At 36.7% G+C, this 72,089-nt stretch overlaps 6 protein-coding genes, 1 non-coding gene and 1 pseudogene across 8 annotated transcripts; 2 read left to right on the forward strand and 6 right to left on the reverse strand.

Moving 5' to 3' along the window:
* Nucleotides 1–9,487: 9,487 nt before the first annotated feature.
* LOC146947086 (uncharacterized) lies at nucleotides 9,488–12,289 on the reverse strand (annotated as a pseudogene).
* Nucleotides 12,290–19,158: 6,869 nt separating this feature from the next.
* On the forward strand, nucleotides 19,159–19,265 carry LOC146947087 (small nucleolar RNA R71). The gene has a single exon (XR_015029419.1). It is a non-coding gene; the product is annotated as a small nucleolar RNA R71 (small nucleolar RNA).
* An 8,123-nt stretch (nucleotides 19,266–27,388) lies between these two features.
* On the reverse strand, nucleotides 27,389–28,948 carry LOC146947088 (uncharacterized). The gene is made up of 2 exons (XM_085748372.1): nucleotides 27,524–28,948; nucleotides 27,389–27,409 (listed from the first exon to the last, which is right to left on the reverse strand). The coding sequence occupies exons 1-2, from the start codon at nucleotides 28,946–28,948 to the stop codon at nucleotides 27,389–27,391; spliced, it is 1,446 nt and encodes a 481-aa protein (XP_085604498.1).
* Nucleotides 28,949–36,145: 7,197 nt separating this feature from the next.
* Nucleotides 36,146–41,621, forward strand: ENO1 (enolase 1). Its single transcript, XM_085744784.1, has 7 exons — nucleotides 36,146–36,637; nucleotides 37,920–38,227; nucleotides 38,818–38,972; nucleotides 39,060–39,377; nucleotides 40,288–40,434; nucleotides 40,553–40,603; nucleotides 41,216–41,621. Exons 1-7 carry the CDS (start codon nucleotides 36,210–36,212, stop codon nucleotides 41,279–41,281), a joined length of 1,473 nt encoding a protein of 490 aa, XP_085600910.1. The 5' UTR covers nucleotides 36,146–36,209; the 3' UTR covers nucleotides 41,282–41,621.
* A 6,164-nt stretch (nucleotides 41,622–47,785) lies between these two features.
* LOC146947090 (uncharacterized) lies at nucleotides 47,786–48,109 on the reverse strand. Its single transcript, XM_085748373.1, has one exon. It carries the CDS (start codon nucleotides 48,107–48,109, stop codon nucleotides 47,786–47,788), a length of 324 nt encoding a protein of 107 aa, XP_085604499.1.
* Nucleotides 48,110–50,277: 2,168 nt separating this feature from the next.
* On the reverse strand, nucleotides 50,278–50,691 carry LOC146947091 (uncharacterized). The gene has a single exon (XM_085748374.1). It carries the CDS (start codon nucleotides 50,689–50,691, stop codon nucleotides 50,278–50,280), a length of 414 nt encoding a protein of 137 aa, XP_085604500.1.
* Nucleotides 50,692–63,184: 12,493 nt separating this feature from the next.
* Nucleotides 63,185–64,038, reverse strand: LOC146947092 (uncharacterized). Its single transcript, XM_085748375.1, has 3 exons — nucleotides 63,946–64,038; nucleotides 63,590–63,863; nucleotides 63,185–63,216 (listed from the first exon to the last, which is right to left on the reverse strand). Exons 1-3 carry the CDS (start codon nucleotides 64,036–64,038, stop codon nucleotides 63,185–63,187), a joined length of 399 nt encoding a protein of 132 aa, XP_085604501.1.
* Nucleotides 64,039–66,245: 2,207 nt separating this feature from the next.
* Nucleotides 66,246–71,283, reverse strand: LOC146947093 (2-aminoethanethiol dioxygenase, putative (DUF1637)). Of its 2 annotated transcripts, none has more exons than XM_085744785.1 (5): nucleotides 71,049–71,283; nucleotides 69,299–69,450; nucleotides 68,654–68,816; nucleotides 67,658–67,858; nucleotides 66,246–66,465 (listed from the first exon to the last, which is right to left on the reverse strand). In XM_085744785.1, exons 1-5 carry the CDS (start codon nucleotides 71,227–71,229, stop codon nucleotides 66,344–66,346), a joined length of 819 nt encoding a protein of 272 aa, XP_085600911.1. In that variant the 5' UTR covers nucleotides 71,230–71,283; the 3' UTR covers nucleotides 66,246–66,343. The 2 variants fall into 2 exon arrangements, with proteins under 2 accessions (XP_085600911.1, XP_085600912.1); XM_085744786.1 differs by having other exon boundaries at nucleotides 69,299–69,435; nucleotides 71,049–71,257.
* Nucleotides 71,284–72,089: the final 806 nt, after the last annotated feature.

Here is a 72,089-nt window from a genome sequence, read left to right on the forward strand (position 1 = left end):
CCATACATTATTAATTGAGGTAGAGGAATTACCATTAGTTCCTGTACCTATGATCTTGCCTGACTGGTTGCCTCCAAATTTCACATTTCCTCCCTCTTTCATTGTTAGGCTGAGGAACATGGACTTGTCTCCTGTCATGTGTCTTGAGCAACCGCTGTCTAGGTACCATGATCTTTGCTTTGGCACTGCTCTTAGACATACCTGCATCATTGACATTTTTAGTTTTAGGTACCCATTGTTCTATGGGTCCTGGAAGGTTAGTACTTAAGGCTTTACTCTTCACTTCTTGTACCTTGTGCTGTGAGTTGGGTTGCTTCTGATTAACCATCACCTTAGGTTTTGGTACTTCAGAAGCAGTAACTGTCTTCTTCTGAAACTTAGACTTCAGAACCCCAGATTTTGGTTTCACCAGACTCTGAGGAATAGGTTCTGATCTTTTGAGGATCCTAACCTTTGAAGTCTTGGAATCAGATTTGACCATAGCCTTTGACTTAGAGTTCTTTGGCTTTGAAATAACCTTAGCCTTAGAACTAGAAGCTTCAGGTTCTGATTGAACAACAGTTTCCAACTCAGCCCCTTCTGGTACAAAGAATGTTTTCAGACCTTCCTTGATGCATTCACAACAAGACTTTAGATTGGTTTTCTCAAGTTTCACCTCTGGAAAACCAATTCCTCTGCCATTGTTCTTGTAAATGCTATAAATCATAGAAGCTACTCTGCTTCTGTCAATGCCAGATATAATGAAATCTTCAAGAGCAATTTCATGATTACTTAAAGGTTTTTCATTACACTTTTCTTGTAGCTTCTGACATAAGAACCTGAGCTGATCTTCATATGTTTTACACATGAAGTCAAAACCCCTAAGTCCTTGTTCAGAAGCTTTCAGATCCAATAGAGTTGATTTTTGCTGTTGTACCAAATCAGCATATTTTTCTTTTAAATCCTTCAACTCATTGGTTCTTACTTCAAAATGTGTAAGAAGTTCTTTAAGTGACTCAACAAGTTCATCTCTGGGAATTTTGGAATATACCTCGTTTTCATCTTCTGAGTCTGAATCTGATCCAGCTTCTGAAGTTGCTGTTGCTACCAACCCAACAGCTACCTTTGCATCTTCATCAGCTTCCTCTTTATCAGATCCAGATTCACTACCCAAATCATCCCAGGTTGCCATTAAACTCTGCTTAATCTGCTTCTTGAATTTGCTTGGTTTGAATGTATACCTCTTTGATTTGTCCTTTGACTTTTCTCTTTGAAGATCAGGGCATTCAGCAATGAAGTGTCCAGACTTCTTACAGTTGAAGCATCCCTTCTGATCTTCTTTCCTTGAGCTTCTGGAGTTACCCCTTTTGGCGAGAAACTTTCTGTTCTTCTTGGCCAGATATTGAAGTCTGTTTGAGAGCATGGCCATTTCAGCAGCATCTGGTTCAGAATCTGAACTTGACTGTTCTTCCTCTTCAGATTCAACCACTCTGAGAGCTTTTGATGACTTGCCTTTGGATGGAAGAGCTATTGATTTACTCTTCTTAGTAGACTCATGTTCATTAAGACTTAACTCATGAACTTTGAGAGAACTAACAAGATCTTCGACACTTAAAGTGTTTAAATCTTTAGCTTCCTCAATGGCAGTCACCTTCGGTCTCCATCTGGCAGGTAAGCTTCTGAGAATCTTGCTTACATGATCAGAAGCAACATAGCTCTTCTTTAGAATCTGTAGCCCAGAAACTAAGGTTTGAAACCTTGAGTACATCTCCTCAATAGTTTCATCATCCTTCATCTTGAATAACTCATACTGATGTACAAGCAGAAGAGCCTTTGCTTCTTTGACCTTCTTGCTCCCTTCATAATTTGAACAGAGAGAAGCAAACATAGCTTTAGCAGTGGATTTGTCACTCATTTTCATGTACTCCGCTTTGGGTATGGCAGTGACAAGAGCTCCTCTGATAATATGATGCTTCTTGTAGAGTTTCCTCAGTTCTAGAGTATGTTTCTTTCTATCCACAGCAGCTCCTTCTTCATCAAGGACTAAATCACCAACACCATCTTCCAGAATATCCCATAATTCTTCATCTAGGCTCATGATGTAACTGTAAAAATTGGTCTTCCACCAAGAGAACTCTTCAGCATCTCCATTGAACTTTGGAACTTTTCCAACACTGGTTTTCTTACTATTACTATAATCAGAACCATTAGGAGGAGGAGTAGTCATGTTTTTCTCAGATCTTTGACTGTTGCACGGTTAAGTGTTACACAACAGACCAAGGCTCTAGATACCAATTGAAGGTGAGAAAAACACAAGAAGGGGGGGTTGAATTGTGTTTTGAAAAATTCTTCGTTTCTCCTAAACAACTGAATACACTGATCAGAAGCTAAGTGAGACAGCTTCTGAAGTGATGATCAGAATCTAAATGCAGCGGAAAAAAACAGAGAGAGAGAAGAAGAACGACACAAAGCAATTATACTGGTTCCTTCCACAATCCGGAAGTAGTCCAGTCCCCCTTGCACTTCCAAGGAGATTTCACTAAGAGTAATATCTGATTACAATTGCTCAAGCACACAAGCAAGAGACTTCCTTTGCTCAAGCACACAAGCAAGAGACTTCCTTTGCTCAAGCACACAAGCAAGAGACTTCCTAACTAAACAAAATTACACAGAAAATTGTTTAAGGTTGAACACTTGATATACAATCAGAGGTGCTCACAATACAAATCAGATACAGACTCAATGGACTTAAGAATTTCTAAGATATGACTATAAGACAAAGAAATTCTAAGTGAATGCAGAACAATTTCAGCAGAGGTTTGGTACTTGTAAAAATGTTATGAGTCTTTCGTTCAGCGTTCATGCATTACCAAATCTCTAGGTCTTCACTCCTTTATATAGAGGTGTGAAAGAGACGTTGTGAAATTGCCAGCACACCAAAGAGTCGTTGTTGAAGCTTGATCTTTCACCAATGATCTTTTGCCTGATTTGGTTGTTGTCCTATGAAGAACAAATTTGAAATCCATTCCTTATCCAAAGGAACATCTATGCAGGCGTAACCGTATTCTGGAGCTGTTTTCTTGTCTTGTAGCGTGGACACAAAACAGAGTAGTGGAGAACGTGGTTGTACAATTCGTACAAAGTACAATGTCAACGCTTTCGTCCAAATTGCAAGCACAAGCCTTCAAACACCTTTGAAATGACCGTTGCAAAATTCCATTAATCCTTTGTTTGTGTTTTCGAATCCAATAGACAGCTTTTTCATTGATAATTTTTCAATTCTTGAATCTTTTGCAAATCCAGTTGAGATTCAGCTTCTGGTGAAATAGCTTCTGATGAGGCAGCTTCTGATGATGCAGCTTCTGATGATATGACTTCTGCAGCTTCTGATGATGCAGCTTCTGATGATATGACTTCTGGACTTCTTGTCTTCAGGAGCACTATCCTTACTTCAGAAGCGACTTAACTTCAGGAGCGCTTTTTTTCTTCAGTAACAAGTTGCCTTCAGGAGCGTCCAAGCTTCAAATTTTTGTTGTTTCCTTTGCTCTTTATTTGCTCATTCAGAACCAATGATGATGTAACTTTATAATTATGGTCCTGTACACTTGAACAAATATTAGCTAGTCCAATTTACAATTTTTAATACCTTGTTATCATCAAAACTCTTTAAGGTTCATTGTTAAACACATTTTGTTCCAATATTAGGTACCTAGTGGCTAGAACCCATTGGGTCGTGTGGTGCATTACCGAAGCTAGGAATTAACTGGTTAGTAATTAGGGAAACAAGCACCTAGTTGTCTGACTTAAAGCTATAACTTAGTAAGACCATTCTCTTTAAACCCATAGTAAGGTATACGTATATTAGGGATGCCTGTTTGTAGAACTACTAAGTAAGCGTAGAGAGAGTGTGCTATGAGTGGCCTAAGATTCATAGATGGGCAGACCTAAGGGAACCCTGACCTTCATTGCCTTGGGAAACACTGGAAAGCTAATATAAAGTTTAAGTTTCAATTATCTTTAAATTAGCAAGACCCCGCATGTAAGGATCACCGTGTGATCAGCTGGTGCAGTTAGCCATCGGAGGGAAAGGCCTAATTAAGTACCCAGTGGCTAAAAACCATTGGGTCAGGTGATGCCCTACCTATTTAGGAAACTCCCAATGACCTCATCACTTTTATAGTTACCATAAGATAAATAAACGCGACATTTAGATTACTTATTATCCAACAATGAATATAAAGAGGGGATTCGAAGAATCCTAACCGTTACTTACTTTTCTGCAACCAAAACAGGTAAATTCGCTCTGTTGCAAATAGATAAAAATTGTGATAGGGCCAAACCGCAAGTGCACGGCCTATCGAAGTAATAGTAGTAAGTAGAGTTATCGTTCCTGTAACACCCCGTTTTCCCAACATAAAAATTTCATTTAAAAATCAGAGTATTTTGATCACAACGGAATGTCACATACTTCATTTAAATCATAAAATGGATAATAATGATTATCTTTCAAATTCAACATCATGAAATATCTTAAACTATTGCAGCGGAAAGTAGTTCAACATTTTAAAGTCTTGGCACGCAGGCCTTATTGGAAAATCTCATAAATTAGTTCATAAAAGAGACACGTAAGGAATAGAAGTAAAAGCAAGCCCCCATCCCGTTACGTATCAGAGCACCTAGACACCGACTGAGGAGTCCACTCACGAACGCCTCTAATCTTTATTACCTGCACATTACCCACGGTCGAGGCAACATATACGCAGAAGGGGTGAGATTTCATAATCAATACATTAAGCATATAATCCAATAAAATGCATTTAACAACTTAAACATTAATAACATATCAACAATTAACAATCAGTATATTTTTCTTTTCATAACAATACGATCATCAAATATCATTACTAATTTTCATCACCAATCATAATCAACTTAACACTCAGCTTGACGACACAACTCATCTTTGACCATGCAACTCTATCAACTCAACATCAACTCGACAACACAACTCATCTTAGACCATGCAACTCTATCAACTCAACAACAACTTGACAACTTAGCATCATGAACTTCTTGATATGCAAATGCATGTGGTACCAATCAACAACAAATGAGCATAATAGGCTCTTCAACGTGTGAGCACAAAGGCTGCCGGGCCTAAAGCCCCCAACTTTAATGAGCACAAAGGCTGCCGGGCCTAAAGCCCCCAACTTTAATGAGCACAAAGGCTGCCGGGCCTAAAGCCCCCAACTTTAATGAGCACAAAGGCTGCCGGGCCTAAAGCCCCCAACTTTAATGAGTATGCAATGGACTCAAACTTCCAGCAACTTAGACGACATCATGAACGACTCATACGACTCATAATCATGGACAACTTCTTAATTTCTTGCAACATAGACCGACTCATGCAATCTCAAGACATTAAAGGTCAGCAGCAATGAACAGCAACAGATTTACAACATATAACAGTGTTGGAATATCTCAACATCATTAAAGGAATGGATTACATCAACATAAATATCATAAAAACATCATAACATTATTCATGCAACATTACTAATCATTTCAGTCATATAAACAGACTTCTGTAACATCTAGAAACATTCTAAATCACCCTCATTCTTACTTCTAAGGTCAGCTCAAGACTATACGTGCGAAAGGATCGCATCGGGACAATTTTGGGCAACTAACAGCCTAACTCGCAGTTGCGAGTAACTTCACTCGCAATGGCGAGCAAAGTGTGCATTCTGGGTTCCTACGTATTTACTCGCAGTGGCGAGTTATTCTGCTCGCAGTTGCGAGCTTACAGGTCACTCGCAGTTGCGAGTTGCATTGCTCGCAGTTGCGAGTTCTGGGTTCTAGCTCGCAGATGCGAGTGTTCTTGCTCGCAGGTGCGAGCGATGAATGTCAGTACGGCCAGAAACCTAAAAATTCCAACTTTTCACTTAATCTCCTAATTCTAACCTCAATTCAACATCTAATTATCATCTTATGGTATAACTAAGTTCTGTACACTAATTTAGCATCAACCTAACATCTTTTCATGATTCAATCATCCAATTCGGTCTTAAACCTAATTCCCAATTCTAACCAAAACTTAACCTAATCATGCCAAATTCATCCTATAGAATCATACCCTTAATAGTAATGAAAATTAGTCTCACCCTTACCTGATAATAGCAGAATCGCAGCTCTCCCTCTAGTTCTCCTCTTTTCTGACTTTTCTCCCTTTTTCTCCAAAAACGTACGTATTCTGTTTTCTAACTTTTGTTGTCTATTTATCTCTTCTAATTACTCTTATCACTACTAATTGCTCATCTCACATCACAGCCCAATTTTTCATATTTTTATTTTATTTATCAAATCTTATTTTATTTAATAATAAAATAAGTCATAACAACATAGCAACTTCACCACAACAAAATACTCCACATTATGCAGTTATAAATCATGTAACCCACTCAACTTCATGAATCATAAAATTCACACATATCAATCATGAAAATCACGTAAATCATATATATAAATATATTTTTAAATAATCGAATAATTAAGACGGGCGTTACAACTCTCCCCAACTTATAGAATTTTCGTCCTCGAAAATTTACCTCAAGCAAACAACTCTGGATAAGACTCCATCATCTTACTCTCTAGCTCCCATGTCAGGCTTTCACCAGTCGTTCCACTCCAAACAACTCTCACTAGAGGTATCTCCTTGCCTCTCAACGTCTTCATCTTGCGATCATCAATCCTCACGGGTAAGGTCTCCACCGTAAGGTTGTCTCTAACTTGCACATCATCACTCTGAATCACATGGGATGGGTCTGGAACATATTTCCTCAGCTGCGACACATGAAACACATCGTGCAAATTCGATAAATGCGGTGGTAAGCCAACTCTATAAGCCACCGTGCCAATTCTCTCGGATATCTGATAAGGACCAATAAACTTTGGAGTCAATTTCTTTGACTTCAATGCACGACCGACACCGGTCGTTGGAGTAACTCTCAAGAACACATGGTCTCCCTCTTGAAACTCAAGGTCTTTCTTACGCTTATCATGGTAGCTCTTCTGTCGACTCTGCGACGCTTTCATCTTCTCTTGAATCATCTTCACCTTCTCAGTAGTCTGTTGAACAATTTCTGGTCCTAGAACCACACTTTCACCGGTCTCAAACCAACACAACGGAGTCCTACACCTCCGACCATACAAAGCCTCGAAAGGTGCCATCCCAATACTTGAATGATAGCTGTTATTATAAGTGAACTCTATCAACGGAAGATGACTATCCCAAGTTCCACCTTGCTCAAGTACACAAACTCTCAACAAGTCTTCGAGTGACTGAATCGTTCTTTCCGACTGACCATCTGTTTGAGGATGATAAGCCGAACTCAATCTCAACTTAGAGCCTAAAGCCTCTTGCAAACTCTTCCAAAATCTAGAAGTAAATCTTGGATCTCTATCTGACACGATGCTTGAAGGAACACCATGCAATTTCACTATGTCTCGAATATAAATCTCTGCCAACTGAGCCACAGGAAAACTAATATTAATCGGAAGGAAATGTGCCGACTTCGTCAATCTGTCAACAATCACCCAAATAGCGTCATTTCCCTTAGGAGTATTCGGTAAACTTGTCACAAAATCCATGGATATACTATCCCATTTCCATTCTGGTACATCTAACGGTGTCATCAACCCAGCAGGTTTCTGATGCTCCACCTTCGACTTCTGACAAATCAAACAAGAGTACACAAATTGTGCCACATCACGTTTCAATCCTGACCACCAAAACAGCTTCTTTAAATCATGATACATCTTTGTAGCTCCCGGATGAATGCTCAAGCTACTCCTATGACTCTCTTCCAGAATCATCTTTTTTATCTCATCATTGTCTGGAATACAAATCCTGCCTCGGAACCTCAACACACCTTGATCATCGACTTTAAAGTCACCATCTTCAGTTTGATTACTAGCAACCAACAAGTCCACAAACTTAACATCAACCTTCTGTGCATCTCTAATACTTTTCAAGAAATCGTTATCAATTTTCAGCATTCCTAACTTAACGCTCCGAGACGACATTTCACAAACTAAGCTCATATCTCTAAACTGTTCAAGTAACTCAAATTCCTTCACCATCATAGCAGACATATGTAAACTCTTCCTACTTAAGGCATCCGCAACAACATTAGCTTTACCCGGATGGTAATTCAAACTAAAGTCATAATCCTTCAACAATTCGAGCCACCGTCGCTGTCGCATATTCAATTCTTTCTGATCAAACAAATACTTCAAGCTCTTGTGATCACTAAACACCTCAAATCTCGAACCATACAAGTAATGTCTCCAAATCTTAAGGACAAATACGACTGCAGCTAACTCAAGGTCATGAGTAGGATAGTTTCGTTCATGAGTTCTCAACTGTCTTGATGCATAAGCAACAACTTTACCATCTTGCATAAGTACACCGCCTAAGCCCAATTTGGACGCATCACAATACACTGCAAAAGGTTCATCAGGTTTTGGCAAAATCAAAACTGGAGCCGTCGTCAAACGCTTCTTCAATTCATTAAAACTGTTCTCACAATGAACATCCCACACAAAGGTTTTACCTTTACACGTCAACTGTGTTAACGGAAGTGCCAACTTAGAAAATCCTTCTATAAATCTTCGATAGTATCCTGCCAAACCCAAAAAGCTTCTAATCTCTGTAACCGACTTAGGAGTCTCCCATTGTGATACTGCTTCAACTTTAGATGGATCAACTGCAATACCACTACTAGAAATAACATGGCCCAGAAAACTTACCTCGTCCAACCAGAATTCACACTTAGACAATTTAGCATACAACTTCTTCTCTTTCAGCACTTGCAAAACAATTTTCAAATGTTCTGCATGTTCTTCTTCTGTCTTAGAGTAAATCAAAATATCATCGATGAACACAACCACAAAGCGATCCAAAAATGCATGGAAAATGCGATTCATATACTCCATAAACACGCCAGGCGCGTTACTCACACCAAAAGGCATCACCTTATATTCATAATGACCATATCGCGTCCTAAAGGCCGTCTTCTGCATATCTTCATCTTTTACTTTAATCTGATGATAACCCGACCTTAAATCAATCTTGCTGAACACACGTGCACCCACCAGCTGGTCCATCAAATCATCAATTCTAGGAAGTGGATATCTATTCTTTATAGTTACTTTATTCAGTTGTCGATAATCAATGCACAACCTCATACTTCCATCTTTCTTCTTAACCAACAATACCGGCGCTCCCCAAGGTGAAACACTCGGTCTAATGAACTTCTTATCTAGCAAATCCTCCAACTGTTTCTTCAACTCAGCCAACTCAGAAGCTGACATACGGTAAGGTGTCATAGACACAGGCTTCGTTCCCGGAACAAGGTCAATAGAAAATTCAACTTCTCTTTCCGGTGGTACATCAGGGATTTCATCAGGGAAAACTTCAGGAAAATCACACACCACTTGCAACTTATCAATCACTGCTTGATTCTCCAATGATAAGGACGCCATCAAGGAAAACATCAAGATCCCATCACGCTCCAATTGTTTCAGCTGCTTAGTAGACAAAAATTCTGCTCCACTTTCCTCTTCGGCAGAAGAGAAACGCACCGTTTTACTAAAACAGTTAATGAGAACATGGTTGTACTCTAACCAGTTCATACCAAGAATTACATCCATTCCACTCAGAGGCAGACAAACTAAATCAATCTCAAAATCACGATCAAACATAGACAAAGGACATCGCAAGCAAACAAGAGAAGTAGTCACCGAACCCTTAGCTGGAGTTTCGACGACCATTTCTCCACTCATATCAGACACAGCAAGACCCAACTTAGAAGCACAATCAAAAGCAACAAAACAATGTGTAGCACCAGTATCAATAATAGCAACTAAAGGAGTATTGTTAATATAACAAGTACCTCTGATCAAACGATCCTCATTTTCAGTCTGAGTACCAGTCAAAGCAAACACTTTCCCTCTAGTCTGAGTCTTCTTCGGATTTGTACACTGAGACCCAATATGACCCTCTTCTTTGCAGTTAAAACACACAATGTCCGCATGCTTACACTCTGCAAGTGTATGTCCTTTACTGCCACAACGAACGCACCGTTTAATATCCTTAGTACAAGCAGTACTCTTATGGCCTTTCTCGCCACAAGTGTAACAAACAACCTCAGCACCAGCATCCTTCTTATTAGACCTCCTCTCATCATTAGCTCTTCCTTTTCCTTTGTCAGCAGGAGCACTGTAAGGCTTTGGGCGACTTTGTTGGCCCTTACCCCTCTTCTCACTCATAATCTTATAATGAGCTTTGCTGTCATCTTCATAGATTCTGCATCTGCTCACCAAAGCAGAAAAGTCACGGATCTGTTGGTAACCAATGGCTCGCTTAATATCAGCACGCAAACCATTCTCAAACTTGATACACTTGGAGAACTCAGCATTGTCCCCCGTGTAGTGTGGATAGAACTGAGCCAGCTCCACAAACTTTGCTGCATACTCCGTCACCGACATGTTTCCTTGCTTTAGCTCAAGGAACTCGATCTCTTTTCTCCCGCGAACATCCTCAGGAAAATATCTGTTTAGGAATTCTCTCTTGAACACAACCCAAGTAATAACTGCATCATCCTGCTCTAGGGTAGGTTGGAGGCTCACCCACCAGTCATCAGCTTCCTCAGCCAGCATATGCGTTCCAAAACGCACCTTCTGATCATCAGTACATTGCATAACTCTGAAAATTCTCTCAACCTCCTTGAGCCACGTCTGTGCTCCATCAGGGTCGTACCTTCCTTTGAAGGTAGGAGGATGATTTCTCAGAAAGGTCTCCAACATTCTCACATCAGCATTCGCACCAGCACCAGCATTTGGATGTTGTCCCACAGCTTGGGCTACAGCTTCCAAAGCAGCAGCAATCGCAGCATCATTTCTTCCAGCCATTCTAGTCCTCTTATAGCAAATAAGATTCGCAGCCTCCAGGTCTCTTCTCTGCACAACACACAACGTTTAGAATATCATAATAGTGGTATTCCAACTGCTAAGGACACAACTCGACTCACTACTTGGCCGGACGGACCGACCTGCTCTGATACCAATTGTAACACCCCGTTTTCCCAACATAAAAATTTCATTTAAAAATCAGAGTATTTTGATCACAACGGAATGTCACATACTTCATTTAAATCATAAAATGGATAATAATGATTATCTTTCAAATTCAACATCATGAAATATCTTAAACTATTGCAGCGGAAAGTAGTTCAACATTTTAAAGTCTTGGCACGCAGGCCTTATTGGAAAATCTCATAAATTAGTTCATAAAAGAGACACGTAAGGAATAGAAGTAAAAGCAAGCCCCCATCCCGTTACGTATCAGAGCACCTAGACACCGACTGAGGAGTCCACTCACGAACGCCTCTAATCTTTATTACCTGCACATTACCCACGGTCGAGGCAACATATACGCAGAAGGGGTGAGATTTCATAATCAATACATTAAGCATATAATCCAATAAAATGCATTTAACAACTTAAACATTAATAACATATCAACAATTAACAATCAGTATATTTTTCTTTTCATAACAATACGATCATCAAATATCATTACTAATTTTCATCACCAATCATAATCAACTTAACACTCAGCTTGACGACACAACTCATCTTTGACCATGCAACTCTATCAACTCAACATCAACTCGACAACACAACTCATCTTAGACCATGCAACTCTATCAACTCAACAACAACTTGACAACTTAGCATCATGAACTTCTTGATATGCAAATGCATGTGGTACCAATCAACAACAAATGAGCATAATAGGCTCTTCAACGTGTGAGCACAAAGGCTGCCGGGCCTAAAGCCCCCAACTTTAATGAGCACAAAGGCTGCCGGGCCTAAAGCCCCCAACTTTAATGAGCACAAAGGCTGCCGGGCCTAAAGCCCCCAACTTTAATGAGCACAAAGGCTGCCGGGCCTAAAGCCCCCAACTTTAATGAGTATGCAATGGACTCAAACTTCCAGCAACTTAGACGACATCATGAACGACTCATACGACTCATAATCATGGACAACTTCTTAATTTCTTGCAACATAGACCGACTCATGCAATCTCAAGACATTAAAGGTCAGCAGCAATGAACAGCAACAGATTTACAACATATAACAGTGTTGGAATATCTCAACATCATTAAAGGAATGGATTACATCAACATAAATATCATAAAAACATCATAACATTATTCATGCAACATTACTAATCATTTCAGTCATATAAACAGACTTCTGTAACATCTAGAAACATTCTAAATCACCCTCATTCTTACTTCTAAGGTCAGCTCAAGACTATACGTGCGAAAGGATCGCATCGGGACAATTTTGGGCAACTAACAGCCTAACTCGCAGTTGCGAGTAACTTCACTCGCAATGGCGAGCAAAGTGTGCATTCTGGGTTCCTACGTATTTACTCGCAGTGGCGAGTTATTCTGCTCGCAGTTGCGAGCTTACAGGTCACTCGCAGTTGCGAGTTGCATTGCTCGCAGTTGCGAGTTCTGGGTTCTAGCTCGCAGATGCGAGTGTTCTTGCTCGCAGGTGCGAGCGATGAATGTCAGTACGGCCAGAAACCTAAAAATTCCAACTTTTCACTTAATCTCCTAATTCTAACCTCAATTCAACATCTAATTATCATCTTATGGTATAACTAAGTTCTGTACACTAATTTAGCATCAACCTAACATCTTTTCATGATTCAATCATCCAATTCGGTCTTAAACCTAATTCCCAATTCTAACCAAAACTTAACCTAATCATGCCAAATTCATCCTATAGAATCATACCCTTAATAGTAATGAAAATTAGTCTCACCCTTACCTGATAATAGCAGAATCGCAGCTCTCCCTCTAGTTCTCCTCTTTTCTGACTTTTCTCCCTTTTTCTCCAAAAACGTACGTATTCTGTTTTCTAACTTTTGTTGTCTATTTATCTCTTCTAATTACTCTTATCACTACTAATTGCTCATCTCACATCACAGCCCAATTTTTCATATTTTTATTTTATTTATCAAATCTTATTTTATTTAATAATAAAATAAGTCATAACAACATAGCAACTTCACCACAACAAAATACTCCACATTATGCAGTTATAAATCATGTAACCCACTCAACTTCATGAATCATAAAATTCACACATATCAATCATGAAAATCACGTAAATCATATATATAAATATATTTTTAAATAATCGAATAATTAAGACGGGCGTTACAGTTCCGCTAGGAAGTTGGTCAATCCAATTAGCTTTTAGAAATTGATTAGAAGAGCAAGAAATAAGAAGTTTGGAGAGTGCAGTTTTTGAAGGTAAATAACAATAATATTAAAAAGCCTTGGGAACATTGGTTCATCATAATAACGAATCTTTTCACAAGCAAGCCTTAAACTTATAATTAAACGTTAATCCTAATTACTAAGGACAAGTCTCTCTTTAGCATATCACAGCTCCTCTCGAAGTCAGTGAGTGTATCCCTCCAACAACCACACCTATTCTCATGGGTGATTGCCTTTGGGACCCTTGAAGATCGAAACTTTATGTGTCCCAAGGTTTGCTAGACTATTCTCATGTTTCGCAAACCTTGTCTAAATTCACTTGTTCGGATATCAAAGCTCCGCGTTCGCTTTATGAATTGATATCTGTGATGATGAATTAACCATTATCAAACCCTCCACGTTCGCTTCCACAGTTTGATAATAATTAATTCATGTTAAAACGATGAATTTAGATTAGGAATTAGGGTAACAATTAATTAGGGTTTAAGACTTGGCTTGATCCGGATTACGTCATTAGACTTATCCAACGATCCCAAGACAAAGAAGTCTACTCACTCATGTTCATCGTAGACATGGGGGAAGAAGAGAGAAAATAACAGTAAAGTAAATTGCAAAGAAAGTAAAAGGGAAATAAAGACTTTTATTAAAATAGCAATTGAAATAAACAAAGTAAAGGGTGAATTGTTTATGGTGGAGAGCTACTCTATTTATAGCTTTAGATCTGACTTAGAAACTAAGCAACTAGAAGGATAAAACGGTAAAGCTGCAACAGAGTAACTTGGGCTTGAAGAAAAGCAGCAAAAGAGCATCCTGGGATCGCGCACGGCCGTGCCACATGTTGGCACGGGCCGTGCCAAGCTTCTGAGTTTGGGGAAATATATTTTTGCCCCGTATCTTCGTATTCTTGTGTTGTATTTGCTCCAGTGCTCTTTCTTTCACTCCAAGGCACCTTCCACCATATATTTATTCCTAAAATAAAACAAAAGACAATTTGAAGTAAAATATTCTAATATAAAATAAAATGCAATAAAACTAAATCAAATCTAAAATAAAACTAAACTAAATAAGGCAATAAATATGACTATCTATGACTCATCAAACTCCCCCACACTTGAATCCTTGCTTGTCCTCAAGCAAAAGGCAACAAACATAGCAGCAACAAAAGATTGATTTATGGCAATATTAAGAACATAAGTCTCAAAGAAAGGTTTTGTTCCAAGTACACTAATTACAATTTCAAATATTCCTCATGAACCTATTCTCCCCAACATCAAGTCTCAAGTGAGTGTGTGTGTGCAGTCCAACCCTTTTCTTGCTCCTGTATAAGACAGATATTATGAGGAACAGGTTCTATCCTTAGTGCTAAAGTAACCGAGAAAAGTCCTTTCTTCATTTCATATAAGAGTGATGGGAATTAAAGTTAAGATTGAATTAATTTAACAATTAAGCACAAGGGGCTGCAGATGCTTAGGGGCTATCTATCCTCGTAGGAAGTCTTCTCGGATGTAATTGTCCTTTCCCCCTAGATTCAAAATCACCCTAAGCAGTGCTGCAAAATTATTATTTGTTTCATCTCCGCGTAGGAAGTCTTTTTGGATGTAATTGTCCTTTCCCCCTAGCATTGATGAATTTTGTTTCATTTAAGTTCAAATTAAGGAGTCACCACCACAATTAGGAAGTTAGGATGTAATTGTCCTTTCCCCCACATGTTGGTGCCATTCTCCCGCCCCATTTAACATTAACAAATTAAGAAGAATATAATGATTAAGAACAATTTGATTAATTTTCCCACACAAACTTATACTACTTTTACTCTTAAGACTTCAAAGGGTCTAAGTTAACACTAAAGCTAGAAGGTGTTCCTTAAAATACCTATTCATACATTTACTCAAGGATTGCAACCGGGTGCTTTTCTCATTGGAGAATTTTCACATTAAAACAAGATATGGGTATAGCAAGAACACAAGAAACACAAGAAACTACTTTTATGTACAAGAAACAACCTTTAAAGAAGAGACAAAACAAAAAAATTTCATGCCATATTTACATTAAAAACAAGCTACTAATCGTGCCTCTTGCTATAAAAACAAAACAAAAGAATAAAGTTCAAGGGAGTTTGGGACACTACGACTCTAGACACTTTATTAGGCCCCCCCACACTTAGGGGAAGCATTGTCCTCAATGATTCAAAAGAAAAGAAAAATTAAAATAGAAGAAGAAGAAGATGGAGTAGAAGAAGAGTAGTAGAGAGAGAGAAGAAGGGAAGAGAGGAAGAGGAAAGCTCACATGTTATTGAGGTCCATAAGGAGGACCTTGAAGTTGGAGGTGTTGCATCATCCGACGGAGCATCTCATTATTTTCATCATTGACACGGTTGCCCCTTTGAACTTCATTGCAAAGGCCGGAGATCTCAATATCTTGCCTTTGTTGCTCGGTGCTCATCCTCTCGATTTCATTGTGAATCCATGTCCATCTTTGATTTTCATTAAGCTCACCGGCTTCATGGCCATGGTGCCCCTCTTGGTGCAAGTTAGCACCTTCTCCCTCATCATCATCTTGCTCACCAAGAACCTGCACATCATTAACATACAACCAATTTTCTTCCACCTTGGTGATAGTCCGAGATGGGTTAGGCAATAAAAACATGATTGGTACATTTAGCTTAAGTTGGTAATGAAGGGGTGGACGATGTTTGATGAAATTCATAGCAATGAGGGTATCTATGTTGAGCCTATTGTTTCCCTCAATTGGTTTGATCCCCTCATCTTCACCTACTCCAAAACACCTAGCTATGTATGTGATGATGCCACCCACCACTATGTCTCCCCTACCGGGTGGTTTATTACCTAAGAAGTCTAGGTTCATCGGTTCTAGTGTTTCCCAGCTCGGTTCTACCCCAAATAGTGCAAGCCATTACCCTTTGGAGGTACCTAAGTACGGGGTTGTGGATGTTGCTAGCTTTGTTGGCTCTAGGAACATAGTTGGAAACGCCGGTGATACTTGTCCAAAAAGCAGCTGGGTCATAGTTATCTGGTTTTAGGCTAGGATCCCAATGATCATGAATATATCCTTCATTTGCAAAACCTAAGGCCTCACAAAAGTGCTGAAGTGACATGTCATAATCAATATTCATCAACCGAAAAACAACTCTATGGTTAGGGTTATCAAAATTCAACTTATCTTTAGTGAAAACAATTGAGCTTAAAAATTCATAAGTGAAGTTTTCATAACCCCGCATAGGTTTCAGCAAATCAGTCCAACCTAACTTTCCTATCAACCTAGAAACATCATCAAAAAGCTCTAGCACATCTAAAGTATTGGGATCAGGGTAACGAGAAGGGTGCAAGTGTTTAGAGATTAGAATTTTATACATGTCCCTTTGCTTGTTGTTTTTGAACTGGATTCCATGAGTTTTCACTTGTGCTTGCTTCTTCGGGGGAGGTCCTTGAGAGCTTGCTGGTTCTTTACCACTTCTTCTTGAAGCCATTGACCCTTGTTGGAATTGGTTTTGAAGGTTTAGGGTTTGGGAAGATTTTTGGTGGAAAGGATTGGTTTAGGGTTGGGGTTGATGTTTAAGGAAGGTTAGTTGGTTTGGATGTGGAGATTGGTTAAGGTTTTATGGTGTTAGGGTTAGGTTTTGAAAGATTAGGGTTTTGGTGAATTATCGGTTTGGATGGATGAAAGATGTTTTTGATTGGTGGTTTTTGTTTTGGATGAAATTTGTGATTGATTGGTGAAAGAATTGAGTGATTTGGTTAAGAATTGAGGAAGATATGAGGGTTTGAAGGTTTGAAGGTTATGGAGGTTTAGAGAGAAGTTTGAAGGTAGATAGAGGTTTGTGTTGGAGAATGAGGAAGAAGAAGAGAAAAAAAATTGTGTATATAGGCACAAGAAGTCGGGCACGGCCGTGCCACCTATTGGCACGGGTCGTGCCATCTTTCTGACTTCAATCCTCCTTTTTCCTTTAAAAACATGGCACGGCCGTCCCATACCTAGCACGGGCCGTGCCACCTTTCTGGTCCTAGGGGCTTCAGAATTTTTCAATTTCTCGATTTTTTTTTCGAATCACACTTGGTCAATTACATACAAAACAACTTAAAACAAAGAAAAACAAAACAAAAGAAATTAAATGCGTGGGTTGCCTCCCACGATGCGCTCTTTTAATGTCATTAGCTTGACGGTTAGAAAGAGTCCTTAGAATGGATCAAAGATATCATATTGTGTAGATGACGCTATAAAACGTTCTTTCACAACATGATCGTTAAGCATACAACAAGAGTAAAGAGTGGGACCTTTCATAACGTTTTCCAACTCAAATCCTACCATCTTATCACTCACTTGAAAGACTATCCTACCATGCTTGACATCTACGAGAGCTCCCGCAGTGGCTAGGAAAGGTCTACCTAGGATTATAGGGACGTCATCGTCCTCTTCAATGTCAACGACTACAAAGTCAGTGGGGATGTATATCCCCTCTATTTTGACGGGTATGTCATCGACAAATCCTACAAGTTTCATGGTAGAACGATCAGCTAACTTCAATTCCATTTCGGTAGGTTTCAACTCTCCTATCCCTATCCTTTTAAGAAGAGACAAAGGCAGCAAACTAACACTAGCTCCTAAGTCACATAAGGCATTGTTTATGGTTTCATTCCCAATTTCACATGGTATGGCAAAGCTACCTTGATCTCTAAGCTTAGGGGGTGCCTCTTGAATGATTGCACTAGTGTCCTTAGCCAAGGCTATTGTCTCATTATGCTCTATAGCCCTTTTCTTTGAAAAAATTTCCTTTAAAAACTTGGCATATAGAGGCATCCTAGACAAAGCTTCAGCAAAGGGAAGTTTAATGCAAATCTTTCTAAGTATGTTAACAAATTTTTCAAACTTACCCTCTAGTTTAAGCTTATCAGGATTTAAAGGGGATGGAGTTTTGTTTTCTTCAAGTGGTTTTGCTTCTTCTATCACAACTTTATCACTTAAAGGCTTGACACTTTCTTTCCCAATGTTTTTAACCTTAGCAAAAGTTTCGCCTAACTTACTACCCCCAAAAGATATGACATTAACTTGGGCTTTGGGATTGGCTTCGGTTTGACCAGGAAAGACTCCCGGTGTTTGGGAAGAGGTAGCCACTTGTTGGGCTATTTGGGCGATTTGAGTTTCAAGCATTTTAGAGTGAGTAGCAATAGAATCGACCTTGGTATTGAGCTTGGAAAGAGAATCATTCAGAAATCCAGTTTGGTTTTTAAGTTCTTGAAGTTGTTTGTTTTGGTTGGCAATGCAATTTTCCAACAAAATTTCCAAATTGGATTTTTGAGTGAATCTTTGGTTGTTTGCATAACCGGGTGGTGCTACTTGTCCGTAGGGATTTTGGTTTTTATAAAAATTTTGATTTTGTCTCATCCCTTGGTTGTATTGAGCATAATTCATTTGCTCAACACCATTAATAGCACTACCTAGTTGGCAATCAACACCAACATGACCAGTTATACCACATATTTCACAAGAAGGAGTAGAAGCAGAATTGATAGCACTAACATTGAGTTTTTCAAGTTTTTCAGTTAGTGTATCAATTTTAGAAGCAAGGTGGTCATAGTTAGAGACTTCGTGTATACCTGCCTCCCTTTTGGAGGATGAAGAACTAGAGATGGCTCTCTCGTCTGTCCATTTGTAATGATTCTGAGCCATGTCTTCAATTAGGGCATACGCCTCCGTGTAGTTCTTGTTCATAAGTGCTCCACCCGTAGCTGCATCAACAGACATCTTAGTGGTATAAGACAAGCCATTATAAAAAGTGTGGACTATAAGCCACTTCTCTAGGCCATGGTGGGGACAAAGTCTTAGCATTTCTTTGAAACGCTCCCAAGCATCATAGAGAGATTCCCCATCTTTTTGGTTGAACCGCGTGATTTGGTCTCTAAGTTTGGCGGTTTTAGATGGTGGAAAGAAACGGGCAAGGAATGCTTGCCTCATCTGATCCCATGAAGTAATGGAATCGACTTCGAGGGAATGGAACCAAGCGCTAGCTCTATCCCTTAAGGAAAAGGGAAAGAGATGAAGTCTTACGGCCTCTTGGTTCTCCTTCATGGTTCCACTAATTCGTAGGAAAACAGAGATGTGAAGATTGGGATCCTCAGTGGGGGATCCCGAGAATTGGTTTTGCTGCACCAAGTTAAGTAGGGCAGGCTTAATTTCGAAGTTGTCATCCTCAACCGTTGGGTACACAATAACAGCTTGTGGCTCAGCCGTAGACGGCGTTGCATACTCTTTGAGAGTGCGATTGGCCATGGCGGTGTTATTTCGTGCGTCTCTCTTTCGTCTATGCAAATACCTTTTGATCTCGTTGATTATTACAACTCGATTTCTGGTTTTTCGCATAAAAAATTGAGAACCCAAGAAGTTAGTGATAGAAGAAAAATAAAAATAAAAATAAAAACAGAAAAAGAAAGAGAAGAAGAGAGAATTCTAATCACTAAGAAAAAGCTAATTAAATTAGTTAACTCCCCGGCAACGGCGCCAAAAACTTGATAGGGCCAAACCGCAAGTGCACGGCCTATCGAAGTAATAGTAGTAAGTAGAGTTATTGTTCCGCTAGGGAGTTGGTTAATCCAATTAGCTTTTAGAAATTGATTAGAAGAGCATGAAATAAGAAGTTTGGAGAGTGCAGTTTTTGAAGGTAAATAACAATAATATTAAAAAGCCTTGGGATCATTGGTTCATCATAATAACGAATCTTTTCACAAGCAAGCCTTAAACTTATAATTAAACGTTAATCCTAATTACTAAGGACAAGTCTCTCTTTAGCATATCACAACTCCTCTCGAAGTCAGTGAGTGTATCCCTCCAACAACCACACCTATTCTCATGGGTGATTGCCTTTGGGACCCTTGAAGATCGAAACTTTATGTGTCCCAAGGTTTGCTAGACTATTCTCATGTTTCGCAAACCTTGTCTAAATTCACTTGTTCGGATATCAAAGCTCCGCGTTCGCTTTATGAATTGATATCTGTGATGATGAATTAACCATTATCAAACCCTCCACGTTCGCTTCCACAGTTTGATAATAATTAATTCATGTTAAAACGGTGAATTTAGATTAGGAATTAGGGTAACAATTAATTAGGGTTTAAGACTTGGCTTGATCCGGATTACGTCATTAGACTTATCCAACGATCCCAAGACAAAGAAGTCTACTCACTCATGTTCATCGTAGACATGGGGGAAGAAGAGAGAAAATAACAGTAAAGTAAATTGCAAAGAAAGTAAAAGGGAAATAAAGACTTGTAGACCAAGATTTTCGGGTGTCAAGCCATTAATTGGACTTGAACCTTCAATCTACCGGACTTGCTCGATTTTATTCTTGGGAAGGGAAAAAGAGATTGAAAAACCCTTTTTGGATCCGGGGGTTGGTTACGATTCGGGAAGGTGTTAGGCACCCGCGTCGTTCACGGTACTCCGTGAGAACCTCTTTCTAACTTTATTTTTATTTGGAAAATTATTGCTTAAAGTATAAGTGAAAGAATGGAGGGAGAAGAAGTTGGAGTTTTTGGTTATTTTTATTTGATCGATTTGAAAGGAATAAAGCCTCTGCCTACGTACCCTTAAAAGGGATCAAAACCGCCGTAGTTCGTTCTCAAAAATGTTTTTGTGGGTTAGGTTGATTTTAATTTGATTTTGAAAATGATTTTGAGAAGGATTGCGAGACCTCAAGGTATAGAAGAATAAAATTGGAGTGAGGTTGTTTCCTTTTATTTGAGAAATTTAGTCTAAGTTTAATTAAAGTTTATTTAGGAATTTGATTAAGAAAATAAAAAGGAAAAAAAACAACTTGGACTGGGGTCCAAGGTTTATTAGGAAAACTAATTTGACTTTTGCTTATTTGATTTTTGAGATAAAAGATTTTTCTAACTAACGGAAAGCTAACGTAGTAACGGAAAAATAAAGCGAGATAAAGCGGGAAATAAAGTGTCGGTGCTTGTGTTACCTACATTATTACAAAAAATTCCTAGATACATTCTATGGCCTCTTTGCCAAGCTACAAACCAATGGTAAGAATATACATCCATTTCCTAGTTATACACGCTAATCATCATGGAATTGCAATAATAAAAATGCATGAGATGATACTAGAATTAAAGCAAACAAGATAATAAAAAAAATCAAGATGATAAAAAACGAATTAAAGCAAACGAGATAATAAAAAAGCTTAAAATCGAAATAGAGCACAAAGTGGAAATTGAAACACTAAAGCAAAATTTACAAAAGACATTATAGAGTAAAAAAATGCATGAGATAGAGTTTTAAAGTACTAAAACACAAAATTAGAAGAAAAAAAAGTAGGTCATGTAGATTAAAACCCTTAAGATGCATGAAATAATTATTTGAAAGAGGGTTAGAAAGAAATGCATGAGATTAGGTATAAAAATAATGCATGAAATGCGAATTTTGAGAACAAACATTAAAGCAAAATTAACTACAAGATGCATGTTATAAGGATTAAAGTATATAAAAAAAATGCATGACACGTAGTGAAAAAAAACAATTTATGAGTTTAAAAGAAATAGGTTTAAATTTTAAAAGAAGGACTAGAATGCAAATAAGGCATAAAGAAAGGATTAAAATGCAAACAAAGCAAATTGGCTCAGCCTGAGTTAATTTAGACCGTCTGATGGATCAGAGGGTCCAAAATTAAACAACAGAAAATTCATCATAGCCCCTAGATGAATCAAAGAGTGTATAAAAATAAGGAAACACTACACATTAAAGCAGATTATTCAGGGACCGTCAGATCATAGATCTGACGGTTAAGAAACAAGGCGCACCAAAACTAACAAGGACAAACACACACCAACTAAAGTGAGGGTTAACAGTAGCCGTTAGATCGAAGATCTAACGATTCACAGGGAGGGCGCATGATAAGCTTGCTAGACGCGCACACACTGGATTGAACAGAGGTATATAAGCTTAAAACACAACTTAGACTCACATAAACCTAATCTAAACATCAGCCGCTCAATTCTTTCCTTCTCTTAAACGTTCCTCTTCACTTTTCTCCTTCTTTCAAATGTTCAACCGCACAAACACAACAAACAATTAAATCAAAGATGCAAACCCCACTTCAAATCGACCCTATTCTTTTTCATACACTTCTTCATCTCTCTAAACAGAACAGATTCACCGCATAAAAAGAAACATAAAGCAACAAACATCAAACAGAGCACACACGCACAAAGAGTTGAAGAGGACGGATACCTGAATTAGACAAATGGAAAGAACGATGGATTCGAGCTGAACACTTCCTGCAAGGCTCGATCTGACTTTGATTTGAACTCCTTCTTTGTTCTCAGCTTCGGCTTCTGGTCCGATTTGTGTTGAGGACTAAATCTGCAGTTGTTATTCCTTGCTGGGCGAATCGATCTGGTTTGTTTTCAACGTTTCACGCTGTTATTCTTCGCGAACCCGGATCACAATCAATCCCTATGACGAGATAAGCTTCAGATCGGAATGTTTGAACTGGTTTGGATTCGAAAATGAATGAAAAGGTGCAGCTACGAACCAAGTTTAACTCGATTTAGAATGGTGATGGGGTTATTTTAATGGATTCGCAATGAAGATTTGAGAAGGGATGAGTTACTGGAAAGTGATATTCATATTCATTGTGTTCTTAATATGTTCATCTATTTTTTTGTTAATTTTGTGTATTTGATTTTGAATTTGGGTGAAAGAGAAGAGAAATTAGGGTTTTCGAATGAGGGCTGCGGCTGAGCCAATGATTGGGGTAGTGTCAGTCCGTGAACAGTGAGCAATAAATGCTTGCTACTTATAGTGCTGAATTAGGGTTCCCTTGTATGAATTTCTGATGAGGTGTACTCTTGTGACTGGACTGAAATCCTGCAGCATTGGATACCAACTTTGGCCCAATAGAATAAAAAGACAACAAGACTGGACTAAAAAATTAGACACCTAAAAAAAGAGAATTAAGAGAAGCGAAAATACAATAATAGTAAAAGATAAGAAGTCAACTAAAATAACATAACACAATAAAATAAACATGACTGGGAAGTTAATAGATAATAAAGATATGGAATAAAATAATAAACACTTAAAGCTGTCCCTTTCGGAACCAAAAAAAAAAAAAAATGAGGTATTTTAAAACACTTCTCTGCTGAAATTTCGTCCGAGACGAAGAAATTACTCGACGTTTGAAATACGAATAAAACTTTAAAAACAAAGAAAAAGTGGTCAAAATTTGGGGTATGACAGATGCCCCTATTTAAGTTTCTTCGTCACGAAGATTTGAAAGAAGACTTTTAAATCGATGGGTCGAAGAGACTTAAATACTAAGTACACCGAATTTTGACCAGTTGAAAAGCTGAGAATGCAATGAATATAATGATATGAATGCAAACGATGCAAGCATGAATACAAAGACGACAAAAATAAACTGACTGGGGAACAAACTGATAGGTATCACTGGGGAGATAAAGCCTGCCTATTACCAATTACCACAGGAGATAAAGCTTGAACGGAACATAAAGCTCAGACGGAACATAAAGCTCAGACGGGATATAAAGCTTGGACTGAAGATAAAGCTCAGACGGAAGATAAAGCTTGAGAAGGAAAATAAAGCTTGAGCCGGCAAATAAAGCTTGAGACGGAAAATAAAGCTTAAGACGGAAAGTAAAGCTTGTCCATTACCAACAGCCCGGTGGTAAGGACGAAAGTACAGAAGATAAAGCTTGTCTATATTGATTAGTATTGATAAAGTGATTATTGGATGGGATCTACCACTTGAACACAAATTGATTGGTGACATTTATGAATTAAACACCTTGAGGATGACCTTTTTATGTATTGGATTAGTGACGCCTCTTGAACACAAGCTGGGGATGACATATTAAGGGAATGACAGGTAAACACAAGCTGTCCGTGGTTTGGGACTGACCATTTGAAGCAAAATAAAAGTTTGCGAGAATCCACTCGACTTTTGATGAAATGTTTGAGAGAAATCCACTCGGCTTTTGATGAAAGGTTTGCGAGCATACACTCGGCTTTTGATGAAAGGTTTGCGAGAATACACTCGGCTTTTGATAAGAGGTTTGCGAGAATCTACTCGGCTTTTGATAAACGGTTTGCGAGAATCCACTCGGCTTTTGATAAGAGGTTTGCGAGAATCCACTCGGCTTGCTAAACATTTGCGAGAATCTACTCGGCTTTTGATAAACGTTGGCCAGAATCCCCTGGGCTTCACAAGAGTTTTGCGAGAATCCACTCGGCTTTTGATAAGAGGTTGCGAGAATCCACTCGGCTTTTGATAAGTTTGCCGGAATTCACCGGGCTTTTGAGAAAAAGGGTTGCGAGAATATACTCGGCTTTTGATAAGTTTGCCGGAATTCACCGGGCTTATAGTGAATGACATCTCTGGACCAGACACACTGGGGTAGACGCTTTTATGAGATACAGTTGAAATAAGACACGAGGTGGTAAATGCAATCATGTATAAATGATATTTGTATGCAAGCAATATGTGCATGAATGTTTATATGCATGATTATATGCATGAATGAATGTACGAGTGAAACTTGTGTGACTTGTATGACTATATATAACAGGTGAACTCGATGAAACAAAACAAGACATGTGAGATGGGAGATGGAAGGACATTACAGTACAAACACTCGACAATCTTCATTGGGGATAACATTACTGGAGATGAATCAAGACATTGTCGGGGTAAAGTCCTTCAAACAAACCACTAATGGGGATAAAGCCCACATTCAAACCAGCTGGTGGGGGTAAAGAGCCCAATAATCAAATCACTTGAAGGGAGAATGCCCCATAATCAAACCACTTGGGGAAACAGCTCATCAGTCAACAATTTGGCAGAAGTCGCCATCTCTAAGGGATAAAACCCATCAATCAATCATTTTGGCAGAAGTCGCCATTTAATCAAACCACTGACAGAAGTCGCCATTTCTTGGGGATACAACCCATCAATCAAAGTATGGCAGAAGTCGCCACTTGTAAGCGAGCACAAAGTGCATTCTTTCCATTTGGCCCACTTGAACTGTGATGCCTCTGTCTTTATTTTCATCATTTTTTTTGTATTGTTTTTTCTCTCTCCCTTTTTTTTTTGAAAAATCCCTAACTTTTGCCTGGACCGCCCTTTCGGGTTTTCAATCCACCGGGAATATATTTTTTGTATGCCCCTAATTTTTGCCTGGATCGCCCTTTCGGGTTTTCAATCCACCGGGACGCTCATTCTTGGCTTAAGCCGCCCTTTCGGGTTTTCGACTTAGCGAGCTTTTTTTTTGTATATTTTTTTTTGACAGAGGTCATCTCACAGCTTTTGGTCATGCTTACCCTGCAGAGTTTAACTGTCCTTGAGACGAATGTTGATGTATGTTTCTACTAACCATAAGTTCAAAGAAGATGTACCTGTTGTTTATGCTTTTCAAAAGACATTTAAAAAAAGTTTTAAATTTTTTTTTTGCTTTAAGTATTCACATCAGAAATAGAAGGAAATTATGCAAACAGAATAAATGAGAATTTCGAATAAATGGGCACAGGCTCAAATTAGATGTAGAGGAGTGGTGACCTGCTAAAGGCATGGTTCCACGGATTCAAAAAAGTTTGGAAAATGGTAATCATATGGGAAAGGTACATTGAACACATTAACTGTTATACTCTCTAACAACTTTGAATTCCACTGTTCCGAGTCTTTGATTTGTAGATGCTTCATATCGGAGATCCTTTGACAATTGAAAATGCCCCAGATGAACCATATCTGATTTGATGCAGTTACTTTGCTATAAGTCAGAAATCTTTTGTTGGCTGAAGTGCCCCAAGTGAGTTATGCCCGACCAGATGCAGTTACTTTGTCATGATCCTTAACTTTTGCATAGATCGCCCTTGCGGGTTTCAATCTATCAGGATAAACATTCTTTTTTTTTTGTATGTCTCTAACTTTTGCATGGACCGCCCTTTCGGGTTTTCAGTCTATCGAGACGTTTTTTTTTGCCTAAGCCGCTTTTTTAATGTTTGCGACTTATCGAGCTGATTTTTGATTTCTTTTTCCATGTCTCTAATTTTTGCATGGACCGCCCTTTCAGGTTTTCAATCCATCGAGACGCTCTTTTTTGCCTAAGCCGCTTTTTCCAGTTTGCGACTTATCGAGCTTTTCATTTTAACAAAGTATTTCTTGACTGCACTGGCATTCATAGGACACACAAGTTCATCACTATCCTTGGTAATTAGGCATACATTGCCCCTGGAATCAGGTAACACATTTTTAGCACAAAGCCACTTTCTTGACTTTCACGGGGACGAGCCTTCTTTGTCAAATACTTGCTTTATCCTTTTGACATAACTGTACAGGGCACATTGCAATAACACTTTTAAATTCAATCCAGCTTAGCTTTCATTGGAATTCCCGTTGACAGAACTTTGACCTCCATGTGGGGCACTGCTTTTATATTGTATATTGAGGGATGGTGGGGGGGTTGCCCCTGTTAAAGTGTGCACTTGAAGTACAATATCCCTGCAGGCAGATGGAAGCATCTCGTGCCAGTCTTTGTACATGAAAGTCCTCTTCTGGACAATCTTTCTTGATACTTGCAGCTTCGACGGCCAAAATGCCCTAGTAGGCAATATATCACATTTAGGAAACTTTCATCCTCCTTTTCTTCTGTTTCGAACACAGAGAACTCAAAGTCGAGAGAGAGCATAGGGTTAAAGTGTTCAACGGGTTTATTAATGCATGATTTGATTATTGATATAAACATTATGATTATGCAGGTATGTGAAAATGATTTAAAGGAAGAGAATTTTTTTTGGTTTTTTGTATTACCATTTTTCCAGAAAAAGCACAAAATAAAACAAAGTCGAGATCGAGACGACCTTTTAATTAATGATGAAAATACATAAAGCAAAAAGCCCTAAACAAGTTCACTTCCGTCTCGGGGGGGACGAAAGGATTTTTTTTTTTTGAAAAACATAAAGCAACAAACAAACATATTAATTAAACAGATGAGTAGTAGAAATAAACATCAATGAAGACCCAGTTGCAGCTAAACATTCCATGTAACAACATTAGACGTCAAGATCCGATAACGGATTAGCTTGCACCTTCAAATTCAAAACTCTTCAAATGGTATGAGATTTTTCTGGATCAACTTCTGAACTATCTTCTCCAATGCACAACAGTGCTCAATATCATGACCTGGTGCCCCTTGATGGAAAGCACAAAAGAGGTCGGGCCTGTTCCGGGCTGACAATTTTGTTGGCACTGGCAGAGGTGCCTTGGTATAGACCAAATTCCTTTCAAGCAACTTTGGAAGCAACTCTGCATACGTCATGGGAATAGGATCAATTTGTTTCCTTGAAGTCCGTTGTCGAGGCTGTTGTTGATATTGCTGAAACTGGGGTTGATAACCCACACTTTGCAGAGCATTTGTGACAGGCATAACAGCGGCAACAGGGTAATAAGCCGGATACAGTTGTTGAGGCTGACTCTCCTCCACACTCATTTCCTGGTATTCCTCCTCTGAACCATTAGTGGGAACAACTTCTTTGATCAAATGTCCTTTTCGAACCCAATCTTCAATACGCATGCCCGCGGTCATCATATCCGCGAAATCGCCAGATGCACTTGCAAGCATATGCTCAAAATAGAACGGATCCAGAGTTTCCAGGAAAATCTCGGTCAACTCTTTCTCTTCTAGACGTGGACGGACTTGTTCGGCGACATCTCTCCATCGTTGGGCATAAGCTTTGAAGGATTCATTATCATTCTGAGTCATGGCCTGTAGTTCCTTTCTGTTTGGGGCCAAGTGCAAGTTGTAGTTATACCGCTGAACGAAAACCTCACACAAATCACTGAAAATTTTGATATCATCCTTGCTCATACTCATATACCATATCAGTGCGGCACCAGTCAAACTATCTTGGAAACAGTGGATAAGGAGCTCATCATTGCCTACTTGAGCAGACATCTTTCTCACGTACATTATCAAATGAAGCTCAGGGCAAGTGTTCCCTTTGTACTTATTAAAATCGGGGACCTTAAATTTGGGTGGTATCACGACATTGGGAACCAAGCAAAGATCATAAGCATTTTTCCCAAACAGTTCTTTCCCACGAAGAGCTTTCAATTCCAACTGTATTCTGTCAAACTTTTCTTCCAGTTCAGCTATCCGGTCGTATGCAACCACATTTTCAGAGTGATAGATTGGCCCATGGCCCTGATGAGTAGTATGAATCATAGCAGCTTGAGGGATCAAAGGGCCCGATTGAGGGATAGGCGTTGTTTGTTGCACAAAAGGAGCCTGAACCTTAGAGACACCAGGACGGAATACTTCAGCAGAACTTAAAGGTGTACTCCAGAGATAACCTTCCAGCATAGCATGTTGAGGAGTACTAGCAAACACTGTTGAAATCGGAGTAGTGGAAGCAACCGTCTGAGCTTGAGTGCTGCCAACTGGAGGAGATAATGGCTGACTCTGTGCAACCGTCATCACAGATACCAAGTTCCTCAAAATCTCATTTTCGGCCCGGAGGGTTGTCACCTCTTCACGAAGCTTGTGGTTCTCTTGTCCAAGATGATCCATTCTGATTTGCTCGAGTGTTGTAGATGCGAGTTGACTGATGGATTGACCTTTTGTAGACAGAAACAAGGTATGAGACACAGACTAGAAACTATGAATGCAAAATGATGCATGATATGCTTATGCAAAAATGTACAATTTTTTTTGTTATCGAAGGATTTGCCAAGGCGAATTGTAAACATTGCAAAGGAACATGGTTTCATCTGATATTGCAATAGGTTTCCTTTTCAAAAGGTAAGAACGAACCCAAAACAAAAGCAAAAGCTTAGTTGAGATTTTTTTGAAGTTTGTATTTCTTTTGGTGTTCATTCTTACAAGATTCATACCTTTGATGTTTACAAGACGACTTATCTAAGTCTTTCGATATTTTTATGGATGAAAAAAGGTTTATGGATGAATGCATATGCATGCATGATTATGATAGAATACATGAAATACATGGGGGACTAGATTCACAATGTTGGAGTTGAAGGTAACGCCATTTGGTAAGGACTATGGTTTCAAATTGGACTTGTAACAAGGGTTCTACCAAGTTCCCAACTTACAACTACCCTTATGAATATCTCGGTGCGTAGGATTAACTCCTAGACCAATAATTCGTAAGGAAGTCTAGTTTGAGTGTAGTATCGCGTGACGACCAAAGTCAGGACTACTCCTGGTTTAGTCTCCGCACTACGTCCTAATAAATGGCCAAGATGGGTTAAGGGTGATCTAAAGGTCCTCAACGCTTGATGGGTTTCAAAAATAATAACGCCAATCACGACTACTCATGGTGACGTATATGTACTCTTGAACCCACGTTGAGTGGAGTTATATCACATGCACACATAGGCAGGACTACTCCTGGTATGGCACTATGATCGTACTCCGTCCTATCTTATGTTTCACTCAAGTCCGGGAGTAGGACTTTTATTTTTCTCACCCCTCACGTAACAAGGTAAAATATATATATACAAAATAGTAAAGCATAAAGATAAAAGAAGAAAGGTGGGTTTAACCCGCATAGGATCCCCAGTGAAGTCGCCATTTTTGTAGACCAAGATTTTCGGGTGTCAAGCCATTAATTGGACTTGAACCTTCAATCTACCGGACTTGCTCGATTTTATTCTTGGGAAGGGAAAAAGAGATTGAAAAACCCTTTTTGGATCCGGGGGTTGGTTACGATTCGGGAAGGTGTTAGGCACCCGCGTCGTTCACGGTACTCCGTGAGAACCTCTTTCTAACTTTATTTTTATTTGGAAAATTATTGCTTAAAGTATAAGTGAAAGAATGGAGGGAGAAGAAGTTGGAGTTTTTGGTTATTTTTATTTGATCGATTTGAAAGGAATAAAGCCTCTGCCTACGTACCCTTAAAAGGGATCAAAACCGCCGTAGTTCGTTCTCAAAAATGTTTTTGTGGGTTAGGTTGATTTTAATTTGATTTTGAAAATGATTTTGAGAAGGATTGCGAGACCTCAAGGTATAGAAGAATAAAATTGGAGTGAGGTTGTTTCCTTTTATTTGAGAAATTTAGTCTAAGTTTAATTAAAGTTTATTTAGGAATTTGATTAAGAAAATAAAAAGGAAAAAAAACAACTTGGACTGGGGTCCAAGGTTTATTAGGAAAACTAATTTGACTTTTGCTTATTTGATTTTTGAGATAAAAGATTTTTCTAACTAACGGAAAGCTAACGTAGTAACGGAAAAATAAAGCGAGATAAAGCGGGAAATAAAGTGTCGGTGCTTGTGTTACCTACATTATTACAAAAAATTCCTAGATACATTCTATGGCCTCTTTGCCAAGCTACAAACCAATGGTAAGAATATACATCCATTTCCTAGTTATACACGCTAATCATCATGGAATTGCAATAATAAAAATGCATGAGATGATACTAGAATTAAAGCAAACAAGATAATAAAAAAAAAAAGCAAATTAAAGCAATCAAGATGATAAAAAACGAATTAAAGCAAACGAGATAATAAAAAAGCTTAAAATCGAAATAGAGCACAAAGTGGAAATTGAAACACTAAAGCAAAATTTACAAAAGACATTATAGAGTAAAAAAATGCATGAGATAGAGTTTTAAAGTACTAAAACACAAAATTAGAAAAAAAAAAAAAAAGTAGGTCATGTAGATTAAAACCCTTAAGATGCATGAAATAATTATTTGAAAGAGGGTTAGAAAGAAATGCATGAGATTAGGTATAAAAATAATGCATGAAATGCGAATTTTGAGAACAAACATTAAAGCAAAATTAACTACAAGATGCATGTTATAAGGATTAAAGTATATAAAAAAAATGCATGACACGTAGTGAAAAAAAACAATTTATGAGTTTAAAAGAAATAGGTTTAAATTTTAAAAGAAGGACTAGAATGCAAATAAGGCATAAAGAAAGGATTAAAATGCAAACAAAGCAAATTGGCTCAGCCTGAGTTAATTTAGACCGTCTGATGGATCAGAGGGTCCAAAATTAAACAACAGAAAATTCATCATAGCCCCTAGATGAATCAAAGAGTGTATAAAAATAAGGAAACACTACACATTAAAGCAGATTATTCAGGGACCGTCAGATCATAGATCTGACGGTTAAGAAACAAGGCGCACCAAAACTAACAAGGACAAACACACACCAACTAAAGTGAGGGTTAACAGTAGCCGTTAGATCGAAGATCTAACGATTCACAGGGAGGGCGCATGATAAGCTTGCTAGACGCGCACACACTGGATTGAACAGAGGTATATAAGCTTAAAACACAACTTAGACTCACATAAACCTAATCTAAACATCAGCCGCTCAATTCTTTCCTTCTCTTAAACGTTCCTCTTCACTTTTCTCCTTCTTTCAAATGTTCAACCGCACAAACACAACAAACAATTAAATCAAAGATGCAAACCCCACTTCAAATCGACCCTATTCTTTTTCATACACTTCTTCATCTCTCTAAACAGAACAGATTCACCGCATAAAAAGAAACATAAAGCAACAAACATCAAACAGAGCACACACGCACAAAGAGTTGAAGAGGACGGATACCTGAATTAGACAAATGGAAAGAACGATGGATTCGAGCTGAACACTTCCTGCAAGGCTCGATCTGACTTTGATTTGAACTCCTTCTTTGTTCTCAGCTTCGGCTTCTGGTCCGATTTGTGTTGAGGACTAAATCTGCAGTTGTTATTCCTTGCTGGGCGAATCGATCTGGTTTGTTTTCAACGTTTCACGCTGTTATTCTTCGCGAACCCGGATCACAATCAATCCCTATGACGAGATAAGCTTCAGATCGGAATGTTTGAACTGGTTTGGATTCGAAAATGAATGAAAAGGTGCAGCTACGAACCAAGTTTAACTCGATTTAGAATGGTGATGGGGTTATTTTAATGGATTCGCAATGAAGATTTGAGAAGGGATGAGTTACTGGAAAGTGATATTCATATTCATTGTGTTCTTAATATGTTCATCTATTTTTTTGTTAATTTTGTGTATTTGATTTTGAATTTGGGTGAAAGAGAAGAGAAATTAGGGTTTTCGAATGAGGGCTGCGGCTGAGCCAATGATTGGGGTAGTGTCAGTCCGTGAACAGTGAGCAATAAATGCTTGCTACTTATAGTGCTGAATTAGGGTTCCCTTGTATGAATTTCTGATGAGGTGTACTCTTGTGACTGGACTGAAATCCTGCAGCATTGGATACCAACTTTGGCCCAATAGAATAAAAAGACAACAAGACTGGACTAAAAAATTAGACACCTAAAAAAAGAGAATTAAGAGAAGCGAAAATACAATAATAGTAAAAGATAAGAAGTCAACTAAAATAACATAACACAATAAAATAAACATGACTGGGAAGTTAATAGATAATAAAGATATGGAATAAAATAATAAACACTTAAAGCTGTCCCTTTCGGAACCAAAAAAAAAAAATGAGGTATTTTAAAACACTTCTCTGCTGAAATTTCGTCCGAGACGAAGAAATTACTCGACGTTTGAAATACGAATAAAACTTTAAAAACAAAGAAAAAGTGGTCAAAATTTGGGGTATGACAAGACTTTTATTAAAATAGCAATTGAAATAAACAAAGTAAAGGGTGAATTGTTTATGGTGGAGAGCTACTCTATTTATAGCTTTAGATCTGACTTAGAAACTAAGCAACTAGAAGGATAAAACGGTAAAGCTACAACAGGGTAACTTGGGCTTGAAGAAAAGCAGCAAAAGAGCATCATGGGATCCCGCACGGCCGTGCCACATGTTGGCACGGGCCGTGCCAAGCTTCTGAGTTTGGGGAAATATATTTTTGCCCCGTATCTTCGTATTCTTGTGCTGTATTTGCTCCAGTCCTCTTTCTTTCACTCCAAGGCACCTTCCACCATATATTTATTCCTAAAATAAAACAAAAGACAATTTGAAGTAAAATATTCTAATATAAAATAAAATGCAATAAAACTAAATCAAATCCAAAATAAAACTAAACTAAATAAGGCAATAAATATGACTATCTATGACTCATCAAATTGCAACTTACTTTTATACCGTCAAACTTACAAAAATAAGTAACAAGAATTGTTCGGATGAAAGGACAATCCCTGTGGATACGATACTCTACTTAACACTTTATTACGTGATGAAAATGACCGGCACACTTGCATTAGCAAACACATCTAAAAGTTTTACATCAAACTCACCTTAGTACGATTATTAGCAATTTTAGAGAGACAAGTTGGTGTGTTTGTGGTGATTTTAACGCCATTCGGTCTCAAGCTGAACGCAAGAGCAGAGTGGTTGGCACTATTGTTGAAGATTATTCTCATTTCAATCAGTTCATTGATAGTAACATCCTTTTTGATCTTCTTCTTTGTGGTAGAAATTATACTTGGTTTAGAGGGGATAATGTCTCTATGAGTTGTCTTGATCGCTTTCTTCTCTCAGAGGATTGGTGCGCTCGTTGGCCTAATATGATTCAACGTGCTTTAAATCGTGGTCTTTTTTATCATTGTCCCATTTTGCTATCTATGGATGAAGAAAATTGAGGCCCTCACCCTAGGCGCATGTTGAAGTGTTGGGGGGATTTACCAGGTTACAAACAGTTTGTTAGATACATTTTTCAGTCATATCATATTGATGGATGGGGTGGCTATGTTCTTAAGGAAAAATTGAAGCTGATTGAGGGGAGCCTGAACACTTGGCATCAGAATCACATTCAAAACCTTGAAGGTCGTTTAAGCAATGTTCAAGAGCGTATTTCTTTTCTAGATGCTAAAGGGGAAGACGATGATATTTTACTGGAGGAAATTAAAGAGCTTCATTCTCTATCAGCAAACTTTCGTTCCTTACCTCGCATCAACACCAGCATGCAATGGCAGAAATCTAGATTACTTTCGTTGAAAGAGAGAGATGCTTACACTAAGTTCTTTCATTGCATTATGTCCTCTAGTCGGCGAGCAAACTCCATATTTTCTTTAACTATTGATGGCGCTACTGTTGAGGGCGTGGAAGGAATCCGGGGGTTGGTTTTCAATCACTTCTCATCTCATTTTCGATTCGTGGCTGCTGAAAGACCTAGCATTGAGAATCTCAATTTTAATATGCTTAATTTAGGTCAGTGTGGAGAGTTAACCAAACCTTTCTCAGTTGAGGAAGTAAAGCAAGTTGTATGGGATTGTGACAGTTTTAAAAGCCCTGGACCAGATGGTGTTAATATGGGATTTATTAAGGATTTCTGGGCGGAACTCCGTGATGATTTTATGCGCTTTATATCTGATTTTCACAGGAATGGGAAGTTGTCAAAAGGTATCAACATTACTTTTATTACTTTAATTTCAAAAATTGAGTGCCCGCAGTGCATGAATGATTTCAGACCAATCTATATGGTTGGAAGCTTATACAAAGTTCTATCAAGGTCCTCACCAATAGATTGCGAAGGGTTATGTCTAGTGTTATTTTATAAAACACAATCAGCTTTTATCCATGGTAGACAAATTCTTGATGGAATTCTGATCGCTAATGAGATTGTGGAAGAAGCTAAGCGCCTGAAAAAGGATTTGCTCCTATTCAAGGTGGATTTTGAGAAGGTTTTTGATTCCATTGATTGGTCCTACCTTGAAGCAGTCATGAAAAAAATGAATTTTCCTACCTTATGGCATAAGAAGATTGTGGAATGCGTCAGTACGGCCTCAACATCAGTTCTTGTTAATGGCTACCCAACCGATGAATTCAAATTTGAACGAGGGTTGAGGCAAGGTGAAGGATTGAATGTCATGATGAATGCTTTAGTAAAGGCTGACCTTTTCTCTGGTTACAAGGTGGGCGCTAATAACCATATTTCAATCACTCATTTACAATTTCCTGATGACACTTTCTTAATTGGGGATCATAGCTGGGCTAATATTAGAGCTCTGAAAACTTTGCTCATTCTCTGTGAGGCGACATCTGGTCTTAAAGTGAACTTCCACAAAAGTACGTTGACATTGTTTGATTTCATATCTTGGTAATGGTACAATGTTTTCTTGATTGAAATTGACATTGCAACTTTGATCGATTATCAATTCAACCAATGATTATGTCATCAATGTTACATTTATGGAAACATGAGTATTTTAATCACTTTAGTGTTTATCACTTCATATTATTTGCAGCGTTTCATAATACTCCATCCGTTTCAAAATACATGTCGTAGTCAACCACTTCACACATGCCAATGCACAACTTTGTCCGTTAATATCTTTAATTATCTAAAGTACAAAATTATAAAAATTTAATATTTTGTAAATATTTATCGAAACAAATCGAACAATATCTTACATGTTAACATTTGTATTTATATCCTTAAAAAAACTTTTGTATTTATATGTTAGTTAAAAAGTATGGTCAAAATAAGTCATGTAAATAGCGCACATCACATAAATGTGACATGTATTTTGAAACGGATGAAGTATTAGCTAAGATAGACACTGTGAGTTTGATCTAAAATTCAACTTATATTTGAGTTTGATGTACTCTACTAATTTAAATGACCGGACCGGATAGAGTACCAACTACCTACCACATTTGACAATGACACACTCCAAATTGTTTAGTCATATAGAGTGTCCCCAACAGACCAACCTCCAAAAGACAATCAACCTTTGATTTTATGTTTCATCGCCCCTTTGACGGAGTTTCCCACCAACAACAACACAATACAACTTTCAATATAAATATTTAACAAACACATTCACTTCACAAAAACCCCATAACTCTCAAAGACTCAAACCAAAAAAATAAAAACCTCGATCAATCAAAACAATGGCCTTCTGTTCAACAAAAACCATTTTCCACACCCCCTCTTCTTCTTCCTTCACCCCCACTCGCATTCTACCGTCCCTCCAATCCTTACCCTTCCATTCGACCCAGAAACCTCGGCAGTCATTAGTCGTCCGCGCCTCAGCTACGGCGGCTGCTCCGGCCGAGGTTTCTGTGTCGAGGGAATGTACTGTGAAGTCAGTGAAGGCGAGGCAGATCGTTGACAGTAGAGGGAATCCGACGGTGGAGGTTGATCTGGTGACTGATCAGCTTTACCGATCGGGTGTGCCGAGTGGGGCTTCAACTGGTATTTATGAAGCTTTGGAGCTTAGAGATGGTGATAAGAGTGTTTATGGTGGGAAAGGTGTTCTTAATGCTGTTAGGAATATTAATGAGGTTTTAGCTCCTAAGCTTGTTGGTGTTGATGTTAGGTAAATTATTATTATTATTTGTTTTTGTTTTATGATTTTGTTTTGAATATTGCTCATGTTGACTGTTTTTTATGATTGATAATGATGTTGACTGAAAACTCGGTATCCGATCCAAGAACTGACTAATTCAAGGGCTCCAATCCCACCGTTCACCTGTGGGTCCCATTTAGATGTTGACTTGACTTAGTTGGTCTTATTTGTTGGGAGTCATAGTTGTAACTTGTAAGCAATGTTTTAAAAATTGAACTGAAACATCGAACCGGCGAGACCTCTGGATCATGGTTGTTCAACTGCTTTAAACAGCTTGAACTAGGATGAAACCGCAATCAAAACGCTTAAGTAACCAACCGTTGAGAGTATTGGTTCACAGTTCAACTGATTTCATTGTCTGGTTCGGTTTTTAAAACATTGGCTATAAGCTAAAATATTGAAAATTACTGATTGTGTGCTAGCTGGACTGATTGAATTTATGTTCTAGGATTAAAAGTGAAGGTGGCATCTATTGAAATTTAGTTGTGATTTGAATCTTTGATGGAGTAGTTTGGAATGAGAGAAGGATGATTTTTTACATTTTTATTTAGGAAATTGAGAAGTTTTTGCAAAAGTTATCAACTCAGGGGAACATTTACTTAATATGGAAAACCCTATCTTCTAAATGTCTTTTCAATGTAAATCACATAGGGCTAATTCACGAACCATAGATACGCAACATGACTGGTGAAGTTTGAATCCTTCGATCATATCATAGTTATCTTGATTGTTTTGGGAATTTAAAACTTATTAGCTGCCTTACAATTTCGCCTTAAGCCAGCATTTGGTGCTAATCTGGTAATTGAAAGAATTCAAGTTTCTGCGTCTTTGTAAAATAACTACCACATGTTGTACGCTGGACCCCTGCGAAAAAAATATCAAAAGCAACAAATTTAAAAGTTATGTTAATTATTAATGAACGATTTGGAAAGCTATGGGTAAGGCTGCAGCGTCTATAGAACTAGTTTTTTCTTTTTGCAATGGCATGTGTATAGAGTTAACTATAGTTTTTTTGAGCTAGGTCCATGTAGCCTGCTATACATTGTGTGTTGCAATTCACTTTTTGAGTGTTATGCTTAGCTCTTGATATCCATTTGCATTAAATGAACAATATTTCCATAACTTCTCTAAGGACTTGTTCTTCTTGAAATCATAAAACAAGAGAAAGATAAACAAAATTTAAATTTATATGGACTTTTGACTTGTTCTTTCTGTGATGTAAAACTGACATCTATGTCTTTGTTTGACAAAGGAATCAAGCTGATGTGGATGCTATTATGATGGATATTGATGGAACTCCTAACAAGTCAAAACTTGGTGCTAATGCAATATTGGGAGTTTCACTTAGTGTGTGTAGAGCTGGCGCCGGAGCAAAGGGAGTGCCTCTGTACAAGCATATTCAGGAGATTTCAGGAACAAAGGAACTTGTGATGCCTGTTCCAGCTTTTAATGTTATCAATGGAGGCAGTCATGCTGGAAATAACCTTGCTATGCAAGAATTTATGATACTACCAGTTGGAGCTACTTCATTTGCTGAGGCACTTCGTATGGGCAGTGAAGGTTAGGAACTTAATTCTCTATGACTATAGTGTGCACAGTGAAAGTGTACTTGAAAATGTATATTTAATTCAATACCAATGTTTTGAAAACCAGACCGGAGATCAAGCCGGCAGATCTCCGGGTCATTGTTCAATTGGTTTGATCGGTTCAACCTGGTTTGATTATGATTCAACCAGACGGCAATGTAACTGGGGTCAAACTAATCGGCAAACTGGTCAGTTCTTGGTTGAACAGGCTGGTTCAGTCCGGTTTTTAAAACATTGATTAGATGACATATTCTGCAGTCATGCATCTTGTGTGTACATTTTCTCATTTTTGGTTTTCAACTTGATACCTTTCATATTGGTCAATGGTCATTCATTTTGTTTGGTGTCTGTATTTATGTGACTTGTGATATAAGTTTTTTTCCTAACACAATTTTCTTAGACCTCTTGATATGACACATAATTTGATGTCTTAATTTGAACTCCAATTTTCCTGACTGCATATCATTGCATAAGCTATTAAGTTTCATGTTTTTTTCAATTCCATCATGCACGATCAATTATGGTAACAGTCGTTTGATTAACTTGGTTGTATATGCTGAACAGTATATCATGTATTAAAGGGAATAATCAAGGCAAAATATGGACAAGATGCATGTAACGTTGGTGACGAAGGAGGATTTGCTCCAAACGTCCAAGATAACAGGGAGGGACTAGTTTTACTCATGGATGCCATTGAGAAGGCTGGTTATACCGGAAAGGTAAGAGGTGTTTTCATTATTATATGCCGTTGCAGGATTTGAATAGCCACTTGTACTGATCAGAAAATAAATAAAATAACGGTGCAGATTAAAATTGGTATGGATGTAGCAGCCTCAGAGTTTTACACCAAGGATAGGAAGTATGATTTAAACTTCAAGAAACAGCCAAATGATGGAACTCACGTTCACTCTGCTGAGAGTCTTGGTCAACTTTATCAAGACTTCGTGAAAGAATTTCCCATTGTGTCCATTGAGGATCCTTTTGATCAAGATGATTGGAGTTCATGGGCCTCACTACAATCGTCAGTTGATATTCAAATTGTGGGAGATGATTTGTTAGTGACAAATCCAACGAGAATTTCTGAAGCCATACAAAAGAAGGCTTGTAATGGTTTGTTACTAAAGGTTAGCACTCCTAAACAATTTTCTGTCTCTTATTTTGATTAATAGTTGTAAGATAAATTTTATTTCATTGTTTGATTAATAGTTGTAGGCTCCATTTGGCATTAGAAACCATACTTTAAAATTAAAGCTAAAAATAACAGATTTAGAAATAAAGATAATTTTTTTTGGTAATTGTTATTTTTTAGTTTTATCGATAAAATTTTCAAAGTCTCCTACTTGATTTGAAATTTTTTTTTTTTTTTTTTAATTTACCTAACTTTTCCGGTGCAACTTGTTTTAAGATAAATCTTTTCTATTTTCCATCTAATAAAAACTAATCCAACTTCAGCTGCATGAGGCAGAACATGCTGCAGAGATATTCCAATCACTGGTTCATTTGTTTATCTGTTATCCATCGGTATTGTTAAATAGTGGATATAGCATTGCAGAAGTTTAAAAAATCGATATTGGTCCACGATATGCTATTTAGTACAAAATGTTGTCAAATAGTGGTTGTTTTCATAAGTTATCCTGGAGAGCTTATGAAAATAAGCTGAAAAGCAGCTCTTGGACATGTTGTAAGTTATTTTCATAAGCTCTTCAAACAAGTATCATAAGTGTTTATCCAAGTAGACAAGCTCAAATAAATTAATCCAAACAGTACCAAACATTTTTCTGCAGCTTGCTTAAGACTTTTCTATTTGCCATGTTTGGATAAACAATTTAATTAAAACACTTATAACATAAACATTTATCATATGAACTGTTTTGATATAAGCTATGAGCTGTTTCATAACCTATTTTGGAGAGCTTATGGAAATAAGCTGAAAACAGTTATGGTGGTGTTATAACACCGTTGTGCCACAGAATTTGACCAAACACCTATTTTCCACAATCTGTGATTGACAACAGTGTTATCCATTGACTGCAGGTTAACCAGATTGGCACAGTAACTGAATCTATTCAGGCTGCACTTGACTCAAAGGCTGCAGGTTGGGGTGTGATGGTTAGTCATCGGAGTGGCGAGACTGAGGATAACTTCATTGCTGATCTTTCTGTCGGATTGGCCAGTGGACAGGTTTTAAATCCTTAAACTTAATCTTCTTGTTTGGTGAATTTAATCTTTTTATCTCTGTAAATCGTCTGGTGCAAGATTTTATTGCTTTCATTTTAACTATCCATGTTCCGTCTTCCAGATAAAGACTGGTGCTCCTTGCAGAAGTGAGCGTTTGGCAAAGTATAACCAGGTAACTGGAATTGTGTTTTAACTTTACTCTTAAATTTGAGGCTTTTGTTCAGTCTATCACATGAATATTTTAATTTTAAAATAACCCACAAATAAGAAATTGAGTATGTTAGAGTGTCTTTCTTTTTAGGCAAAACTACACCAGTCCTTTAACTTTATTTAAAGCTTGAAACAGATCTTTTACATTTTCGTGTCAAATTAGTCTTTTGTCTCTAAATATGTTTACACCGTTGAACCAACTTTCATTCTTAGTCCACTTTTGTTACAAATTTATGTACATGATCATTGAGTGATATACTGTAAAGAATGATTCACCACTTAACACCATATTTGGACCTTGGTTGACAACAGTGAGGTCGCAACTTTCATTCTTTTTTATTTAGGTATCCGTGTATTTGTTTGGGCTTGGTATGGTCATGCATAGTTAGAATAAATGACTTAACGTTTTCAATTTAGTAAAACTTTCAAACTTAAAATTTGCATATATAAAACACCATTATTCTTAAACAGAAGTTTCTAGAGGGCTTCTGTATATTATGTGAATGTGAATGGTTAGCATGAAATGTAGTGATCTAATACGCACTTTCCTTGGCTTTATTCAATTTCTTTTCAGCTTCTTCGGATTGAAGAGGAACTCGGAAGTGTGCGTTATGCAGGTGAAGCTTTCAGATCTCCTTAGAATGGATGGCGATCGATGTGAGAAAATTATTCCAGAAATAGTTATGTATTAGAATTATTGTAATCATTGGTTTGTTTAAGAAATCAAACGGGACTGAGAATAATCGTGAGTTTTGATATAGTTGATAGCCACCTTACGGGGTTTTCAAAAAATTTACATGGGGAGTTAGACTTTTAAATGTGTTTTGAGCCGAAATAATCGGATATTGAACAAGTATTTGATGCTTGAATGAAACCACTGTTGTAATGTGACGAAGTAGTTGAATGTAACAATGCAGGGATAAAGTTGTGTAGGTGTGATTTTCACTTCTGAGAAACAAAAGTATTTGAAGATTTAGATATTTTTGCTGGTATACTCTAGTTTTTCATTTCTAGTGAACAACACTATTTCGTTTCCCTATATCCTGTACTTTAAATTGAAAAAGTTTACAAGATTATACCCTGCAGTGATATCTTCCTTAGTTTTTATTCTTATTGCACAAGAATGGGGACTAAGCTCAAAAATAACATATGAATACAAGAAAATACGAGCAACATTTGCTTTGTCACAACATCAAATATAAATGATTAAGGTGCACGCATAAAAATATATCTAAGTTCAATATATTTTTTTAATTGTCACTTATGATGTGTCGGTCTAAATTATTTTGATTTCGAGTTGCATACAAGCTAGTGCTGCAAATGAGCGGAGTCAAATCGAACTTGTCTGAGTTTGACTTGATAAGGTTTGACACAGCTCAAAACTCGGTTCGAGTTTGTTACGAACTTTTCTTTCGTTGGAACTCGGTTCGAGTTTGCGAACAACTCAGTTTGTACAATTCTGGTGCTCAAATCACATTTTAAAAGTCATTTTTTTGAAGAAAATAAAGTCAAATTTTATAGATCTTGGCCTTTAACATTATTATTATTTTTTTAAAAATCATTGAATTAAAATAAAAGTAGTGGTTTTAAAAATCATTGAATTAAAATAAAAGTAGTGGTCCCAATTCCCAAACATACAAAGAATAGACTCAAATTATACAAAGTTGATATAGGTTGCAAAGAAAGAAAAAAAAAAAACCGATAAAATTCAATAATTAGAACTTAGAACATTCTCAAAATATTTTTCTACTTGCAAACTCCAATAGCTTCCCCCTTCAAGACAAATTGTACTAATTGTAACAACCGCATTTGCCATAGCCTTCAACTTAATTTTACTCATAGAGAACAACAAGCTTCACAAATGAGGTGCGCTCCAAAGCATCAACAATTCTAAACAACAAATGAGAAATAAATTAGATTAACATCATTGAAAAGTCTACATGCCTATAAACAACTCGAAAAAAGAACAAAAGAAATTTACAAACAAAGAATGATATAACGCACACTTCCGAGTTCCTCTAACGCACACTTGCAAAACACGAACACTGCTCAGATTATGCGTGTCTCGGTGTTAGACACATGTCATGTCCGACACCAACATGATACTGACACATAATTACACTACATTATCTGATTTTCTCAAATTATTAGCGGTGTCAGCGTGCCTGTGTCTCGGCTTCATACAACTAAATAGATGGACTTTGGTAGAAATCCTAATAGAAGCCTTTGATCATAAGAGAGCATGAAATAAAAGCTCAAGATTCCAAAAACTGCAGCAAGGAAAACAGAGAAAATAAAGCTAAACAAAACACAGTTGCACAAATCTTCTAGTTTTGTGATAAAGAACAATGAACATAATACCAATTGTTGCACAAAAGACCAAGCGTTGTTGGATAAACACAGATGCACCATTCAACTTCATGTCTGAAAATCTCAACATCAGTCCCTCATTTAAATCATTGAACGAATTTCTCTCAGCTGAAAGACAAAGAATCAAAATGATGTAACAAAAATATACCATATTAAACCTAGTGTTATGATAATGGGTTTATGTAAATTGAAGATGTTTCTTGTGGCAAAGCATATAATTTTGATGATGGTATGACGATGGCTCATTCCGTTTTCTGATGATTATTATCATTTGATTGTTGCGCTGAATGAGGAATGGGACCTTGAATATATGCTACATTTCCGTTTCATGAAATGAAAACAAATTAGGGATTGTGGGTGATTTTTTTATTTTCTAGTTGATTCTCTGTGCCAGATTGGGGAGTTTGAATCTTCGTTGAATATTTCTATGGACATGATTCGTGAAGGTTGTGTCCTTACTCTTACTACACTGAAAAATCTTGTGAATGGGCATGTTTCTATTTCGAAGGTTTATGATGCTAGAAAGCTTGTTGAGGAAATCAAGACCAAGTTTCCAAAAAACAATGACTAGTGTGGTGAACTTGATGAAAGGTTGCTTTAGAAATCTTGAAGGTTGTTGTCTACTCTCATTGTGCAATTAATATTTCATTTGGGGTGTTCCATTCTACTCAAATTATGCATATGATTCTTTGAATAACTTCTGAGACTAACTTATGAGACAATATCTTCATTGCATGTGTTATAAGCTCATGATCAATTATTACTATTACTCTCCAGACAGCCTGAAGTAGTTCTTCCAAAATGAATACTTTGCCTACTCTTGATGCAGATGAATAAGTAGGAAAGTTGTTAAATTGATTTTTATATCATCAAAGAAAGTGAACGACTTTTCACAACCCCATGTCTCTTTTTTTTGTTGGTGGCCGGGATTCGAACCCCGAACCTTGCATATATTATGCATTGTTCATGTCAACTGAGCTAAGCTCACGGGGACAACTCCATTTCTCAGAAAAAACAGCATAAGATTTCATAAATACATTTTAAGATGGGAAAAAATCTGTATTTTGTTTGAAAATACTAAGGTGTATTCCCTCCGTTCCTTTAAGTGTCGTTTTCAAAAATTTATAGATAACAAAAAAAAAAAAACTGTTAAAATAGATAACAAAAAAACAAACTTTGTTAAAAAAAAACTTATGTTTTCAAAATAGATATTATTAATTTGTTTTTTTAAGGAAGTATATTAATTAGTTTTATTGAAAAAGAATATGAGTCATTGAGAAAGGGTATTATTGATAAATTATACCCTTAAACTATTAAAACGACAGTTAAATAGAAACAATAAATATGTATTCAAACGATGCTTAAAAAACAACGAATGGAGTATTTTTTTTTATTTTATATTTTGGAGGGTGGGAAAATTTTCTCCCTAAAAAAAATACATTAAGGCATGTTTGCAAGAAATACATGAAAGTTGATGATGAAGCATCTTGGCTAAATACAAAGTTGGTGATGATTTGTATATTTGCTAATTCTATGGTGTACATATAAGACATATTTGTATCATAAGCCTTAGCATTTAATCTATAAGCCTCATGATATCTCATTTGATCTAAAGTCACACTTATTAATCCAATGACATAAACAAACTTTTATATAGTACAACATTTATATCACTTGTCTCTCAAAATTAACAATGTATTTTATGAACTATGAATATATGCTGCTTCGATTTACATATGATTTTTTTTTTATCAAGTAGTCTTGTGGCTTTAAATTCACCCTTGAAGTAAATAAGTGAAGAACCTGGGGTTTGAACCTGACCCCTGCATATCGCAATGCCCCAACCATTTGAGCTATGTTCTAGGGGATGTATTCTATTTGTAGTTTGAATTAAATTTCAATTTAAACATGTTTTTCAAATTAAATAAATATTTAAGATTTAGTCATGAAGTATTGAGTCGCTGAAATAAACTTCAAGAAATAGAAAAAGATATTAGTTAGAATACTCACAATCAACAATGAATTGGTCCAAAAAGTAAGGGCATTGAACCCCTTAAGCAAATGGTTGTTTCTCTAACGAAGATAAGTCACCGTTAAATTGTGGTGGAAACTTAAAACGTACAATTTGGTAAAAAAAGAAGAAGTTATTATGCTCACAATTTGCATTGGCTTCCTTGGATGATGTCGTGGATAGATTACCGCGCTTTGTCATTTGTTATGCCAAGGTGAGCACATCATATAGAAAAATGCTCTTCTCCCAACAAGTTTTGCTGACTCCCAACCAAACTTCCGAAAATACCCCTGGCGTGAGTTAACACATGCATGTGTTAAACCAGTGTAAGTTAACTCACGCTGGCTACAGGTTTGTGTGAGTTAACTCACGTTGTTACTGATATATCAGTAGACAGCAATTAATGCATAACATTCAATGCAACCAAGTCATTAATGACCCGTAATCTTTACACACTCAGATTTGAACCGAATTATGTCAGTTTAACAACATAATGACATAATCGCACATAAACGATCCAAATTACACAAATTTATCGTTTATCACACAATCACATAATCACACATAAACGATCCAAATTACACAAATTCGTTGTTAATGAGGCATAATCACTAAATCACACTTAATGACACACAAATGATCCAAATTACACAAATTCGTCCTTAAATTCCCAAAATCATATAATCTCACATAAACGATCCAAATTACACAAATTCGTCGTTAAATTACACATAAAACAAATACATTAAAATTCAACATTACGGACACAAATTCGAATACATTACACTATTACACGTTAATAAATATTACCTTCAATGGATCGGACATAAGGATGTAAAATGTTATTTTCAACCATCACGCTAAACATGTAAGCAACGTCTCTATCATCTTTGACAAGTTGTGGATAATACACGGTCTTCCAAAAGTCCTCTTCCTTATCCTCCCCCAAGTTCAGACATGGCACCTGTACTATTACATGAGATGTTCTTTGATTTTCACCAATTTGGATAAATTAGCTATTAAGTTGTGTCTTCAACACGTCCAACTTGTCGATGGGGGTTAAAAAGACCTTAACCTTTTCTCACGCTCTCGTATCATACATGAACTTCAACTAGAACCTGTATATTTTCAGACATGTTTCACTTCACAAAATATATTGGAATAACAAGTATGAGAATAAAACCAAATGAAAGATAAAATAAATAGTTGAATAATTAGAGACCAAAAAATGCTAGCAATAATGGGTGTGACATAACTGGCCACCAAAAAATAATTCACTTCATATATTTATATAATATATAAACTATTAGTTACATATTGGCCACAAGTATCCAAATTACATAACCGGCCACCAAAAAATACGTCGGTGTAATATCGACAAAAAATAGGACGAACACCGACCAAAAAATGTTATAACCTATCTAACTAGACTAGTGATAGTACATAATCTTCATCTTCTTCCATGACTTCAAATTCTTGTTTTGGTTTTTACGGAGTGGGAGTGTCACAAAAAATTGGCTTGTGCTCATTTCTTGGTTTCTTTGGTGGCTTCGGTTCCTTAGACATGAGGTCATTGAAGACGGCTTGTCTATCTGTAAAAGCAAAATGCCATTTCTCCATCTCACCAATCTTGTTATTACTCCACTCCCCACAACGTGGTGGTAACGGACAACCTTCTTTCAAAAAAAAAATGAAGAAAGTGGCCAGGAATTAAGCCAAGACATATGATGTTGGAATGTGGGTTAAGTTGTGAAGCACCTCAGATTGCGAAAAATGTCTCACATATACCTCTTTCGGGCTAAACCAAATGAACAACGGTTCTATTGTAGCAAGTTGCAATAATGTGACCCATATCCGGTAATGTCAACCACTTATCTTCCGTAGGAGATTCAACCACCTCTTTTCAAATAACGGCATTTGGTAGGTATTGATTTTGTAAGTGGAGTCCATGACCAAAACGGTCGGAAAAGTGTTAAGCATATTAATTGACTCCGGATGAGCAAAAAATATGTCTTCAAGAGTGGTTTCCTCACTATTTGCTGGTGTGGAATAGACGTATTTATGCTCCTCCAACTTTGAAATCAAGTATTGCTTCTCCGTCTTATCACCTCTTTGCCCCTTGCGCCATCTAGTTCGCGCATTGTACACTTGCTTGATGGTCGTCACACTTTCTTTCTTTCTTTTTTGGGTTAATAGGTCTTTACCCCCTGTAATATAGGTCATTTCCGGTTTTCCCCCTTGTAATTTTTTTTTTTGATTTACCCCCCTGTAAAAAAAATTGTTTTGATTTACCCCCCTAATAGGCCGAACAAAAACCGATTTATTTTTTCAAGAAATTTTCGTTTTTGTTTAGCCTATTAGGGGGTAAATCAAAACAATTTTTTTTACAGGGGGTAAATAAAAAAAAATTACAGGGGAAAAACCGGAAATAACCTATATTACAAGGGGTAAAGACCTATTAATCCTTCTTTTTTTTTTCTTCAAATATGTGAGAATATTCGTAGGCACCGCCAAGCTATTTGTCATGTCGGTAACTCTTTTCTTCTCATCCACTTTTAGTCTACCCGCAAGAAGGTGGCCGACTAACTTTGGCGCCAACTCATGGTTGTGAATTCCACAAATCATTGCAATCCTCTAATCTTCTGTATCCTTTTCAAAGAAACCTTGCAACCTAAACAAACATTCACATTTCCTTGAGCCCGTGCCTTCAAGGTTCGGTTTCTTCCTCGTCTTAGGTGATTTGTATTCACCACTCCTTTCACATTACATCGTCAAGAATGGCCTTTTTAAACTAGATTTATCTATAGATATATTAAATCCATCCCTTGCCGCTTGTCGACGAACCCAACCAAGTAAATCATCTCGCTCTCTCCATCTTTCATTTGTTATCAAAAATGAGCCGGTGTCTACTTCAATACCGCGAACATTGCCAACACTAATAGGTACCGGTTTAGGTTTTTCTTCAATGTGAGCTTGAAAGGGAATTTTGACTTTGAACTTCACATTTATGGTTGGTTTGACATTGCCGCAAGCTTCAATTTTGGCCAGTTTCGGTTCAACGCCATCATCTGCCACATTTTCAACCATATCACTCTATGTCTATTAAACAACAAAATAACAAGGAAAAAATAACTTGTGCAACAAGCTAACAAAGAAAAAAAAGTGGCGCAAAATTTCAAAAACACAACATTATACTCCTGCGTGACTTAAGCCATACTGAGCATTGTTCCTGTGTTACTTAAGCCACACAAACTTTACTCTTGCGTGAGTTAACTCATGTTAGCCCCTGCGTGTGTTAACTCACGCACAACCTTTTTCCCAAAGCTGACGAACCAAGCCCAAAAACCAGCCAAATCGAATGAGTTTAGATGATACATTACCTGATATTTGATGCTGGATGAGCATAGAAACTTGCTTCCTGACGATTGCAATGATTTGGAATGAAGATTTTGACCTAAAAAATCACACTTTTTGGGGTTTTGGAGGTGGAGGGAAAGAAAATGGTGGTTGGAGTATGGACTGATGGGTTTTGTACAAAAACGGTAAACTCAGCGTGAGTTAAATTACACAGGGGTATTTTGGTCATTTCAGTTGGGAGTGAGCGTTTTTGTTGGGAGAAGAGCAATTTACCAACATATATTCTTGGTATTGGACCTTAATGTTAGTCTAGTCAAATGCTTTTAAAGTAGGCTTCTTTGCTACACAATCCATGACAAAATTGGGTTAAACTATTTAGAGATTTACTTTTCCCACCCTGATGCCTTCTCGCGCGTCTTGAAAAAATTCCAAAAATACCCCTGGTCCGGATTACGTTATCCGGACCAGATTGTTAGTGTTTCCGGAAAATATAATCCGGACAAATACACTATGAATATTTTGTGCCTTTCTTTGATGTCAAGGGTCTCTGTTGACTGTTATACGACCCCCGCATAAGCTGAAATGCAATTGCAGGGGTCATATGAGCGGTCAACAATGACCATGACACCACAAACCCTCCTAAAAGCTACCTAAAAAAATGAAGAAAAAAATTTGAAGAAAATGTAAGAAAGGAGGTGAAGAAGAATGAAGGAAAATGTTGAAGATCCAAGCCTTTTTATAGCCTAAAACAAGTCCTAGGTGATTTGGAAGTCAAAGAAAACATGTTTTTCATTCAAAACCGTCCAAAAAACGCTTTAAAACTCCACTAACCGGCCAAACCTTTGGTGAAACGTCACCGGCCAAATTGTTACTGAGTGGTTCCGGATTGTATAATCCGGAATGCATGAAGTATTTCCGGATTATAAAGTCCGAACTGCACCAGACACTTTATTTGGATCGTTTTCGTTGCGAATGCCTTGGAAAAAAATAGGTCAAAGATACATAACATAAATAGAAGCAACATAAGACAAATAAACAGTTAAAAAAACCATAATAACATAAATGATGAATCTTTTGGGAACGTGGTTCGAAGAGGAGCTTTTGAACTCGATCCTGCCGGCCTGCCAACTGACATGTTACGATCGGCAGACCGACATCATCGAGTTCATAAGAACCTGTTCTTTTAGAGTTAGATCTGCAACATAATGAAGAAGGGCAAGGTGTTTCAAGAGGGTTTCTTTGAGTTAGATCCTGATGCCTTGCCAAATGACATATTCATCTAGTAGGCAGCACGATCTAACTCATAGCAACCTCTTGATATTTTTGACTTAAGCATGTATCAAGGAGGCATGAAGGAGTATCTATATATTTTTGACAGCATGGTGAAGATCTTCATCATGCCGTCAAATAGAGAGCTAACTCATCCATTTGCGACAACATGAGAAAGATCCTCAGCTTAATGACAAAAATTTGCATGGTTTTCTTTGGTGTATTTGTGTGTTTTGATGGTATTGAAGGTGAAAACCGGAGAGGATGTATTTATAGAAGTCCTTGGATGTTGTGGACCACAAAAACTCTTGGTGCAATGTGGTCCATACAAAAGAATCCTATGCTGAGGCATTCTGGATTTCGTTTTCTGGAATACACTTACGCCCTATGTTGTTCCGGATTTCGTAATCGGAAAAGCATAACTTTGGTTATTTTATCGATTAAATGAACATCTTTGCCGTAAATTAAAACATAATAAAACACGCAATTAAATTCAACAACACATAACTAACACGCAATTAAAACATAATGCAACAACTTAATTCAACAACACATAACTAACACGCAATTAAAACAACATAAAACACGCGATTAATTAAAACATAACACATTATCACGGATCATCTAAACTAACTTCTTCCTGGTCCCTCCAGCAGAGCCCTGATCTCTTCGTAGTTCCTGGGCCGGTGCAAACTTTTCAGAATTTGTTCAGCAGATCTAACCAACGAAGCGTCCAACTTGATCAGTCCTCTAGCGCTGTGCTGACCAAAGACAGAGAACATGGTTCTCACGTCGCCGTCGTTTGTGAGTTTCATCCGGCTGAAGCGAAGAGATCCGGCTGAATCGGACAATGGACATCGATATTCAACATCGACCACCCTCCTCGTGTCTTCGTGGTTGAGTTGACGGTTGATTTGATCCAGCTCATCCTTCAGCCCGGAGAGGGTGACATCGTCGCGAATCCTAAACAGATGGGGTGGTGTTCCACCGTTGTAGTAGACTGCTGCTAGCTTGGTGTTCGGATCAAAGCCAAGGAATTCCATGCTGCAGAGGTATCTGGCGTTGTAGTTTACTTGTAATGAAAACAAAGACCCATATTTACAGAGGTATATGGGCGTTGTGGACCACGAAAATTGTCAGTGCAATGTGGGACACACAAAAGAATCCAATGCTGAAGCAATCCGAATTTTAAAATCCGAACCAAGCATCACCATACACAAAGTCCCAAGTGCTCCTTTGGTTCACCCCATGATCGTATCTTTCCGGAATATATAATCCGGAATATATGTGCATTCCGGATTATATATTCCGGATTGCACCAGAAGCTTTTGGCCGGTGGTCTGCACCACAAAGAAAACATATTTCAAACGTTTTGGGTGGTGGTCAAGTGGAAAAACGTGTTTCTACACTTTTTTGACCGGATTTTACCCCTTCCCACCTTCTTTTCATCCCCCCTCCCCTATATATAGCCTACATTTCCTGGAAAAAATTCACACCTTCTTCTTTCTCCTCTTCTCCTCTTCTACAACGACGTGTTTCCATCGTTGGCCTTTCATAGAAAGAGGCATCTTTGGAAATCCATCAAGGGTCATATGATCGGTAAATAGGGAAGGGTCAGTTTGGGTGTGAGGTTGGTTTGCCTAGGTGTCATGTTGACCATCATGGTCTCTTGTTCCCTATAGGCCCCTGTGCCCCCTCTATCTCCCCACCAACACCAAAGCTCTTGGTATGTCCCATCAGAAAGCATTGGTTTCTTCTTCCCCGCCATCTTCTTTCCTCCCACCCTCTTTCCTCTCCACTAGTGGCTGGAGCCACTGGTATAGCTTATGTAATAGGATAGGATTAGAAATAGTTTTAGGATGTAATAAGCTTAAAAAGCTTGAAAACTATTGTAATGTATTGTTCATATATTAATAAAATGATTTCTTTTTATTCTTATGTCTTTTTATTTCTGTTTATTATTTTTATTCGCATTTTATTTTACGAATTGTAAAGCTTAAAATTGCAAAACTTCTGGTAAAACATTATTCCGGATTTTAAAATCCGGAAACATCTGCAAAATTCTAACAATGTAATCCGGATCAGGGGCAAAATTGGAAAAAAATAGGGCGCGTGAGGAAAGACATAGGGTGGGAAAAGTAACACTCAACTATTTAAGCTCTTACCATTACACTACATGAATTATATTTATGCTCACCTTTGTGAATGGAAAATGTTATGCAATGCAGAGATCAAAAGTGCATAAACGCACATCAACAATGTATGTACATAATCTATTACAAAAACAAGACAATGAACCCAAAATACGCATTAAAGGAACTTGCTTGCTTCAAAAAATAAAAATCATTATGAGGGGACCAAGAAAAAAAAAACAAATCTGAACAAGAACATAGTTTACTAACCTTACTTGCTTCAAAAATCTTGTAGTGAACTGAGCAATCTAGATGTGAAATGTGGAAGAGGGATCATTTTTTAAGAGGATACGATGAAGAGAATTTGTGTTTTTATATAGGAGATAAGAGAGGTTTTTGGGTGAAATTGGAATTAATATTTTATTCAAGCGTATTTTGATTATTTCATGGTTTAGTCAGATTTTAAAGGGGTGCGACTAGAAATTGTCTTTTAATGATGATAGATCTGGTTTTTTTTGGAAAACTTTTTTTAATAATGATGGATCTAATTTCCTTAGCCCAAACCCATAACTCTAACCCTAAAAGCACTCATCTTCCATCAATAAAAGGTAAGCGCCATCACAGTTCTTTTTCTCCAATTCTTCTTCTTCTTCCTCCTTTCTTCTTTTTATTCTTCTTTCCCAGGCTTTTTTCTCATTTTCTCGTTTCCATATCATATTTATTTCGTTACTTCTTGCTACATAATTTAGTTTTCCTCTCTTTTTACTTCTTGGTATTCTATATTTTCAACAGATTTACAAATTCTCGTTTAGTTTGTAAATTTGTCAACGATAGCTTTTATGATTCTATTTGCATCTTTAAGAGTCAACCAAAATTTAAGTTTAATGGTTTAATTTGTTTTACAATCGACTTGACCATGTACGATGTCAACACATTTCTATTAGCTTTCTCGATCTGAACTTTGACCATACCAACTATGTTCTTGACACGGCCCATCGTAAATCTTATAACATTGGATGAAGATGACAGCGATGATGAAGAAATTCTTATGAAATATTCACAAATATAAAAAAAAAAAATCAAATCGACGAATTACCAAAGGTATGTAATAAATATTAAATCCTCTAATTTATTCGTCTTTATTATTATATATTTTGATATGCATATGTTAATTTTTTCTTGGTATCAGATCACCTATGCCATACACATTATATGTATTCTTTTTCATATAAATACTTAGATCTATATAGTTTATTTATTGTTGACTTTTAATTTTCACTTTTGCTAGTGATCATAATTTTTTTTTCATTAGCTATCGCTAAATGAGTTTGAACTTTCAAATTAAGCAAACAAACATGTACTCTATCGTATTCATATTTTTTTTCTCCATTGAAAACTTATTTCATTTTTATCATTTTTTTTTTTGTAGGTGAAGATCCAAAAAGCTTTCAAGTGAAGAAAATTTCACATATTACATATTACCGTAGCAAAGATCCGATGGCTCTTGGGCTTTTAAAATATGGAGGGCTTCCTCATTGGGGTAAGAATAGAAATTTGGCATTTGAAGAAGTTTTCAAGAAGTAAGAAGGAGCCATGGCACAATAAGGTAATATTATGCACTAAAAATAATAGATTTTGAATATGCAAGGATTGAATCTAAACAAAACAAAAAACTTACAGACTAAAATAAAAAATGTTATAATTATGGGGGTTAAAATCATATTTAAATTCACCGATATATATAATTATGGATTTATTTCGCATGCTTTGTGGATGTAAATATTTTTCACTGATAATCAAAACCATGTAAAGGTATAATTGTAATAATTTCACGGTATAAAAAGTTGTACGTGGAAAATGTATCAAAATTAAAATTAATATACTACACACGATTCTTTTTTGGGTACAATACACACATTTTTGTTAAACTGGTTGTGTATGAGTATGCCAATCATGTAAATTTTAATGTTATTAATTTTTTATTTCAATTTCCTTTTTCAGATTTACGAAGGAGGAGAAGTTGGACAACTAGGGATGCGAGATTGAGACATGTATGTGTTACATGCAAGTTTTGATTAAAGTGTTTTCGATTTGAGTGAGTAACATACACAACATCAATACTTCGAATCTTACTTTTCGAGTCGGGAGTATCTTGTTAAAGGGTGAAAATAGTATTAATTTGAGTACTAAAGTTGATAGAAATTCAGAGTTCAAAATTTAGAGTTACTCGAAAAACGAAACTATACACTTATAAAAGTTAAATTATCAGTGTTCAAGAAGTTTCTCAAGTAAGTAGTTATTTGTAAACGGAGAGACTTATTGAAGAAGGCTCTTGATAGTTAGAACACAAAATGACATCCATATATATCCCTTTTATTTTCTCTTTTGCGCACTTTGTGTATATAATTTTCCTTTACTTTTGCATTTTACTTTGTTAATTTCATCCACAATGTTTCTTGCAACTTAAGGCCGTGTTTGGTTCTAAAGTTGAATTATCAGTGTTCAAGAAGTTTCTCAAGTAAGTAGTTATTTGTAAACGGAGAGACTTACTGAAGAAGGCTCTTGATAGTTAGAACACAAAATGACATCCATATATATCCCTTTTATTTTCTCTTTTGCGCACTTTGTATAATTTTCCTTTACTTTTGCATTTTACTTTGTTAATTTCATCCACAACGTTTCTTGCAACTTAAGGTTGTGTTTGGTTCTAAGGAAAGAAAGGTGAGTGGATGGGAAAGAGAGTGGAATGATGCCCTTTCCATAGTTTGGCACACCTTCATAAAAGCTAAGGAAAGAAAGTTTTTGGTGGACCCCACGTGGGAATTGTTTATGCGCTGAAGAGAGCAGAAAGTGGGAAGATGCCACTATTCTTGCTATATTTACTAAAATACCCTCCTGTTTTGTGTATTTTTACAACACATATTCCAACCTTTTTTTTCTTTCTTTTAAACCATACTCTTATAGAATATTTTATTATTTTCAATACTTGTACACATTTCTTAGCATGCTTAAAATAGAACTCATGATAGTCATTTTTTTTGTGACCAATTTTAATAATGTTTATATGAAAATTATTTAAATGTATATTTATTGAAAAATATTTAAATAACACAATAATATAGGGTTATTTATGTCATTTAATAAATTCATTTCTTTCTTTCCTCCCTTACTTTTACTATAACCAAACAACCAACAAATCATCTCACTTTCTACTCACTTTCTTCTTACTTTCTTTCATTTAACCTTATTTCCTCTAACTTTCTTTCTTTCCACTATCCAAACATACCCTAACTCGTCTTGCATCCTTAAATCTATCAACTAAAAAACATAAACTTGAGTCCTAAATTGATCTTTTGAGTTCATTTGTTGGAAGAAAAGTTTGTCATGCCAAAAAATTACCACGTCGGAAGGAATATTAGTTTGAGATAAATACTATTAAGTTTCTAAGATATAAGAAAAACACACGCGCGCGCGCACACACACCCATATGGAAAAAATCATGAATTTGAACAAACAATAACTGCTAAGGAGGACTTTAGAATGATTAGAAGGACTTCAAAATGAGATTAGAAGCATCTAATTGACACTACAAAATTGAAGTACAAGATTGACCAAGAAAATATGACATCAGAAACAGATTAATGTTAATCTCATGAACAAAATTCTTCAATAAAAAGGAACTTCAGGTCAGATATCAGAAGCACTTCAGATTGCAGATCAAAAGCATTTTAGAAGGACTAAACCAGGAAGTTCAGTAGTGGTGTTCAACATTTATTATCATTTTAGAAGTTATGATCAATGTTTTTGAAGAATTAAAGGACGAAAAATGGCTAGTTCTCATCCGCTAGTCGATTTCCTTCTCACCAAGATAAAGCTCTATAAAACCACACCATCATTCAAATGAGAACATATATCTCTCAAACACAGCAACTTTCAATTCTACATCGGAATCAGATCTAAAAAGATCAAAAGCACAAAACTAAGACTGCTTGAAAAAGATCGTAATCATCTTCATACCTGAGATTTAGTGTTAAACAATATATAGAAATAAAATATACACTTAAGCCTACACTATATCTTTGGCACATTGATGATGGGGCATCATATGCCATTTTAGGCTATGTTTTTAGTTATTTCATTTGCATTTAAAGACATATAAGAGATCTTTAAGCAGATTTTTCGATAGTTTGAGGAACATTTAGTATTGTTTTTATTCAGTCGTTGTAATTCACTTTTATCCTAAATCATGCAACTCCATAGGTGTGTTAAGTATTTTTAGTGAGAATTCATGTAAATTGGCAAAACATGACATCACATGAAGGATCAAGGATATGAAGAATGAAAATCAGTGGTTTTTAGAAGGGTTTTAACGAAAATACAAGTAGGATTTTGAAGATCAGTATTTTTGAAGGATCAAGGATAACCGTTGCGAATTTTTGTGAAAATCAGATTATGCATGTTTTGGAAAGATGTAGACGTAGCATCTAAACTCTTGAATTATTGAATTCTTTGCATGATTTATTGCATATGGGGTTTAGGGTGTTACATACACAACACTATATCCTTATATAGCTTCTATGTCTCACATGGCTGCATCCATTTATTAGCTTCTCACAACTTTGTGATTCATAGAGCTATATCTCTCAATAATTGGCTTCCTGGCGAACCAATTGGTCTTGGGGATTGTTACCTCATCCATCCTGTTAAGCTCGGGACGGAACTCACTTATGGGCTTGATCACGAAACTTAACATGCAACAGTTACTAGGTTCAAGTGCCCGACCTTTCTGGACTAAGTTATTAAGCTACCAGGTCTTATATGCCATATGAAAAGAGTCCTACCAAGACCATAGTGCTTATATATAGCATGGTAAAGCTCTGGTGATTCTCAGCGTTATGGCCGTTTATTAACCTCTTAAGCTAACTTAGATTCACATAGTTATAGCTTCATGTAGCCTCAAGGCTCTTCTACGTTCAAGATAATCAATTCATGCAGTCTTTCTTAACCTTTTCACTATTGTGGTTCTTAAGGTAAAAATCATATCTAACAAACATTTTCCACTCTCATACCATGTCGAGATCAGGGAGCTATATCATTAGAAATAAAAGTGATCAGAATTCATTTCTAAAGGTTGTGAGTTAAAACAATTTGTTAGAGTAAAGCACGACGCTACAACTTTATATATATATATATATATCACAAGTAAATAAATGAATCACAACTTCACCATGTCTAAGCCACTTTAAGGGGGTTTAGATCATGGTGAGCTGAACCATGGAAATGGAAATGAAAATGGATATAAATAAAAACATAGAAAACTAAATTGATAGATTAAATAGAGTTGTCACAAGATTACAATCCTTGAAGGAATAAGGTGAGCCAAAGCATCACCAAGTAATCTACTCTAAGAACTCTAGAATCTAGCTACCATGGTCATCTATGAAAGAAGATGGGATGGAATGAGATCTCTAAAGCTTCTAACCCTAGTCGTAACCTAGCCAATCCAATTCTAAGATGAATTTTCGGACCCTTGGCACTAACACATGGGTTTCCTTTTATAAGTTGTACCCTTTGGTCATTATACATGAGTTGTCCTTATCCATCCTTCCTTATCCAATCCTACCTACCCATTGACATATTCCTTTATTCTTCCTAGGATTCTAATCATTGGGGACAGCTCATATTCTTCCTCATTAACCAATGGACAAACTAGACCCATGTACTCGTACTATGTACGACCCGGTTAGAGTCTTAGGATGTTGCAGCTTTCCAAATCCTCAATGATGCATCCTCAATTCACGCTGCAACTTCCCACATCTTTATAGCCATTGGTTAACCTACATAATCAAACACCATAAAAAAGCATTACTAGTTCCAAAGTACTAAAAACACTTAAAACTATAAAATCCTAAAATAGGCACTGATTAGATGTTTAAGGCATTGCAATCACTCTATTACTTGTTCATAATGGGGGCTAAGTGCAATGTGATAACCAACTTTTTTGCCGATTATCATCCTCTGAAGACAAGATCAGCCTTCAGAAATGAATCTATGTTGGAACTAATTTCACTGATTTAGCCTACTTCTGTAAATGAAGCACTGTCATATGATGGACGGATAGTAACTATGCAAGAAGAGTTGAACCAGTTTCAAAGAAATGATGTCTAAGATCTGGTTACCAAGCCACCTTATAATAACATTATTGGAACAAAATGGGTATTCAAAAACAAGCCCAATGAGCAAGGTGAAGTAGTAAGAAATAAAGCTTGACTTGTAGCTCAATGTTACAGTCAGTAGGAAGATATTGATTACACTGAAACTTTTGCACCATTTGCTAGATTATAAGCAATAAGATTACTCCTGTCATATGTTCATAATCATGGTATCATCGTGTATCATATGGATGTTAAAAGTGAATTTCTGAAGAAGTATATGTCAAACAACCTCTCGGGTTTGAGGATTTAAAACACCCAGAATATGTTTACAAACTTAAGAATCACTCCATAGTCTGAAACAAGCTCCCAGAGCTTGGTATGATAGACTGAGAACTTTCTGTTAAAAAATGATTTCAAAAGAGGACAGGTAGACACTACTCTCTTCAGAAAGACTTTAAAGAAAGATATCGTAATTGTTCATATATATATATATATATATATATATATATATATATATATATATATATATATATTGATAATATCATATTTGGTTCTACTAATGCTACTCTTTGAAAAGAATTCTCTGAGATAATGCAGGAAATGTTTGAAATGAGTGTGATGGAAGAATTGAAGTTCTTGCTTGGGATTCAAATCAATCAATGCAAAGATAGAGTTTATGTTCGTCAATCCAAATATACAAAGAAGCTTCTTAAGAAGTTCAAGCGAGAGGATTGTAAACTGATGACAACACCATTGCATCATACCTGCAACTTAAGCAAAGAAGATACTGGTAGTAAAGTGGATCAGAAGTTGTACAGAGCTATGATTGGTTCCTTGCTTTATCTAACAGCTTCAAGACCTGATATTTTATTGCAAGGTTGAAATAAAATCCTAGAGAACCTCACTTAACTGTTGTTAAGATAATCTTAAGGTATCTAAAAGGAACTATTAATCTTAGATTGATGTATAAGAAATCTCAAGATTACAAGCTAGTTGGATTTTGTGATACTGACTATGTTGGGGATAGAATTGAAAGAGAATACAACAGTGGAAATTGTCAATTCCTTGGTGAAAACATGATATCATGGACAAGTAAAAGACAAAACACTATAGCATTGTCTACAGTAGATGCATAATACATATTAGCTGCTAGTTGTTGCACACAACTACTCTTGATGAATCATCAGTTAAATGACTATCAGATTTGTGAAGGTAGCATACTTGGCAACCTTTGGCAAACTCTATGCAATCTTTCAGCATAGTTGTCCAATATATGCCTTGTCGAAATAAAAGTCATTTCATTTTATGGTCTGTTTGGTGAGATCCACAAGATCCACTATAAACATCAGAAACTTCTAAATATGTCTCACTTTCACTAAGGCATTTGAGTAAAACTCTTTCAGGAGTCTTTTTAAACAATTCATTTCCAATCATTACATGAAAATTGCTATTGACACATTAGAGAAGGCTGGGACACACATGTAAAATACGTTTTTGCCCCCTCGGCAGTTAACTGCTGAGGAATTAAAAATCCGGCTGCAGTTAACTGCCGAGGAATTCCTCGGTAGTTAACTGCCGAAGTTTTCTGCTACAAGTCTGGCAGAAGCTCTCTCATCTCCATTATTCATCACATCTTCAAAATTTTTTTCTCAAATCTCTCTCACAAATCTCTCTAAAAAACCCAACCAAATCCAACCAAATTTATTCAACAAAATCACAAGTAAGTAATTATAATGCTATTAACTTAAATTTTAGTTGTTATAAATGTTTTTATTTTTTAGTTTTTGAGTATATTTATTTTATTTTAGTTTTTGAGTAGATTTACATAGTATAATTCATTTTTAGAGTAAAATGTTTGTATGATGTTTATGTTATAGTTTAAAGTTTATTGGTTATATTTTAATTTGGTGTTTTAAATTAATTTTTTATTTTAGTTTTTAATTAGATTTACATGTTATAAATCATTTTTAGATTAGATGTTAGTTGATTAATTTTGTTAAAATGTTTGCATGATGATTATGTTATAATTTAAAAATTTTAGGATTATTTTTTTATTTGGTGTTTTATAATTTTTATTTTATTTTAGTAAGACTATATGATTTATTTTAAGAGTAAATATAATTTGAATAATTTTGCTATATTTTACGTTAATTTTTTTTTTTTAGACAATTACATTTTAGGGTTATTTTTATGATTTTTAGAGTCTATGTATAATTTGCACATTAAGTGTTTGATGAAATGTTTGAATGAGTTTTTCATTGATTCTTTTAAATTTCTATGTGTGTAGATTTGAAACAATGGCCGGATGGATCGACGTTCATGCAACATTCAACGGCGGAGAACCTCAGAGGTTGAAGGTTCGGTGCCTTGATGTAACGTTAAGAGATCTCAAGGATCAACTGAATGAATTCAACCAAGGAGTCAACCCAAGAGACACAAGAAGGGTGCAAAATGTTAGGTATAAACGTCCAAAGCTCGACGAGGGGAGCGTATCATTCACTTGGGTGGAGTTAAAGAACGACGAAAACGTGACGAGTATGTTTTGGGAGCACACCAAGTTCCAGTGGATCGATATGCGGGTGACGTTGCTGAGATCAACTGAAGATATCATCAACAGTTTGATTCCCCCAGAAGATCGTCATTAGTTAGGGTAAGGTGCATTCCAACTACAACAAATGTCTTACCTCTGAAATGGGGTGATTCAAACTTGCCAAACGGCCAGGACTCAAGCATTTCGCTGGGCATTAATGTTTTTCCTTTGAAAAGATTAAATTTTTGTTAGGCTTGCTTAGATGATGGTATTAAGTGTCAAGGAATGGACCTCATTTCGTTGGCACTTGAATACCATCATATAAATCAAGCCTGACAAAAATTTATTCTTTTCAAAGGAAATCATGAATGCCCAGCAAAATGCTTGAGTCCTGTTGTTTGGCAAGTTTGAATTTACCCCATTTCAGAGGTAAGACAGTTGTTGTAGTTGGAAGGTACATTCCGGAATGTGATGTAATTGTTTTTTTTAAATACGTCGTTTATGTAATGTAACGAAACCTGTATCGCAATATTTATTCGAACGAATTCATGCTATTGTAATATTTATTCGAATTCACGCTATCGCAATATTTATTGGAATTCACTCTATCGCAATATTTTAAATAACATAAAATAATTTTTAAAGAATTTCTAATAATTTTCTACCACAATTCTATTCTAAACAAAATAAAACACAAAAAATTTTTTTTAAAAAAACAAACTCGGCAGTTAAGTGCCGAGGAAAACCATGGCAGTTAAGTACCGAGGAAAACCTCGGCAGTTTACTACCGCCGGTTTCATCATTTCCTCGGCAGTTAACTGCCGAGTCGTCCTGAACCTAGAAATTGGCAGAACCTGTTGAAGGCAGAATTACATGTGTTTTTACACATTGTTTGGATGCCAAAGCTAGTCAAAGAAAATAAATTTGGCTCAATTTAAGTGGCGCAGCTGTGTTTAAATGGCAAAATAAATTTGGCTCAATTTAACAAACACTAATTAAACGAACAAACTAATGAACCAAATCATCAAAATGTCATAAACAAAAAAGAACATAATGTCATCAAAATACATACATAATGTCATGAAAATCCGAAATGTAAACAGCAAGTCCTAATCCTACTGCTGGTCCTGGTCCTGCTGGTGCCTCCTCCTCGGTCTCTGGGCTCTCCTCCTAGTAATGATCGGCGCGATCTGCTGCCTAACATCCTGCAAGGCCGCATACAACTGCTGAGGGGTCATGCTCATCACCTCCTGACCCAAAAACTCATCAGCATGGGCAACAGCGCCGCTAACCATGTCATAGGTGTCAGGGGAGCTTCTCGCCTCGTACCGCTCCCACTGCTCTGCAGCGATCTGCTCCTCGTTTGGAGGCCTCGGAACATCTCCCGGGAGAAGTGGCAAAATCTGAGGGTGAGACACAACCGTGTACCATCGTACATAGCCCTCTGCCATACGCCATGGCTGCTCTCCTGCCTGCTCACCCCAATCATCCGCCTTAAGCGTGTGAGTGCGGAAGTCCATGAAGGCCTGCACAATCTCAGTCGGTGTCAGCGCTGGAACATCCGTCGGAGGTCTAGGTACGGACTGGACGTATCCGTACTGCCTCAATACCCTCTCCGGCAGGTGACGGTACACCCTACGATCGCCGCACATGATCCAGCCAGAATACCAAAATACCTCCTCGAAAGGCTGGAACTCCCTGTGCCCTTCGTACGGCCTCCAGCATACGTCGTCAAACGTAATGCGATCAAGCAATGACCGATACGTGGCCCCCTCTCCATGACCCTTCTGAAGAGTCCACCTCGCCGCAACCGGTAAATTTTCAATGTAGTCCGGGTTTGGATCAACAGTGTAAAACTTAGGGAAGTGCGACAAAAACCATGCCTGCATAAACCATACAAATCACATATAAATAAATTAAAGTTAACTAAAAAAATAAAATTTACAATTAACAAAAAAAATATAACAAAATAATAATAGTTAACAAAAAAAATTTAATTTAAATTTAATTTTTACTTACAGTGAGCAGTGTCACGCTTCCCCCAAGCTGTCTGTCTCCGGGCAAACAGGCCTGAGCTAACTCATCGTACAGGTATGCAAGTGCCATCCCTCCCCATGAATAAGCACGCATCCCCGCGTAGCCGTCCGCCATAGTCGTCAAATAAATCAACTGGATGCGCTTGTTGCTTCTATCCCCAAACAACAGGCATCCAACCAAGTATAGAAGGTAGCACTTCACACAATAAGTCCTAACCCTCTCCAGCTCCTCCAGCTCCTCTGGATCCTCTGTATCCGCCAACAAGTTAGCTCTACCAAGGTGCGTCGTATAGAAATCCCTCAGCTTTGGATAACTAATGTATCCACCATACTCTGTATTGCAGATTTTCTCTGCCTCCTTCCTCGACGCACCCAAGTGAGTCATCAGTAGTGCCTCTCCTTCATGTCTCAGCATCTTCTTCCGGTGGCCCAAAATCCGCCCTTCAATCGGGACATGCATAAGACATGCGACATCGTCCAAAGTCACAGTCATCTCCCCCATGGGCATGTGAAAAGTGCTGGTCTCGGAATGCCACCTCTCGCATAGAGTCATCAGCAAAGCGGGAGGCACAGTGGCGTAGCCCAAGTAGACCAAGTCATGTAAGCCACTCGCCCTAAGCGGATCCCAAAACCATCTCTGATTGGGGTTTGGACGTCCGAGACTCAAAATCTTAGGGCCGTGATTAATTGGCTTTACAACACGCTTCTTGTGGCACTGAAAAAATAGAAAATTAAACATAGTTTAAACAATGTAAACATTTAACTAATAAATATAAAACTTGATAAATGCTAAAATAAAAATAAAGAAAACATATAAAGAAAATCACATATTAATAAAAGTTGATATTATAATTAAAAAAAGCATATTAAGAAAACATATAAAAAAAACATATTAATAAAACATATAAATAAAACATATTAATAAAAATTAAACAAACACACACATAATTAAACATATTAAACATATAAAATGGAGAAAACATATTAAGAAAACATATTAAATCAAGAAAGAAAAAATAAAGAAAATAATTAAACAAACACACATATAATTAAACATAAAGAAAGAACATTTTAAAAAAAAAAAATACTTACGTCATCCTTATTATACCAAAGTGGCAATGCCACATGATTGGCATAAGAGTGAAGCAGATCAATGATCTGCGGTCCTCCAGGAAAGGGAGCGTCCGTAGGCAACACCTCCGGGGCAGCCGCCATAGCAATGTCATCATCGTCTGGCTCCCCTGGCATATGCGGCTGCTCTGGCTCGTCGTACCCACCATCAGTCACATCATGGTGATCCTGATAGTTCAGGTACTCCACCGCCTGGGTCGGGTCAACCACCTGCGACTCTTCAGGCTGTGCCTGAGAAGCCTCAGAAGGCTGAGAAGTCCCTGAACCATCCCCCCCCCCCCCTCCGACCTCTTCCCCTCTTTGGGATATGTGCGTTTCTCCTCTCCTTCTCCTTCCGGTAGCTTTGTGTCTGAGCACGCCTACCACCAATCATCTTAGATGGATCAATGGGCTCCTGATCGGCCATATCTACACAAATTTTTAATAAATTAACATCATTTTCCATAACATAATCAAACACATTAAACACACTAGTCATAACTTAATCATTAACATTAACAACAATCAACATCATTTCCATAACCTAAAATCATTCATACAATCATCATTACAATAAAATCAATAACCTAAACTAATCATTTCTATACACTTACAATAAAATCATTCATACAATCATCATTATGTCCATCATTTCCATCATAACTTAATCATTTCTATACACTTAATCATTCACATCATAACCTAAATACACTAAAAAATCAATATACACTTAATCAAACTATAATTAACATCACTTCTATCATTTCCATAACCTAAACTAACTAAATAATCAAAATAATTTTCATTGAGGCATTGGATCAAACACTTTGTGTGCAAAGTATAAAACATATTCAAATTGTGTTCATTTGCCACCATTCAAAGCCACATTACCATTTAAACAGCATAGGCAACATCTACATTCATTTATCAATTCAAAAACTACACATGCAATCATCAAATTGTCTATTTTAATCATCAACTAATCATTAACCTAACCACATGCAAACTACTCTAATTTTTAAAAAAAATAAACCTAACAAACTAACATTAACATTGCAATGATTAAGGGTACTTACTTGTGATAATGTGGTGATGATTTGCTTGCAATTCGTGAAAATGTGATTTTGGAGGGAATTTGTTAGTGTTTGAAGAAAAACAATGAAACTGGAACTGCTTCTGTTCGTGATGTTTATGTTCAGAAAACTTCGGCAGTTAACTGCCGAGGATTTCCTCGGTAGTTAACTGCAGCCGGATTTTTAATTCCTCGGCAGTTAACTGCCGAGGGGGCAAAAACGTATTTTACATGTGTGTCCCAGCCTTCTCTAATGTGTCAACAGCAATTTTCTCATTACATAGCTTAAAGTCATGTACTTGGTCTTTCGATTTGTTATTCCTGTTTGATTCTCCATGTATTCGACAATTGGTTTTCGCCAATCATTGTTTGACATATTGTCAATGGCAAAAATTTCAAAAATTTCCAAAAATATGTGAATAATAGTTGACAAAATAATGTCATGAACCTGACTGCTCCATGAAAGTTTACGAAATCTGACAATAGTGATAGCAAAAAATTATGCCAAAAGGGCACTTTAAGAAAATATGCCCTGATGTTTCATAAGCTTTGTTTCAAAAGCTACAGACTGAAATAGTTATTCAACCTCTATGAGAAAGGTTGTTGTCGGTAGGAATTTTATAATGAATAAATCAAATGCGTATCTTTTTTCCTTTTCGGTTTAAGTTTGTTCTATTTGTGGTTTTATATTGAGTTGGTTTGATTTTGAACACCCTTAACCAAGAGTGAGGTGGTAAATTAAGAATCATACGTGAAGAGTGAAACACATGATGAGCGATGGTTTAAACATATGTTTACTAGTTAAGACAGCTTTCACTGGACAAACTGATTTTGTAAGATTTAGTTAGGTTCAAAAATCCAAATTTGAATGCATATACTCTTCCATTTCCATATCGTTGAAATGTAATCTTAGAAAATTAATAGTGAAGAAAGAAAATGATGATGTGTCGGGAGTGAGGGAATGGGTGTTACACGTACGTGTAATCTAATTTGGTCCTATATGGAACCAATAGAGAGAGAATGAGCATCTCTTTGAAAATCATTGTGTATTAGTTAAGGGCATAGAATGTTGTTCTCTACATGAACTTGACTATTTGCCTGTTTGGATAAAAAGCAGTTCATAGCACAAACGCTTATGCAAGCGCTTGCATAAACTATTTTATAGCAAAAGGTAAAATAACATTAATTTGCTTTTGTATATACTATAAATTGTTTTAATAAGCTATATTGAAGAATTTGTGAAAATAAGTAGAAAAAAGCTTATGGATATTGTCATAAGGTGTTTCCATAAGTTCTCCCAAACAGTCTCACAAAACTTATGACAATATATAAGCTCAAATAAGTCAATTCAAACATATCCTATATCAACATTAGAGATATTCACCCTTTGCAGTTTCTTTTATCTTATTCAATAATACAAATTTCCAGTGATCTCCTCCTTTATTCCACAACTATTTACTCTCTGATTTTTGGCGACCATATCTACAAAATTGTCGTCTTATTTTAACTTTGTTTTCCATGTAAAATATTTGCAGAAAACATGCAAAAGAAAAAAGATGCAGTTTTGTAGTCAAGCAAACTCTTAGATTTTCCAACAATAATACCATCCATTCTTTTACACAAGAAAATACGTAATTGCTTTGAACTCGAAGCAGCAGAGCTAAAGCTTTAAAGCTGGACCAGCATATACACCACTATTCATATAAAGATTACTAGGTTCTACCTCTGCAAGCCAAGCATATTCATCCTCTTCACCATCACATATAGATCCATTTCCTGCTGCTGCAGATCCAAAGCAGGTGGATTAGGAAACAATAAATAAAGATGTTATGAAACACGGCATCAATGGAAAAGATAGAGAGAAAGCTTGAAACTCTTGTTTATTGATAACAATGAAAATTTTACAAGTGAAGAGATGAGTACAATTTGACTACCTTAAGCCTATTTATAGGCACCAACTAACTGGTAACCACCACCAACTAGTAACTAACCTACTATATCTCCGATAAAATATTATAACAAGAACAAGTTTATCATACTAAGTGGGGTCGGATACATGAATCAAACAAACTCATAATGTTATAATAAAAACCATATTTTTATGCAGCCCATTAATCTCTAGATCCTTGATAATTTCTCTTAATAGTTTTTCTAGGTTTTCATCTACCTCTAGTGATTTGGCTCCCCTCCATTTGATCTACTCTCCTTACTACATAATCCACAAGTCTTCTCTCTACATGCCCAAACACTACGTAAGTCTAGTTTCCGCCATCTTTTCTACTATATGTACTACCCCAACTATGTATCTAATGTCGTCATTTTTAATCCTATTTTGTCTAGTCTTACCACACATCCAACACAACATTCTAATCTCTACTATGCTTAATTTATTTTCGTGTTGGTTCTTTACCCTTACCACACATCCAACACAACATTCTAATCTCTACTATGCTTAATTTATTTTCGTGTTGGTTCTTTACCGTCCAACATTGTCCAGTACAACATCGCCGGTCTTACCGTTTTTCGATAAGATTTTCCCTTCAGTTTGAGTGGTACTTTCGTATCACATAAAACACCTGAGACCCTCCTCCATTTCAACCACCAACCGAATACGGTGGTTTACATCTCCTATCTCTTCGCTGTTTTTTACTATAGACTTTGATTCATGTCATAGGGATTAGATAAAGTTTTACGTTGAATGCCCAAGTCTACCACAACCCTCTTCTTTTACCCGACTTGGGACCGGCTATGAATAGTAAGGCTAATATAGGCATGATTTTAAATAAAGATATTAGTGGAAAAATATAATTAATACTTCTTTAATATTTTAAAATAACAAGTAATATGAGACAAATGTTCTAAAGAGGACAGTAAATATGAGACGGAGGGAGAACGATGTATTTCAATCAAAAGAGATTCAGCCAGATTACTGTTTGATATAAATATCAATTGACATTTCTATGCAGTTACTTACAGAATGTTGAATAAGGATAATCGTGATAATAAGTACATTTCCTTCCTTCATATTCTTTGTAAGGAGGTGCGAGAACGTCCAGCATGGCACAAGGTGTTACTGCTGTGAAACAGTGAATATTTCCACCACGGTTTGGATATAAAACTGATGTTTCACATGGTGCATTCAAAACCTTATCAACTGCTAACTTTGCCAGTCTTACTGCAACAATGAAAAAACAAAACCATGGAAATACAGATACCAGGTAGTTCCAAAATAGGGATGAAAAAGGAAGGGTTTATATCATTAAACATGGTGATTTTCACATTATCTAATGCTAAAAACAGATTTCCTGAATATTATATTCGATAATGCATGTTCTCAACGACTAAAGTGTCCGTTTATGAGGTATTAACTCAGCAGTAAGAATTTGACCATATAACCTCAAGTTCTGAGTTCAAATCCCCTCGGAAACGATTGTAAAATGGCAATCAGTGCCAATTTAATTTATAATTCCCTTTTCTCCAATTTCGAAAAGAAAACAAAATAATCAGATCGAAGTGTCCGACCCAATCAGTATAAACCAAAACATGGCATAATGAAAGTATTTATGCGAGCAATTTCTCACATGACGATTTTGATCATTGTCTAAGTTGATCACAGTAAGGCATTGTAAGTTTGCAACAATTTCCATTAGGTGGCTTTTGTCCATACATGCAAAGTCAGATAAAAGAAAGTGTAGATGTTGTAGTATACTTATGTCAGAATGAACATCTCATACAAAAATGTTGACCCCTTATACCTTTTTTACACCAACTGCACGCAACCAAGGGAGGATATAATTTGAAACATTTTGGTAAAATAACATCCCAAAGGATAATACACACTCATGCAATATTGTGAGACATCGTCTTCAATGATGCATATTAACAAAAATATTAACTTTTCAGAAAATAAAATGCAAACAAAATAAGAAAGTCAACTTATGATCGAGTAAATACAACATACAGGTTATACCTTGAGCATGTCCTGGTCCCTTGCTTTCTACGATGCAGGGTGGCTCAACCCAGTCATAAGCTTTCACATGTAAAGATCCGTACAGAAGTTTGCTAAATACGGTCATTCCAGGATGGTCGTGGAGTGGAATAACTGAAGAAGTTGGGAAACAAAACATACACATCTGCACCAATTCAAATACCTCACTTCTCATTTCGAACAGTTTTGAATTTCATATGAAAATCAGTATAATTGATGTTATGATGCAAGCATCCGGATTAACGTAATAACAAGACGCAATGAGCAGTTTGGCTTTATTTGACTGACACGGTAAATCTTCATTAGGCAATAGACAAAAATATTGAAAAATAATAAATGAATATACACAACAATAGACATGCTGCTTGCATCTTAGCAGAGGCAGTTTACTGATGCCATAGCCATACCCACAAACACACAAACTGACTATCATGGTGTCGTCGAAGAAATTGTATATGGAGTCCATGGCAGATTATATAACTTATTGTGGGAAAACAAAAAACTATGAGTGGAAACATATCACGTTCTTACAACTTATGAGGCATGAGCTTTTATATGCAACACTTTGCTCATATGACTAATTATCTTATTGATGTAAATGCACAAGTGCTAACTGCTAAAGCTCACCGTAAAACTATCAGATTCATGAATGTCCACATATGTTATCGGCTTAGCCCATCGAGCTACTCTACTCAGTTGGTTAACACCGAAAAATCCAAGCCCTCGATCATCGTCTGCAGCTTCCTCCTTTAGCCCAACATCAACTGGTTTAATAGTGTCTGCCGAGTCATGAATCATAAATACTAATAAATCTATAATCCATTACTCAAAATAACGTAACATATTGTGCATTTCAAAATAAAAAAATGTATTAAAAGCAGTCTGTATTTTCATATGAAATGGCCGTGATAGATTTTTTATAAAATGCCTAAGAATCAGAGTAAAAGCTTATTACTCTGCACAAATAAAACAATGTCACTATTCACTTTGCCAAACAAGTTAAACATTAACAGTCAACCAATATCATATTATCTGATTATTGAATAATTTGCTCATAATAAGTGACATAAAATCTAGTTCCGGAGCGAATTCTCCATAAATAAACTTTTCATAAGAACATGCTTTTCATTTTCCCAACCTTTTTTAATAAGAAAGCTAGAAAACAACAGCGAAAGCTAATTTTTCGGGCTACAATTCATCTTGGGAAACCCCAATAAAGAATAAACCTTCAATTTTATTCTTAAAGTATCGTTATCTCTTGTATTTAGTTCCTGATCCATAGAATATAATAAATAGTTCATAAACTATTCTAAATTCCTCAATTACTTTCTATTCTGATACACCAAAAAGAATCACATTGCTTGCAAATCAAGACTGATGGTGCTTTATAAACACCCAAACTTCTCAACCCGCATAGATGCCTTGTAACTAAGAACAAAAACATCAGGGCATGTACAGAAGACTTAGCAGACAGTATTTCGGAAAAGCGGTGCAAACTTAAGCCACACACGAAGGCTGTCAGACCCTTTAACCCATTATATCCTCAACTAGAGCAATACTGTTTAGGTACACCAAAGATTCCCACGTGACTTAGGAATTGAGGCTAAGGTGGTTTATAAACACCCATACTCAACCACCTACTGAGGTGCCGTTTTTTTTTTGTAAACCAAGGTATCCTCCACACACGCGGAGACAAATCCCCTCAAGGTTACTGATATCCATTTAAGGGTCTCCCAACAAATGTTTTTCCATATGCACCGGCCAAGAAACGAATCTTAGACCAAATGGTTAAGAAACCTATGTATCTACTACCACTTGTGCCATTTTATGTTGGAACTGAGGCACCTTTTAGCTATGGAAAAAACTGTAAGGGCTTAAAAAGGTCTAAAGAGGACAATACCTCAGAAAAGCAGTGCAATGGACTTGCAGTCGTAACATTTGCATGAAGCACGGATACAGACACAGACACCGGACACGACACACTGACACTGCTAATAATATGAGAAAATCACATAATTCAGTGTAATTATATGTGTCGGTGTCGTGTCGCCAGGACACACCTAATCCGAGGAGTGTTTGTGCTTCATAATTCGAGGGCTACTGTTCCGGAACATCTAAAAGTTTCTACCAAGGCGCCTTTTAACTAAGGATAGACGATTTACACGAAAAAGCCAAACAATAACTCATAAAAGTTACATATATTCATCACAATTAACAACCACTCAGCTATGCAACTTATTCAAGTACATTCTCACACTTCAAAACCAAACAATCCAAAGAGTCATTAACACAAACACAACACCAACAATTTTCACAACAACAACCACCACTTAAAATACCCATAAACCCAAATTTCTCTTTTTTACAAGAAACATACCGAGAATTGAAGAAAGTTTGTGCAAAGCTTGAGAAGAAGGAGAGGGTATTCGAGAGGGAGAGAAAGTGTTTTTACAGTGGTCGTATAAATCTTGAACCTTAGAGTTTTGGTGCTTCATAGTAAAGTATCTTTGAAATGAAGCGAAAACCATGTTCTTGTTCTGTACAAGTAGTGACTTCATCTTATTAGATAATAAATGTTGCAATTTTGGAACTCATTTCTGGTTTTTCTTTTTACTGTGGTCGGTGCCGATCCACCACCAAAAACTGTTTTTGTTTAAAACACAAACAAAAAATTCCCAACTTTCAAGTTTTTTTTGTTTTTTTCCCTCAGAAGATTTTGAAAAATTAATATAAAGTATTTTTAAATGCAATTTTATTTTTAGTAAAGTAAAGTTTTGGTCTATAATTTTGAAAATCGGCTTTTTGTTTGAGACTTTAATATTTATCAAAATGTTTTTTTTTAAAGAGGGGTTAATGGGTCTTTACCCTTGTAATATAGGTCATTTCCGGTTTTTCCCCTATAATTTTTTTTTTTATTTACCCCCTGTAAAAAAAAATTGTTTTGATTTACCCCCCTAATAGGCCAAACAAAAACGAAAATTTCTTGAAAAAAAATAAAATTGGTTTTTGTTTGGCCTACTAGGGGGTAAATCAAAACAAAAAACTTTTACGGGGGTAAATCAAAAAAAAAATTACAGAGGGGAAAACCAAAAATGACCTATATTACAGGGGTAAAGACCTATTAACCCTTTAACAACATTTGATCTATAGCATGACATGAGCACTTGTTTGTTAGAAGGAACTTTTTTTAAAATTCAATCTTGGAAGTCTTCAAGTTTAAGTTCAAAGAAGAACTAGCTGCTCTGAGGCAGAAGCAGGAGACTTTGGAAGCTCATATGGTGAGCATAATTGCAAAGCAGGAAACCATGGAAGCTCAGATGGCGAATGTCATGGTAAAGCAAGATGGCACGAGTTATGTACCAAGGCCATTCTACAGCTGCTGAAGATCAAACCTTAGGACTTAACCTTTTTTATTTTT

This window comes from Medicago sativa, chromosome 2, assembly GCF_051527215.1.
Source record: "Medicago sativa cultivar Bolivia chromosome 2, Bolivia_mono, whole genome shotgun sequence".
Taxonomy (NCBI): Eukaryota; Viridiplantae; Streptophyta; class Magnoliopsida; order Fabales; family Fabaceae; genus Medicago; species Medicago sativa.

Excerpts from the sequence above, each read along its gene's own strand:
- LOC146947088 (XM_085748372.1), bottom strand. The coding sequence starts at position 28,948 with ATGGATCATCTTGGACAAGAGAACCACAAGCTTCGTGAAGAGGTGACA. Across the intron at positions 27,410-27,523 it reads GTTGTGCATTGGAGAAGATA|CTGCAACTGGGTCTTCATTG; the intron begins GTTCAGAAGTTG and ends TGGAATGTTTAG.
- ENO1 (XM_085744784.1), top strand. The coding sequence starts at position 36,210 with ATGGCCTTCTGTTCAACAAAAACCATTTTCCACACCCCCTCTTCTTCT. Across the intron at positions 38,973-39,059 it reads AGGCTGGTTATACCGGAAAG|ATTAAAATTGGTATGGATGT; the intron begins GTAAGAGGTGTT and ends ATAACGGTGCAG. Across the intron at positions 39,378-40,287 it reads GTAATGGTTTGTTACTAAAG|GTTAACCAGATTGGCACAGT; the intron begins GTTAGCACTCCT and ends CATTGACTGCAG.
- LOC146947090 (XM_085748373.1), bottom strand. The coding sequence starts at position 48,109 with ATGGTTGAAAATGTGGCAGATGATGGCGTTGAACCGAAACTGGCCAAA.
- LOC146947091 (XM_085748374.1), bottom strand. The coding sequence starts at position 50,691 with ATGGAATTCCTTGGCTTTGATCCGAACACCAAGCTAGCAGCAGTCTAC.
- LOC146947092 (XM_085748375.1), bottom strand. The coding sequence starts at position 64,038 with ATGGCCGATCAGGAGCCCATTGATCCATCTAAGATGATTGGTGGTAGG. Across the intron at positions 63,864-63,945 it reads AGGAGAAGGAGAGGAGAAAC|GCACAGCCTGAAGAGTCGCA; the intron begins GCACATATCCCA and ends GAGGCTTCTCAG. Across the intron at positions 63,217-63,589 it reads GTATAATAAGGATGACGTAA|TGCCACAAGAAGCGTGTTGT; the intron begins GTATTTTTTTTT and ends CTATTTTTTCAG.
- LOC146947093 (XM_085744785.1), bottom strand. The coding sequence starts at position 71,229 with ATGAAGTCACTACTTGTACAGAACAAGAACATGGTTTTCGCTTCATTT. Across the intron at positions 68,817-69,298 it reads ATGAATCTGATAGTTTTACG|ATGTGTATGTTTTGTTTCCC; the intron begins GTGAGCTTTAGC and ends GAATTGGTGCAG. Across the intron at positions 66,466-67,657 it reads TTATCCTTATTCAACATTCT|CAGCAGGAAATGGATCTATA; the intron begins GTAAGTAACTGC and ends TTGGATCTGCAG.